The sequence below is a fragment of the Ostrea edulis genome, chromosome 3 (genome assembly GCF_947568905.1).
Source record: "Ostrea edulis chromosome 3, xbOstEdul1.1, whole genome shotgun sequence".
In the NCBI taxonomy this organism is placed as follows: Eukaryota; Metazoa; Mollusca; class Bivalvia; order Ostreida; family Ostreidae; genus Ostrea; species Ostrea edulis.
Window position 1 is genome coordinate 93,078,631 of NC_079166.1, and position 72,089 is coordinate 93,150,719.

The 72,089-nt window shown below is 34.2% G+C and overlaps 1 protein-coding gene across 1 annotated transcript; it reads right to left on the reverse strand.

Annotated features, from left to right (window-relative positions):
* Positions 1-318: 318 nt before the first annotated feature.
* On the reverse strand, positions 319-42,309 carry LOC130046633 (neuronal cell adhesion molecule-like). Its single transcript, XM_056161092.1, has 14 exons — positions 39,409-42,309; positions 38,910-39,031; positions 37,203-37,355; positions 36,045-36,103; positions 19,241-19,870; positions 17,896-18,201; positions 15,946-16,218; positions 10,211-10,313; positions 10,019-10,164; positions 9,553-9,837; positions 7,879-8,166; positions 4,531-4,566; positions 2,435-2,470; positions 319-374 (listed from the first exon to the last, which is right to left on the reverse strand). The coding sequence occupies exons 5-14, from the start codon at positions 19,821-19,823 to the stop codon at positions 319-321; spliced, it is 2,112 nt and encodes a 703-aa protein (XP_056017067.1). The 5' UTR covers positions 19,824-19,870; positions 36,045-36,103; positions 37,203-37,355; positions 38,910-39,031; positions 39,409-42,309.
* Between the last annotated feature and the right edge of the window lie 29,780 nt (positions 42,310-72,089).

The following is a 72,089-nucleotide window of genomic DNA, read 5'->3' on the forward strand; positions in this document are numbered from 1 at the left end:
TGTTGTAACCCAACCTACCTCTAGTATCTCTTAACTGAACAAATATCTATCAAAATACATGTGGATGAATGTATATCAGTCTTGTTAATCTTAAATCTGCTGTTGTCCAGACGATTTTCAGAGATGACAAGGACAAAGTAACAAACAGTGATCAATCTCATACATAATTATACATAGAACAAAGACGGGCTCCTGGACATTCTAGAGGTGGAGTAAGGGGACTAGGTGGAGTAAAAATCCCCTAACAATGCTTATGCAATACGATATGACGATTTGATGCAGTAGAACAGTTGCAGATGGTGTTGGAACACTCTTACTTTAAAATGCGAAGATGTTACCTCCTTGATCATCCCCTTCGTCGTCAGAGTCTTCATCTAGAATGACCAAATAATGTTGTATTACTATTCTCTTTGTATGCAATGCAATACATGAACAAGTGGAGATAATGGACAGTGAACAGAATCACGCATCGTTTCACCCCTACCCCTGGGATCATCAAATTTACAATTTTGGTAAAGGACTACCTGTTCTTTCGAAATATCTATTTACTTTCAATTTATTATCAATAGCACTAAAGATGTTATTTAAGTGTTTTACATATAAACACTATATAACAAGTTCCGCCCCGTCCTGCGGTCAGAACCCCTACCCCTGGGATCATGAAATTTACAATTTTGGTAGAGGCCTGCCTCCTATATATCACTATGCATTTAGTTTTTCTTACATGATTGTGGTTCTTGATAACAAGATTTTTGAAAATTTGTCATTTTGGGGCAGTTTTTGTCCTGCCCCTAAGGCCCAAGGGCTGAAGGAATCCTGCAATTTACAATTTTTGTTCCCCTTGTTCCAAATTGAAAATAATTGGACTGATAGTTATCGAGAATAAGTTAGACATTTCTTTCTTAAGTAAACAAGGATCATCTCATGTTCGCAAACTTAATCGTTATAACAATCATAGATTTACGTTTAGCTGACCTTAGCTGAGACTTTTGAAATTCCTGTAACATCCACTTGTTTTTCAGTAGCCTGCGCATTGAATCAGTTGAGAGATATAAACACCATGTGCAGTTGGTAATTAAATATCGCTACATAAATATGGAATGTTGACGGTGGAGAAGCCGAAACATCCCGTTTGTCATAAAGTTGAGTTTTTTGTTTGCCGTTAATAAAAATATAAATATAAATATGAAACAGATGTAGATGATTTGTGGTGTCTTTTATTTTGAGGTCACAGAGATATATGGAATCGACACATGAGTGAAAATGATTATTGTTAATAGATAAAACTTCGTTGGCAAATCCTAATGTCAAGTTGAAAGACACAGTAAGATTTTTTCTTTCCATGTAGAAGCTTTTGAATAATTCCAGCTTGATAATAATATTGAAACGAGCCAGTTAACAAGGGGGCAGAATTCGTGTCCATTGGGAATTGCAACAGACTGTTGGAAGACCATATTACCAAATATTACGAATATCTAGTTCATGAAATTGCTAGCCAGTTGTATGCTTTGTAGTTAACAATATATTGTAAAGTTATTGACTAAACAAATATATCACATCATATTATTCTTTATTAGTACTGTATTGAGTATTCAATGCGGTTTTCTATTTTTATTTTTGAAGCTTCCGAGAGTGTTGTCTGATTTTAAGATAAATTAAATGTACTAAAAATGGCAAATTTTAATTTTAATTTATAGTAAAACTAGTAATATAGGGAATGGAAACTAACTGTATGCTAATTTGTGAAATCCGAGATAAATATTATTATTATCATTATTATTATTATTATCAGTAGTAGTAGTGGTGGTGGTGGTAGAGGAAGTAGTGATATAATTAGTAACAGTAGTAAATATTGCAGTGGGTTTTTTTTTCCAAGTGGTCTATCTCAAATTTCAAGGTCACAAAGGTTTGTAATTTAAAAGGTTTTGCCAGAAGAAATACACATATAGAACATGGAGTTATGTCATTCACAATTTGAAAGTTATTAGCTTGGTTACAGTTTCGGTCAGAAATACAAGAAGACACACCCGTTACCCTTTCCCCCAAACGTTAGTCACAGGTTCATATAAATATTCCCATATAAAACTTTGAACTTCTGTTGTAACCCAACCTACCTCTAGTATCTCTTAACTGAACAAATATCTATCAAAATACATGTGGATGAATGTATATCAGTCTTGTTAATCTTAAATCTGCTGTTGTCCAGACGATTTTCAGAGATGACAAGGACAAAGTAACAAACAGTGATCAATCTCATACATAATTATACATAGAACAAAGACGGGCTCCTGGACATTCTAGAGGTGGAGTAAGGGGACTAGGTGGAGTAAAAATCCCCTAACAATGCTTATGCAATACGATATGACGATTTGATGCAGTAGAACAGTTGCAGATGGTGTTGGAACACTCTTACTTTAAAATGCGAAGATGTTACCTCCTTGATCATCCCCTTCGTCGTCAGAGTCTTCATCTAGAATGACCAAATAATGTTGTATTACTATTCTCTTTGTATGCAATGCAATACATGAACAAGTGGAGATAATGGACAGTGAACAGAATCACGCATCGTTTCACCCCTACCCCTGGGATCATCAAATTTACAATTTTGGTAAAGGACTACCTGTTCTTTCGAAATATCTATTTACTTTCAATTTATTATCAATAGCACTAAAGATGTTATTTAAGTGTTTTACATATAAACACTATATAACAAGTTCCGCCCCGTCCTGCGGTCAGAACCCCTACCCCTGGGATCATGAAATTTACAATTTTGGTAGAGGCCTGCCTCCTATATATCACTATGCATTTAGTTTTTCTTACATGATTGTGGTTCTTGATAACAAGATTTTTGAAAATTTGTCATTTTGGGGCAGTTTTTGTCCTGCCCCTAAGGCCCAAGGGCTGAAGGAATCCTGCAATTTACAATTTTTGTTCCCCTTGTTCCAAATTGAAAATAATTGGACTGATAGTTATCGAGAATAAGTTAGACATTTCTTTCTTAAGTAAACAAGGATCATCTCATGTTCGCAAACTTAATCGTTATAACAATCATAGATTTACGTTTAGCTGACCTTAGCTGAGACTTTTGAAATTCCTGTAACATCCACTTGTTTTTCAGTAGCCTGCGCATTGAATCAGTTGAGAGATATAAACACCATGTGCAGTTGGTAATTAAATATCGCTACATAAATATGGAATGTTGACGGTGGAGAAGCCGAAACATCCCGTTTGTCATAAAGTTGAGTTTTTTGTTTGCCGTTAATAAAAATATAAATATAAATATGAAACAGATGTAGATGATTTGTGGTGTCTTTTATTTTGAGGTCACAGAGATATATGGAATCGACACATGAGTGAAAATGATTATTGTTAATAGATAAAACTTCGTTGGCAAATCCTAATGTCAAGTTGAAAGACACAGTAAGATTTTTTCTTTCCATGTAGAAGCTTTTGAATAATTCCAGCTTGATAATAATATTGAAACGAGCCAGTTAACAAGGGGGCAGAATTCGTGTCCATTGGGAATTGCAACAGACTGTTGGAAGACCATATTACCAAATATTACGAATATCTAGTTCATGAAATTGCTAGCCAGTTGTATGCTTTGTAGTTAACAATATATTGTAAAGTTATTGACTAAACAAATATATCACATCATATTATTCTTTATTAGTACTGTATTGAGTATTCAATGCGGTTTTCTATTTTTATTTTTGAAGCTTCCGAGAGTGTTGTCTGATTTTAAGATAAATTAAATGTACTAAAAATGGCAAATTTTAATTTTAATTTATAGTAAAACTAGTAATATAGGGAATGGAAACTAACTGTATGCTAATTTGTGAAATCCGAGATAAATATTATTATTATCATTATTATTATTATTATCAGTAGTAGTAGTGGTGGTGGTGGTAGAGGAAGTAGTGATATAATTAGTAACAGTAGTAAATATTGCAGTGGGTTTTTTTTTCCAAGTGGTCTATCTCAAATTTCAAGGTCACAAAGGTTTGTAATTTAAAAGGTTTTGCCAGAAGAAATACACATATAGAACATGGAGTTATGTCATTCACAATTTGAAAGTTATTAGCTTGGTTACAGTTTCGGTCAGAAATACAAGAAGACACACCCGTTACCCTTTCCCCCAAACGTTAGTCACAGGTTCATATAAATATTCCCATATAAAACTTTGAACTTCTGTTGTAACCCAACCTACCTCTAGTATCTCTTAACTGAACAAATATCTATCAAAATACATGTGGATGAATGTATATCAGTCTTGTTAATCTTAAATCTGCTGTTGTCCAGACGATTTTCAGAGATGACAAGGACAAAGTAACAAACAGTGATCAATCTCATACATAATTATACATAGAACAAAGACGGGCTCCTGGACATTCTAGAGGTGGAGTAAGGGGACTAGGTGGAGTAAAAATCCCCTAACAATGCTTATGCAATACGATATGACGATTTGATGCAGTAGAACAGTTGCAGATGGTGTTGGAACACTCTTACTTTAAAATGCGAAGATGTTACCTCCTTGATCATCCCCTTCGTCGTCAGAGTCTTCATCTAGAATGACCAAATAATGTTGTATTACTATTCTCTTTGTATGCAATGCAATACATGAACAAGTGGAGATAATGGACAGTGAACAGAATCACGCATCGTTTCACAGCGCGTTAGATCGGAAAAGAATTCATTACTTAGAAAAATAGCTAAGTTAAAGTCATTCCTATGGTTCTAAAGTTAGGTTGTCCGTTTGCCGTTATAATTTAAGTTCAATAAGAATCCAGATAAGAAGCTGGTATCAAAGGCTCCGTGGTGTCAAGAGTTTACTAGAATACATCGAATGAAAGGCGAAGATAACAAACAATAATCAATCTCGTGAATTCGATAAGGAATACAGAATAACGAGTTGGATAAATACCGACCCCTGGAAACACCAGAGGTGGGATCAGAAGGCTAGAAATAATAAGCATCCCTTGTCGATCGGTCACACCCGTCGTAAGCCCTATATCTTGATCAGGTAAACGGAGCAACCCGTAGTTGACATCAGTGTGCCAAAAACGAACTAACAATCGGCATGAACCATGTCAGACAGCATTTAATATAGGTTACGTGGGCAAACTAGATCATCATAATAACCATAGAATGCTGACTTTAAACGACACTGTTGAAACCACTGCAATTGCACCTCCTTTGGCAGTAGCCTGCTTCAATTTAAAAACTGATCACAAGCAGAACAAGCCCTTATGTATCGAATCACTTGAAAGATATAAACACCACATGAAGGCGACAATGGAATATTGTTGGTTGAATATAGAGAGTTGACCATAGAGAAACTGAAATCATCTCGTTTTCATAAAGTTGTGTTTTTAGTTTGTCATTACTGTCAATTTCCTATAAATTATCTAAGTTCGAAGCACATCTGTAGGACTCCGTAATGTCTTTTATCTCGAGTTCACAGGGATATATCAAATCGACATATGACTGTAAATGATTATTGTTAATAGATAAAACATCGTTGAAATGTCTAAATGTCGAGTTGAAAGCCACAACAAGAGAGTTGTTCTTCTCATGTACATGTTTATGCTTGACAAGAACATGGGAACAGGTCATCTAACAAAGGGGCGCAATTTGTTTCCATGAGAATTCCAACAGACTGTTGGAAGACCTGAAAACCAAAGAATACGAAGGTATTGTCAATGAGGAGTTATAGCATATTTATATTTATTTTAAGATTAACGTACTTGTGCGTGGAATCAGAGAAGTATTAAACAAAGCAATGTTTAATGACTGAACACTATAAAGGATATTTCCTTTTCCCATTTTGTTGAAGAAGCAACTGTCTACGATGTAAATAATTCTGGTCTTTAATTTTTCGTTAGGAATGGTCATGTAAATTTCACAATGCTAATAAATAAAACGTCATCAGTATATCAAGACATTGAGTTGAATTTCACGATAAGATATTGTATCATCCCTTGTAGAATCGTTTTAATAAAATCGAACTCCTAAAATATAAAAACAGGTCTCCTAATGAATAAGTACAATCCATTCCCAGAGAATTCGGATACATTAGATAGGCATTTTGAAACTGATTTAAATGCAATGAATGTCTAACTACAATGATTACAGAAAACGTTTCTGTTTTTTCATATATTTTACTTCAAGTCACACGATGTGCAAAAAAAAAAAAAAAAATTAAATTGTTGATTTTCAATAAACCTTGTATTCCTTAAAAGTAAATGAAATTTCGATAAACAGCTTCAATTCAGAATATTAAAGGTTTGACGTGGTTAAAAAAAAACCATGAATTTATATGTATGCAAGGTGGAGATAACGAACAGTGATCAATCTCATAACTCCTATAAGCAATGCAAAATAGATAGTTGGGCAAACACGGACCCCTGGACACACCAGAGGTGGGATCAGGTGCCTAGGAGGAGTAAGCATCCCCTGTTGACCGGTCACACCCGCCGTGAGCCCCATATCCTGATCAGGTAAACGGATTTATCCGCAGTCAAATCAGTGTGCCAAGAACGGCTTAATAATCGGTATGAAACACGTCAGACAGCATTTGACCCAATGCGAGGTTGTATTGACGAACTAGATCGTTATAACGACCATAGAATTTGCGAAATGCTGACTTCAATCGAGACTTTTGAAATCCCTGTACCATCAACTTGTTTGTCAGTAGCTTACCTTGATTTAAAAACTGACTATGCCCAGAACAAGCTCTTGCATATCGAATCAGTTGAGATATATAAACACCATATGCAGGTGATAATGGAATATTGCTAGATAAATGTGGGAAGTTGACGATGGAGAAGCTGAAATCATCCCGTTCGTCATACATTTGAGTTGTCAGTTTGCCGTTAATGTCTACTTTCAATAAAATAACTAAGTATGAAGCAGAAGTGGACGACTCTGTGGTGTCCTTTATTTCGAGATCACAGGGATATATCAAATCGACATATGAATGAAAGCTATCATTGTTAATAGACAAAACGTCATCGATATATCTAAAAGTCGAATTGAAGGTCACAGCGAGAGATTTTTTCTTCTCACGTAGAAGTTTTTGAATAAATTCTGCTTCATATGAATATAAAAACAGGTCAGCTAACAAAGGAGCACAATTCGTGCCCATGGGAATTCCAACATACTGTTGGAAGACCTGATCATCAAATACCACGAAGATATTGTCAATGAGGAACTCTAGCATATTTTTTATTTCAACTTCAGAGTACTTGTGGGTGGAATCAGAGTGGTGTTTAAGAAAGTAAGTTTTTGAATGACTGATCACTAGATATGAATATTTCCTTTTTCCGTTTTTGTTGAAGAAGCAACTGTCTATGATGTAAAAAAGTCTAGTCTTTAATTTATTTTGAATAATGGTCGTGTATAGTGTTGAAAAGGTTTTAATGCTATTGATTTGGGAAAAATTCTGTGAGCGAACAGGGATCAATCTCATAACTCCTATATGAAAGGTGAACATAACGAACAATGATCAATCTCATAACTACTATAATAGTTAAGATAACAATACAAATATATACTTTTTGGCATTCTGTTCTCCCTAGAATAGCCCTTACAAGTTTATTGTTATTTCGGATTTCAAAAATTTCGGTTGAGCATCACTGAAGAGACATTATTTGTCGAAATGCGCATCAGATGCATCAAAATTGGTACCGTAAAAGTTTTACATAGTTAGAAAACACGGATACCTGGACACATCAGAGGAGGAGTAAGCATCCCCTGTATATCGTACCTCTTGAGTCCTGCCTTTACAAGATTCCAAACAATGTTTCTCATAAACACTAACTAATCACAATTAATAAACTTCAAATAAATTTTCTACGTTGTATGGTGATAATATACCTGGTATTAGATTTGTGTTCGTTCCGATGAAGTTCGTCACCTTTATCTGAAAGCTGTGGTTTTCCATCAGTTTTTTTCTCTTGACAACTAACTTGGGCTGCGGGAGGGAATTTGAGGTTCCTCTGTAATCCTCGCTGTTCAGATCTATTTGAGTCCAATCTCTTTTTCCCTCGAGTTTCACGCGCCAATGAACTTTGGTTGGCGATGGAATAGACCTCACAACTGCTGTGAAGATTTGTACGTCATTTTGCTGTTTAGCTGGACCTTCAACGTCAATGTCTGGAATACCTAATACACGAAAGGTGAATATAACGAACAGTGCCCAACTCTGTATTTTGTTATTTTTGATGTGAGCCCTATATCTTGATCAGTTACACGGGGTTATCTGTAGTCAAAATTAGTGTTATGAATAATACTTAGTGTGTCATGTTGCATAAATATGTTGCCTGCTTGAGGGTTAGCTGCGACACTGTCAAAATGATGTCACAGTAACAACTTTGGGTCGGGACATATGCATCAACTGATCACGTTTGATGGTCCTAGGTCTCTCCGTGTGCAATAGATAATCCGGACATGATTTGGAGCGTATGAATATTCATAAAATTCCAAGAGGACAGTGACCTATATTAAGTTTGAGACACATCATTCCCAATATGCATCATCTGACCAAGTTGTATGGTCCTAGGCATAGGCCTTACTGCGCGCAAGCTATGATCCGAATACAATTTCAATGTATATATAGCCTTAAAGATCCAGAAGGAGGTCGCAACAACCCTTGATGTATGTTTCGATCATGCAAGGTGAAGATAACGAACAGTGATCAATCTCATAACTCCTATAAGCAATACAAAATAGATAGTTGGGCAAACACGGACCCCTGGACACATCGATCATGACATACCTCCACACAGGATGTACCAGCTGACCATGCTTAATACTCCTAGTCCTCATATTGTGAGAATTATCATCCGGATACGATTTGGATATGAATTACTATAGCATTCCAAAATAAGTCTAGTGACCTACTTTAGGTTTACGAGGCACCTTCCCCTTATGCAACAACTGATCAAATTTAATAGTATCTGCCTCAAAATGTGAAAGATACGACTCGGACACGAACAAGCTAACAAAGGACAGAGAACGGTGGATGGACGAGTAAATCTGCACGACCTATGAAAATACGGGCGTATGAAAAGCAAATCTAATATAGACCTTGAAGATATCTGAAGGTCAACATAACATTATAAGTTTTTTGTTTGTTGAATCTCGGCTAACCAAAAATGATCGAACTTATTCAATTATATAGTGACCTATTATCTGTCTTTCTAATCTGCAATTAATAGGAAATTATTTGTTTAGTGAACCAGAAGTGATAAAAGAATTACATGGGCATAGGTTACATAAGAAATATGTTTGGTTCCAGCTGACAAATCTTGTAACAACGTTGTCTTCGTTTTTAAGGTACATTATTGCAACTGTAGTTAAACGAACTTGGTATTAATTCCTATATAATCAAGTATTTGAGTTTTGTTGTGGTGAGTACTTGGTTGATGTGTTATCCGTGAATCTTGAGTTTGTTGTGTTTTTTTCAGTAAGTCTTTTATGATGTCAAATTCACAATACCTTACAATTAAAATTCCAATGTAGTGTTGATCTTAATGTTAATACATTTACCTAATACAATGACGTCGCCAAGAGTCGACCCTACAGCATTGGACGCTTTGCATTGATACGACCCTTTATCCGTTTCTTTGACATCTGAGATGGCTAGAGATGGATCATTAATACTCCCTCCTGAATACTTCCCTCCACTTCCGTCAATGTCAATATCAGTTCCATCTTTCATCCACAAGATTTTTTGCAACTGAGGCGAGTTCTCATAGAGGAAGATTTCACATGTCAACGTCATTGAACGCTTCTTGATGTTAGTTACATGGCTGTTTGAGATGTTTGGAGGACCTGCGATAGAATATAATGAAATATTTATCCAAAAAATCCTTAAATTATCCAACCTCTACAATAGCTAAGATAGCGAACTAACATACACTATGACATTTACAACTGGATACAACGAAGCAAAATAAAAGTTTCGGAACCCAACAATAGATAGATGCGACCGAAATTCGATATATATACGTACCACCTGTCACGTTGAGATAAACTGTGTTGCTGACATGTTCTCCTATTTTGTTCCTTATAACAAGTCGATAATATAATCTGTCATCGAAGTTTGCCTTTGGAAAAATCATAATTGGGTTGTTTGGATCTTTATTGCTTCCGAAATATCTATGATTATCCATATCTATAGTTTCAAATGTCATCGAATCAGAACTCATCTGCCTCAAGAGGGGGACAAGCTGTTATTACTGAGTTGATCTTGGTCCCATCACCGAAGTAAACCGTCTCTACTGTGACAATTTTAGCAACAGGTACATCTAGAGAAACAGAATATCAATACAATTTTGATGAATACTAACCGATGTATATTGATTATATTTACGAAGTTAAGAACATTTCCGCTAATTATCATCAACCGTATCACCAACAAAACACACTTAAATGCTTCTCAGACTTCATTTCATGAGAAAACATTGGTATACACACCGAAATGGGTCATTATCTTCCTTATGAAATGTACAGTAAATAAAAAAGTGAAGATGACGAAGAGACGTCAATATCATGAAAGGTGAAGATAACAAACAGTGATCAATCTCATAGATCCCATAAAAATACAAAATAGAGAGTAGGGCAAAGAAAGACCCCTGGTCACACCAGAGATGGGATATCTTGATCAGGTAAACGAACTTATCCATAGTAAAAATCAGTGTGCCACGAATGGTCTAACAATCAGTATGGAATTATTCCTATACAAAATACAAAATTGCGAGTAAGAGAAACCCGGAAAACACCAGAGAAAGTAGGAGGTTAGTAGGAGGAATTAACATCCCTTGTTGACCACTGTTGTGAATTATTATTTGCACTCAATCGACACCTGTGACCTAGATTGTTCCAGACCTCATGTTATTTTAGCGGGAAAATGACGTAATGGTAGCATAATATCCTCTCGGGATCATACAATAAATATAATTCTTATTATAAATACACTGGCATTCTTCTGAAGAAACAAGAGACCAGTGGGACACATCGCTCACCTGAGTTACCTTGGCCCATACATGAAGACTTTCCATATATATACTACTCAAAATTTGATAAGGATCACTAGGTTATATGTGTGTAATTTACCACTAACATAACAAAAGACATAAAGGATAAGGTACGTTTGGGGCTAAATTTGGCCCCGCCTCCAAATTAAATGATATTTCTCAAAATTGTTTCATATGGTGTATACTTCCATAAAATGATTATGATGTTTTCGTAAAAAGCTTTACTTATGTATAATACATGTGTAAATACAGCAGAGTTTACGACAACGTTGTGTCATTTTGACGTTACTTTATGCGACGTCATAAACAAGGAAGCTATGTCATGAACTCAATATGAAAATAATCCAATTTATGTCGCCATATGCTCAAAGTTTTAATAAACAATTGCGCACTATAATTTTTGTTTGAAAAGTGTAATTGATTTTTTTCGAAAGTTTTAATCAATTGTAGATGATTCGATGCGGCGGATGCTGTGATTTGAAGGACGATTAGTGTAATTGTATCTAAGAATTGTAGAGCAACCCATATATATTCATTCAATTTTAACATTGCATTTACATTTGCATCCAATTTGCATTGTTTTAATCTAAATTAATTGAATATCATATATGTACGTAGCGCGTGGTTACCTTAAGTTATTCGTGTGTGTATATGTACACTTTGTTCTTTTTTTTCAAGCACACTTAATGTTTCCAGCGAAGGAACACACATGCACTAACCAATGCTACATTGGATTGTACATGTAGTAAAAAGAACATGATATTCATTAAGAACATATGTGAAAAGAAATATAAAACGCACTTGAAAAGTTTTTTGTTTTTTTAAATTCACCACACGACAATGTGACCGAATGTCGTGTTCTAATATTTCAACACTATTTCCACGATGAAAATAGTAACCAATGACTAGCTATCATGTATTTTTAAATAAGACTATGTCACAGAACACGTGCGTCAGTTATCGACAAATGTAAGGTGATTCTATAAACAAATAATTATTACAGCGACTTAGCAACAGAGGAATTTCGCCCACACCTTCTTTTGTTTTGTGAATGTAGTTTTTCCATAAATTTTACATGCGAATTTTGATTTACTTATGGTAGTACTGAATGCTTGCAAAGATTTAAGCATGAAACTATTGGAGTTGTAGATCTGTTGACATTGATTGCAAATGCAGTCATAGTCGTTCGTTTCTACTAAAATGTTTTCTTAAGAAATGTTTTTTATCTATTTTTTTTTTTACATGTAATGGTCGGGGTACACCGGGTTTTGTCCTCTTGGAACACACAATACAAGCGTATACTATATCTTTTAGCTTACAAATGAATAACAATTTAGATATCTAGATACCACATCGTTCATCTATCAGCTACCAACATTCACTTTTATAGCAGGGTAGATGCGAATATTTCATTACCATATATATCATGGAGTAACTTCTCCTAAATGAGTTCGACAACTGTAATATAAACGACAGATCGATGAAGTTGGAATTGTTTTGATAGGGAACATGCATGTCATAAAACTACAGGTACTGCAACATGTAAATAATGAACAATATATTGTAATGAATTGATTTTCAAGTGTATATATTTAAAGCCTGTATGTTTGACTTGCTACTAATTCAATTTTTAAGGGGAAAATATAACCGAATTTTGCATTCGAACTATCGCACTATTATACTCTAATACATTGTATGAAGGTACCGATTAAGCTATCGCATTTTCATTTTCGATATTTTTAAACTTTTTATTTTATAAACAAAGATTGCATTCGGTTGAAGACGTGCATTTTTTTTTATTAAAAAGCCAGGTCAAAGCCATAATAAAATTCTTATTTAATAACATACATAGTATGTATCATGAGTGAGGTTTTTATTCAGATGGACAATTATTAGATGTGTCTGACATATTGCTTAATACAATATTAGAATAGCAATTGAAGTTGCACATGCAACATACCCAATAAGTTATAATTAGCCTACATGTAGGTTAGAATATTATGACTGGCAAGGCATATTTAGACATGTATTAAGATGCGCATTGTAGACGGTACAGTATATGCACACCATTTAGAGGGATAATTCATATCATAAACTATCTATGATAAAAAGAATTTGTGATTGAACTTTGTCATGTGTTACATTAATTGCGGTGATATCATTGCGTATCTATATCAAACATAAAATGAGTAAAATTGGAATCGGAAATATTTGTGTCGAAGATTCTAATTCTTTGATTACACAAATTTACCAAATTGCGTCCACCGTTCGCTCTGCGTTCGTTCACCGTTCGCTCTGCGTTCGTTCACCGTTCCCTCGCCGTGCGTTCACCGTTCGCTCACCGTGCGTTCACCGTTTGCTCACCGTTCAAGTGGGAAAGAAGAACGTTTCAGGGACTGTAGCTCATTGGTTCTTGGGAAGAAGATTTTTCCTATATATTTCTATTGAAAACTTTCATCCCCTATTATGGCCCCAACCTAATCCCAGGGGACATGATTAGAACAAACGTCAATCAGCACCGTGTCAGAAAGCTTTCATGTAAATCTCAGCTCTTCTGCCTCATTGGTTCATGAGAAGAAGATTGTTAAAAATGTTCCCTATTTCTGTATGTAAAACTATGACCCCTCCACCCTGTGGCCCCATCCTAATCCCGGGGACCATGATTTGAACAAACTTGAATTTGCACCATGTCAGAAAGCTTGCGTATAAATATCAGCTTTTCTGGCTCAGTGGTTCTTGAGAAGAAGATTTTTAAAGATGTTCCCTACTTACATGTATTTGTATGCAAAATGTTGATCCCCTATTGTGGCCCCATACAACCCCCGGGGGCCATGATTTTAACAGACTTGAATTTGCACCATGTCAGGAAGATTTCATGTAAATTTCAGCTTTTCTGGTCCAGTGGTTCTTAAGAAGATTTTTAAATGACCCCACCCTATTTTTGCATTTTTATGATTATCTTCCCTTTGAAGGAGACATGGTCCTTCATTTAAAACCATCACAATGATCACCCAATGATGTTTTTTGGCCAAGTTTGGTTGAAATTGGCCCAGTGGTTCTGGAAAAGAAGTCAAAAATGTAAAAAGTTTACAGACGGACAGACAGACAGACGGTCAAACGACGGACAACAGGCGATCACAAAAGCTCACTTGAGCTTTCAGCTCAGGTGAGTTAAAAAGGTTCTTGGTTACACGTTTTAATATACTGGGAATTAGGATTTTAGAATTACTATTTTTGATTGTGTAGATTCTGTTCTAATTTCTTGTTCAACTACTATAAGTTAATATTTTGCTATTGTCGCAATTTTTCTTCCATTGATTGAGGTTATACGACGTTTTGGCAGTATTTCAGCCATTTTACGGTGGTACAGTTTCTTTGAAATATTTTTTTTTCTTTCAAATAGCAATTGTAAATAAATATTATTGATTAATTGCCTTCTGTTTGTAAATTCTGCTGCTGTATTATGAAGGGTAATTCTGACCCGTAACACCATTCAAACCCACCGTGAGCCCTATATCTTATTCAGCTCAAGGAAGTGAGAACGAGTACATGTATGTAGAAGAATGACCTTACAACTGTAATGAAACACGAGTATTTACTGTATTGACTGGCTTTGTTATAACGAGCACAGAATTTGCGAAATGTTGACGTTTTATATTTCTACAAGGCAGAATTTATTCAAAAGTAAAAATACATTGCTCCTTGCATTCAACTCGAATTTAGGTATTATTTATTAGCATTAATTATTTTCATTCATATTTTGATTCGATATATCCATGTGAACCTGAAATAAAGGACACCAGATAGTCCTCCATATCAGTTTCCCACTTAAATATTTTAATGAAAATAGATATTAACGTCAGACTAACAACTCAACTTAATGATTTCAGCTTCTCCATCGCCATTTCCCAATATTCATGTAAGAATATTCCACTATCACCTGCATATGCTATTCTTTCAATTAATTTGATATACAATATATCGGTGCATCAAAATTGGTACCGTATAAGTTTAACATTATGACCCCTGGGTCGAGGTCTCTGGTTGTGGACTGTTAGTCCCCGAGGGTCTCTACAGTCCAGTGGCTAAGTACTTCGTTACTAGCTTGGAAATATGGATGTATATTTAATTGCTGTTATAAAATTTAGAAATTAATTTCAAAATTAAGGATTATCTCTCTCACGCATAGCTCTTATCCTTAGACGAATTTGACTCCACTTTTATGACACTGTGTTTCCCCCCAAATAGCTCTAAAACTTCATTGTTATTTCTGATTTCAAACATTTCGGTTGAGTATAACTGAAGAGACATTATTTGTCGAAATGCGCAGCTGGTGCATCAAAATTGGTACCGTATAAGTTTAACTTACACAAGAGTTGTTCTGCGTATGATCAGTTTTTGAATCTAGACGGATTACTGCCATACAAGTTGATGTTATAGGGGTTTCCAAAGTTTTGTTTAAAGGCAGCATTTCGCATATTTTATGGTCGTGATAGCATATAGTTTGCCAATACAACCTATCATTGGGCAAATGCTGTGTGACGTGTTTCATATCGATTTTTAGGCCATTCTTGGCACACTAATGAGTATTTCCCGTATATGCTGACAATGTTCCTGTCGTCTACATACATACCAAAACATTAGATTTTGATTTCGGCATTTTAATTTCAATAAGAACCATTCGGAATCTCTAAACTGTCCTCGCGTTGATTGCACAATAAAGTATGTTTAGAATAAATCGAAGGGGCACTTAAATTTTCGTAGTTAGTATGATGGTATTTTTCTCAAGAATTCCTACCCTCATGGACAAGATCGAAATGTTTGGGGAATTGAAATGTTCGGTTAGAGAAGTTGATGACCCCATTATTAATCTGAAAATAGATGGAGACACGTTATGCATTACCTAATGACAGGGACTTCGATACTTCACCCACTGCATTGGCAATTGTACAGGTGTACTGGCCTACGTCGTCTTGTGTTGGTGACGTAATGATCATATACGTGTCGTTCAGATCCCCGCCAATGTATTTCGTGTTATCGATGCGTATACGATCTCCGTTTTTCGTCCAGGCGATATGATTCACAGTTGGAGAGTTACCTCTGACTTCGTATTTGTAATGTACCGTTATTCCCTCCAATCCTGTACTGACCTCCAATCTATGAAGGACCGGCACATCTGTATAGAAACATAAATGTGATATATTTCTTAGGACCAATGACACATATTACTCCCTATGTTGATATCTTTCTTAGGACCAATGACACATATTACTCCATGTAACATTAAAATTATACATCTATATAAATATCCTAATCAAACACGCAAGTTATTTATTCACCTGTGGTGATTCTACATTTTTCACCTAGTACATTTAAATATTTTTATAAGCATGAAATCACTGGACCTTTAAAATATTGTCCAGTCCTTACTTCAGTTTGGACACGGCAGTCCTAAATGAAAGACGTCTTCACACTTCTCTGATTATTAATGACAAACGAGTGAGGGTATTTCAACTCAGCTTGTTCAAGAAAATATATGCATGAGCATACCTTTCCCAGGTAAGCCCGATTTATGTTTGTTTTTAATATTGCATGTATATAAATCTGTCACTTTGAAAGGCGAAGATAACGAACAATGATCAATTTCATAACTCCTATAAGCAATACAAAATAGATAGTTGGGCAAACACGGACCCCGGAACACACCAGGGAGGATCAGGCGCCTAGGAGGAGTAAACATTCCCTGTTGACCGGTCACACCCGCCGTGAGCCCTAGATCCTAAAACACCCAATTACAGAATTTCGCAAACCATATAATGCAAACTGTACACATCATTAATTTTGAGTTCCTCAAAGGTGTAAAAGAAGTAATTGTACGGTAACCTGTTTGTGTCTTTATGTGTATACCTAACTTTCCCCAATAACTCTTGTTAGTGTAAACGTAAATTGTTGTAAAGCATTTTTACGTCAAATATACATGTTTATGCATTGTAAGTGTAAGTCATAAATTTACACTGACATTATAATGTGCATTGATAGGTCTTCATCTTGTAGCTAAGTGCTGATGCGCAGGCGCCATCTACCGGTTATATATCCAGTATACATAGTTTTAGGCACAATAGTGAACCTCCTCGTCATAGGAGAGAGGTGGCATGAAGCAAGACCTTGTTTATATCTGTGTGTATATCTCTCAACTGATTCGGTACGCAAGAGCCTGTTCTGTGTATGATCAGTTTTTGAATCGAGGTAACCTACTGACAAACAAGTCGATGTTAGGGGTTTTTAACAGTATCGCTTGAACTCAGCATGTCGCAAATTCTATGGTCATTGTAGTAACGTGGTTTGCCAATACTACCTATCATTGTGTCAAATGTTGTCTGACGTGTTTCTGACATGTTTCATACCAATCGTTAGACCGTTATTGGTACACTAATTTTGACTACGGATAACTACGTCACCTGGTCACGATATAGGACTCACGGTGGGTGTGACCGATCGACAGGGAATGCTTACTCCTCATTGGCACCCAATCTGGTATACGCATGGATCCATGTTTGTCCAACCCTCTATTCTGTGCTGCTTATAGGAGTTATGAGATTGACCACTAGTCGTTATCTTCGCCTCTCAGTCTTTGGGAACTTAAAGTTAAGAATCTTGAAAGGACAAACCACTGATGTCCACGCATCACACCAGTTCTTTTGTTTTATATGTATTGTGAATTAAAATGTAAAGTCGTAATAAAGAAAATATATTATGTTATAAATGCAAGGGAGTTCTCAAACGCTAGGCCATTATGTGACACTCCAACTGCTTTGAAATTGAAATCTTTGGAAGACCAGGACTAGATGTTTACCTCCTGCTGCTTCCAGGAAGATGGAATTGCTCGTCCTTTTCAAGCCTTGTCTACTCGCCCCTCGGGACAAAACAGCCTGGTATTCACCCTCGTCTTCCTTGCACACCTTCTTTATCACTAGTCGTTCATAGTTACTCCCTCTGTATTTTTCTCGAGTGATGTCTATTTGTTCTGTGATGTTCCCCCTCAGTATTTGCCAAGTGACAGACCAGGAAGCGGATGAACTTTCAAAATCAACTTCAAAGCTTGCATTTTCTCCACAGCTGACACTTTGTGCACCGCGTAATACAATTTTCGGGACATTTGCTGCAAAGAAATACAAATACGCATGGGCTTGAATGGTAAATGTCTGTTCATAAAGTAACGACTGAATGAGTCTTACTGGATGAAGTGGGTTTTATGAATATTTATTACATCTGTAGATCAACAAACTATAGCAAACTATAATTTCATTATTCTATCTAATCTTAATGGAATGACCTTGCCACAGCGTCACAACATATTGTGTAACCATTGGCAACCTAAATATAAATCTCTAAGTATCTCAGTTTAATTGTCATTATTTCAGTTGATATGGATATGACATTGTTTAACTTGCATTGGCTTATTAATATCATAACATTTGATTTTACCTCTGTTATATATAGGGGTGTCATCAAGGACGATGATCTTTGGTTAAGGGTAATCAAACACAAATATGAATTTACCTGACTGTGAATATGTCACCTGTTAGTGAATTTACGTCAATCATACATTGTGAGGTTATAAGCAATATATATGCAAGGTTTGGTCATGGAATAATAGCCCGCGGAATTTTAATATTAGAATAATAACATTGACCTAAATCATCTTTAATCAGGGTCATACCATATTAACCTATCATGATAATTTCTCTTTAAAAGGAACAATGCATTTTCAGCACTTGAGATTGAGGTCCTGACTTTAAGACCGGTATGCTCATTATAACCACAATTTAAGTACCCAGTTTCTTTGCTAACCGCTAAAATGTTAATATTTTTGAAAGATTGTACTAAATAGATGATAATATAATATGTTAATAAACGTTTTTTCCCACCGGAAAGACTTTAGGGGATAAGGTTTATAAAACGCATCTCCTTGGTCCCAATTCACCATCTTATCGGTTCTAATAAAAATGTTATTTGATTCAGAGAAGTTGAAAATGTTGAAATGTTTATGAATAACACACCACGAATGAGGGTAGCTTTGTTGTGCTTGTTTTACGTCCCATCGAGAATGTTACACTCATATTAAGACTTTCACAATAGAAATGTAAATATTCTAAACTCTAATGATTTGGATAAAACCTGGAAGACAATCGGCTTACCTTCATTTTCTAGCTTTATCATTGCATCCAATAATATTCTGAATTTCAGCATGTCTTCACACCCAATATCTTTATCCGCTATTTGTGCAAGCTCTTTCATATAATCGACTTTGTTCCCATTTGACGTCATAAACTTTTGTACCCTCAGTAAAATAGTTTCTATCTCCTTCCATCGTGACTGGAAATCTGTATCACTGACACTGGAAGATTCGCAATGCCCATGCACTTCGTTTCGAAAAACTCGGAGGCGCTCAATGTCGTCACCAATTCGCAACTGCGAATTGGATGGTGGTTGTCCCCATCTATTTGTTGGTTTGAAGACAGGACACAAATTTCGTATTAGTGTGTATAACAAAGAGACATCAAATGTGCTGTAGTCAGGTGAGGGAAGACAGCAAAGCGCCTTCTGCTCTGGTCGCAGATTATTACCCAAATAAGAACAAGAATTGATGGCATTTTCTAGGTCTGCTGGTACGATCTTACTTCTCAGAATACCTTCTAACACTAACCTTATCAAGTCTACGCTGATGATTGACAGACGTGTAAAGTTCTGCTGAGGAGCCGATAGATATCTAGAAGCCATGGTTCATCTGTATTCATGGCTCACATGTTGGTTGACTTTGGTCAAAGCTGTGGATGAAAATAACTCACATACTGAAATGAGAAAATTTGACTAATTATATTGTACACTACTTATATCCAAATGTACTAGAATTATTTCTGAACTCAATATGCATATCTTTGACTTTTTCTAGTAAATGTAATCTTAGTGCAATGACCGTAGAGTGACGGCTACCGTAATACTGTTAATGGTAACAATAAAAAACATGAATATAACGAACTGTGATCAACTGCATCAAAACCAAAAAGAATACAAAACTGTTGGGCAAACACGAACCCCTGGACGCATCAGAGGGGCTGTATGTGCTCTCTCTAGTGGTTAGTGAACTACACATATAGGGCTCACGGCGGGTGTGACCGGTCAACAGGGGATGCTTACTCCTCCTAGTCACCTGATCCCACCCCTGGTGTGTTCCGGGGTCCGTGTTTGCCCAACTCTCTATTTTGTATTGCTTATAGGAGTTATGAGATGGATCACTGTTCGTTATATTCACCTTACATACACATGATCAACACAATCTCAATAAATACAATCAATTGATCCACAGTAAGTTACACACATATATATATATACATATATACCCCCCCCCCCCCCACACACACACACACTCAATACAGCAATTAATATAATCCATTATTTTGTACTGCATGATACAGAGAGCCTGCAATCAACCAAACATTAATCAATGTAATTAATCCATATGTAGCGCATTGCACAAAGTGTCCATAAAATCTTCTCAACATTTGACTAACAAATAACTGTACATATATAGTAAATTACACAATAACAATCAGCTCACCAGTAATCGATATGAAAGATATATGTACATTAAGATACACACAATAATTTCTTCATACAGGCAAGCAACCCTATGGATTACCCCGCGGAAATAGATTTGCTTTTTAATATAACAAAATATTCACATTGTTTTCTTTGCTTTGGATTCATTATTATTAAACTGGTCCGGTACCCGTGATAAGTATTTTCGAAATGAACCTGATGTACATATTTCTCTCCACAATAATCTCTACATCTAACAGTAACACCTATCACACTATAGACACAGTTTTGTTACCTACGACTGTAGTTATCTCTACATATAACAGTAACACCTATCACACTATAGACACAGTTTTGTTACCTACGACTGTAGTTATCTCTACATATAACAGTAACACCTATCACACTATAGACACAGTTTTGTTACCTACGACTGTAGTTATCTCTACATCTAACAGTAACACCCATCACACTATTTCAAACATTTCGGTTGATTATCACTGAAGAGACATTATTTGTCGAAATGCGCATCTGGTGCATCAAAATTGGTACCGTATAAGTTTTACACTATAGACGACTGTAGTTACTTGATTTTACTTTGATAATCGGCAATTAATATTTTATAACTCCAATATTCATTCTCCATCTAAGTGAAAAATTCCCAAAACAATATATAATCAATCTACCAAAACACCCACATAGAGAACGTTTTCAATCTTTTCACATATACAAATTTTAAAGTATATTTATTTAAGTACTAGTATCTGTAAGAATCATGCAAAATCGATAAAAAGTGACATAGTCATATCTTATGATTTACTTTAAAAGTGACTAAAAAGTAAACATTAAGTTGTTTTTTGTTCATAAAGTGCACTCATTGTCAACTGGGAGAGTTATTTCCAAAAGTATCAGGCTCTGTATATGTGTGCCATTTCCTATATATTCATATGGAAAGTGGAGGTAACGAACAGTGATCAATCTCATAACTCTTATAATGTAAAACTTATACGGTACCAATTCTGATGCACCAGATGCGCATTTCGACAAACAAGCAATACTAAATAGTAAAACCGTCTAATTTCAGTTGATGATAAGAATATTGATTGATTGATTGATTAAGAACAAGGTACGGTTGTATACATAAAAAGGCCCAAAAAATTTCTCTCTATAAAATGTGTCTGGAATTAACCTTAATCAGCGTTTTAAGAAAGTAAAATAAATGCCAGGTATACTATGTCAACAAAATCAGAATGATAGTTTTAAATGGATAGCATTATGACATCATGAATAAGACATTTCCCGCCTTTTTCTCAAAATAAGCCCGAAAACTGTCAAATGTCATACAAATTATTGCTCAGGAAAAGATGTGCGCATTTGTCGAGCAAAATGAAAATGATATATATTGTGTAATATTTTGAGATGAAAAACATGCTTCAATATGAATTTGCTCGACGCATGCGCTGTATGTTTTCTAAAAGGAAAACCACCTGAATTTGTGGATATTTTCATTGAAAATGGCATTTTTGCAATTTTATGCCAACTTCAAGCTCTCGTCATATGACACAAATCATTTTGCTGATCAAACTGAGTGAATTTTGGGTTTGCTAAACTATTCCTTAATTGAATGCCAGGATTTGAGCTCCAAGTAAAATCATCAATATTTTGGGCCAGATAACTGTAGAAACTGTACCTACTTCTTTCATTGACAACCAAATAGTTGAAAGTACATGTACATGGTGTGCTCAGAATACACTAATCAAAGTTAAAATAAACAAATACATGAAAATATAGATTTATACGGGCAATGGTGTTTTCAAAGGAAATTTATCATTGATAATTTGGTTCAGTTTATTTTCAAATATTATGAAATGTTGATATGATATGGTCATAAAATGTAATTTTGATAAAGACATACATGTAAATATTCTTACTAAAAAGAGTAAAAAAAAAGTGGGTCTATTATAATTGTCTAATATCCGAAACTATGTAGGGGCATTTGGGACAAGTGGACACTTGGGGAATATGGACACTTTTTGATAATAAATATAATTAAAGGCTTATGTTTGGTTCTTTTAATGTTAGTTTTAAGTGTGTTTTGAATTATGAGTATATGTTTAATTTACATACAAAATTCCAATAGAATATAAGTAAATGGGTTGATGAAAACAATATTTTTAGTATCTGGCTAAGTATTCAGTAAAGTTTTGTCGGTATGTGACAAAATGTATGATTTTAAACGTAGCTGTCTAAATCATGATAATATGATTTTTTGATAGGAGAATTATTCTAGTTTGGGGTTTTACTCGTTAAAAGATAGTTATTTAGTAGAAAAACATAAAATTAGACCGAAATAACATGCTGGTCAGAGGTCATGTTGGACGTAACAAGATATTTAGCATTGCATTTGTTTTCTTTTATTTGATGACTTTGTTTATAGAAATTCCAATTTGTCTTTTACAGCTCATGAGATCTTCAATTATAGTATATCATTTTGTTAAATTTATCATAAATTAGCTTGTAAGTTTGAAAAATCTCGAAATGTGTCGGAAGAACATAGACATTTTTAGATGAGCATTTGTTTAATTCGCATCATTTAAAGTCAATGAGGAAATTAAAATCATGTTGTTTATACCAGTATCTACAGCTGGTGTTCTGCAGCAAGAGGTAAAACGGCTCATTGTTAAATAAAAGAAAAAAAAAATAAAACCAGAAAAATCTGTTGGAGAAACAGAGAACAGAATCCATTTGCCGTTTGACATAGTAAATTTGCTGTAGGACAAACATGGGACAGATTCCATTATTAATTGATTCAAATGGGTACCTCTCAAGAAGAAATGAGGGAGTGTCTGACAGCCAAGTTTATTAATCCATGTGGCCTAATGGCAGTATGCATTTGTTGCATTTCACCATATGTAAAACTTATACGGTACCAATTTTGATGCACCAGATGCGCATTTCGACAAATAATGTCTCTTCAGTGATGCTCAACCGAAATGTTTGAAATCTGAAATGACTATGAAGTTTTAGATCTAAATATAGCCACAAAACAGCGTGCCAAACAAGTGGAGCCAAATTCGTTCAAGGATAAGAGCTATGCATGAGGGAGATAATCCTTAATTTTGAAATGAATTTCTAAATTTTATAACAGCAATTAAATATACATCCGTATTTTCAAGCTAGTAACGAAGTACTTAGCTACTGGGCTGTAGAGACCCTCGGGGACTAACAGTCCACCAGCAGATGCCTCGACCCAGGGGTCATAATGTAAATCTTATACGGTACCAATTTTGATGCACCAGATGCGCATTTCGACAAATAATGTCTCTTCAGTATAATGTAAAACTTATACGGTACCAATTTTGATGCACGAGATGCGCATTTCGACAAATAATGTCTCTTCAGTTCTTTTTCACATTATATGCTTCCCGATTACTATTACGTTTACAGTCATATCTCATGTATGTATAGTTTGAATAAATTTGTGGACTTGTTAGTTGTAAAGCATGTTTATTTTTGTTTATAATCATGTTCAATTTTCTTGTTTTCTTTCTATTTTTTTGTTGTTGTTGTTGTTGTTTTTTGGTTTTTTTTTGGCCTGTGGCATTTGTTAGTTCAATCTTATCTACTAGTTCCTACTAACTTTGATTCAAAGGTTGTGTTGACTGTTTTGGTTGACTCAATTTATGGTGTATTTCTAACTGATGAGTCCTGAATGCACTGTATGGGTCATTAACCTCAAACAGGACGAAACACATCCAATAATTTTGTGAACTTTTCAGCAGATATACTTAATTACTTTCCAAATTAGAAAATCCATATCGAAGAATAAAAAACATAAGAAACTCTTGGATGTGTCTTAGAGCACCAAGCCTGCACCTGTTTTATGAACAAACCTTAAGTATACATGTACCAGTAATGTATTTAAAGATGTTGATTATAGCTGTTCCTAAGATCATGAATTTAGACAGACACTAAAAGTATTAAAAAGCTTGTTTTTGCACACAAAATACAAAACATTTAAAAAGGCAGTGCTCCACCAATATTTTATAGCAAAAAAAAATCCATGGTAACATACACAGCTGCATATATTGTCATTGCTGTTTTATACAAACTTCCATGACATTCCTCTCAGTAGTTTTTGGGGAGCAGTGTTGACAAGAAGCTTTATAGCATAATTCCTAAAAACTTTAAATTGTATACAAAGGGGCATGATTTCAACAAAATATGGGGAACAACACTCTTTAGAAAATTCATCAACTTCAAGGTATTGTCTTCCTTTTCTAATAGAGAGAATATTGACAAACTACAACCTTTAGACTAAAATAACGCTGTGAAATATCCAACTTCTTAAACTTTTATTCATAAAAAGCATTCAAACATGTCTACTTTAACTTTGGTCCATTAGGAAAATCTGCAAGAACAAATGAAAAGAATTAAAATGACAAAATACATGGTATCATTGCACATAATTCCGTTTAATGAACCCCATCTATTATATAAAGTTCTATAGTATCTTATTGATAGAATCTATGGTTTCCTATAAATTTTGGGTATCTAAAACAGAATACACAAGTTGTGGAGTAATTTGTTAAGGAATTTTAGCATTTGATCATTTCACGAGTCCATTTGAAATTCTGTTTAACTGCACAAAAACAATGTAAATCACAAGACAAACTTTGGAAGTCTTTCCCATAAATTATTTACGATAAAAATTGTATATGAAAAGAAATCCACAACTCCCTACCCTGTTCAGTTCTTGGCTAAGTGTAATACATGCATGAAACCCTAAACATATTTTGTGTATATTGTGGCCTAAGATGTGAAAATAAGGATAACAAAAGCACTGAGGTTCAAGGATGTGTCAAAAGTCAATCCTCAAATTCAAGTTTATGAATTAAAAAAAAAAAAACAACTGCAAATAATTAACCCATCATAAAAATCACCACCTAGTGAACTTGAATTAAGATAAATAATATAATTAAATTTATTATTTTACTTAACTTACCCCTGAAGATGTAAACCATACTGCGACCGAACATCTAAATGTCTGGCGCAGACAAACTCTTTACAATGTCATGAAGAGAACATGTATAGGGTGTTTCATTAGGCAACCAAATATTACCTTTCTTGTGTTTATAATATAGAATCCAAGGCCAATCAGTAACCTGTAAATAATATATATATATATATATATATATATATATATATATATATATATATATATATATATATATCAGTGTTAGAACAAGTAATCACTTAGTGGTCTGCAAGTTCAGAGATGAATAACAAGGAACATGTTGGATTTATTGTAATGTAGCTGTGTATACCATTGTGTATACCACTGGCTAAGTTGTTTTTTTGTTTTTTTGTTTTGTTTTTTTTTTTGTTTTTTTGGTTTTTTTTTTTTCCTTTCAATATCTTTTATTTCTAGCTAACATACATTTGATATTTGGGGGTAATGTCTCCGCAGAGACCCCCGAATAATCCTCACCTAGGGTGCCAGGGGCTCCATGGATTGGATATATGTATATATATGTGTTAACTATACATGTATGCATATTTAAGAAATATATCTACATGATATCAAACAGTATAGTTGATAATATTGTTTTTCTTTTACAATTAAAGATTTACATGCTAGATAGCAATATTTTTCAACTAAAAAAAGCAAAGTATATTTAGGTGTCAAAATTATATCAGTATGCAAAATCTAATCTACTTAATACATATAAAGCAATGATTGATCCATATTGTTGCAGGGGAGACACAATCACAAACAGTTCACCACTCCCCTAACAACAAGTACTGAGGAACAGGTCACCCTCAAGTACTGGTGGAATGCTATTGTTGGAAACTGAATATCAGATACATAGTACATACAGATTATTGCAATACATGTGTTATAATATAAAGCATTAAAGTAACAAAGAAAGTCTCTCAAATAATTTGTGATCTAGGAAATCGTACTTTGATTTTCTTAATGTTAAGTATGTTCTATAACAGTCTAATTTAACCTGTATCAACAGATTATTCACACTTTCAGTTTTGTTTTCAAGTCTTAACATCATTTTACTTTTGTAAATTCTGAAAGCAATATATGAAATCACAAAGTTAAATGTATGCACTTTAAGATTATCTTCATGAAAAAAGCCGAGAACAATATGTTTCCATCGAATGTCAATTTCAAGCACTATTTCAACAGTATTCCATATCTGTCTTACATTTTGACATTCAAAAATTAAATGTGCATTGTTTTCAATGACATCAGCACAAAATGTACAGTTTCTATGAACATCTTTTTTCCATTTGCTAAGTAGATAATTGTTGCATAAAAGATTGTGCGAAAAGTTTGTAGTTAAATTCAGCAACATTTTTATCAACAACTTTACATACATTATTTCTATAAATATTAGTCCAGTCTGAATTTTCCAACATAAAAGTCTTTTCCCACATACTTTCCATATATGATCTTTGAAACTTGACATCAACAAAAATGTCGTAAAAGAATTTACAAGATTTGCCAATTATAGATTCAATTTTTCCATTTTTAAATAAAAACACGTTTTCTTTTTCTATATGGTATTCTGTCTTATGACTTATTTTATTAAAAACATTTCTTAGTATTTTATATTCACACAACCAGTTATGTTTGTTTGTAAGATTTGAAAAATCAGTAATATCCTTGAATCCAATTTCATTAAACAGATCATCTACTTTTAAAACACCACTTTTCATCCAATTTGTAAAACAAAGTGTCTCATTTTTATAAGTAAATCTTTTATTTTTCCAAATATTTTGGGAAAATTGTAATGTTGTCGAATTGCCCTTAGCTTCATTGAATTATGTAATAATTTCTCTATAAAAATAGGGTATGTATTTATGTAACATTCCACTTTCACTCAAAAATGAGTCGTTTGTCTTTAATAGATAGTAAATATCATATTGTTCCTTTGACAGAAACTCTGGAAAAAGTCTTTTAATTTATGGTTACACGATATTATTTTTGGGATCCATGATGCTTTAAGCGCTTTGAATTTGGATTTTAAGTCAACTATGTGTATTCCTCCTTTTCGTTTATCTCCTATCAGGGTGTTTCTTTTAATCCTGTCTTTCTTATTCCAAATGAAATTAAATATTATTTTATTTATTTCTTTGATAAATTCATCACCAGGAGTTGGTAATAAAGTTGCTGCATATACTAATTTTGATATTGCCAAAGAGTTTATTTTGCAGCATTTTCCAAATATTGTAAGTTTTCTGGTTCTCCATGAATCTAATAATTTTACTATATCTCTTTGATACCGTATCCAGTTTTTTTTCAAAACACTCTTCTTTACTATGACCAACGTGGATACCTAATGCTTTAATTGAATTTTCATTTACTTTCAGATTAAGAATTTCTTTTTTTGTTCCTTTAAGCTTTCCTAATAATAAACATTCTGTTTTATCTTTATTTAGTTTTAATCCTGAATGTTTACAAAAAATATCAATTGTGTTTAACGCTATTTGTAATGATTTTTCATTCTTAATAGGAATCGTACAGTCGTCAGCATGCTGAACTATTTTTATTTCTTGTTTAATTTCTTTGATCTTAAACCCATTTATATCTTTATTTGATCTAATATTACAGGCAAGGACTTCTGCTACAAAAATAAAAAGCAGGGCAGACAATGGACAACCTTGTCTGATTCCTCTATTCATTTTACACGTTTTAGAAATCCATCCATTATTTTTCACTCTAAAAATAGGGTCTTTGTACATTATTTTTATCCATTGCATAAAACTTGCACCAAAATTAAACTTCTCCAGTGTTTTAAACAAAAAATTCCACTCCATCGAATCAAAAGCTTTCTCAAAATCACAGAATAACAAAATTTGTGGGTCATTTGAGTTTTCACAATATTCATATATATCAAGGATAGTCCTTGCACTAAATCCAATAAATCTGCCTTTAATATAAGCAGTTTGATCTTCATTGATTAGATTATCAACTACTTTTTGTAGCCTTCTAGCTAACACGAATGCTAAAATTTTGTAATCTGAATTTGTTAAGCTAATCGGTCGATACTTTTTTATCTTATCTCTTTCTCCCTTTTTATGCAGTAATGATAAAAGTGAGAGCCTTTGTGTAAAGGGCATATTACCAGTTTCAAAAGTGTATTCAAGAGTTGCATAAAAAATGTCTTTAATTTCATTCCAAAAGGTTTTATAGAATTCATTAGGAATTCCATCCATCCCGGGTGATTTATTATCTTTAAGATTCATTACCGCTTCTTTACATTCTTGAAGAGTAAACATTTCATCGCAAAATAATCTTCCATTTTCATCTAATTTTTGTTCAATATTTACTTCATTTAAATAATTTTGTATTTCATTATCATCAATGTGCTTTGATTCATATAGTTTGTCATAAAATGAACATATTTCATTTAAAATATAATTATCATTATAAACACTTTTTGTTTGTTCTGTTACTTTTCTAATCACATTGTCTGATTGATGGTAATTTTCTAATATGAGAAAATAGGACGTATTTCTTTCTCCCTCTTCTATCCATTTTACTCTAGATCTTATCTGTGCCCCCCTTGATTTTTTGTCATACAGATGAGTTAGTTCATTTTCAAGGGTCCTTTTTTCTTTCATATTAATTTCATTTGCAGGTTTATCTTCTATATCCTGTATTTGTTTTTCTAGATCCATGACATACTTTTTGTAACTTTTTGACAGTGATTTTGAATATGAAATACTTAAGCTACGAATTTCTTGTTTAAGTTGTTCCCAAAGATCATGTACATTTATAGTATTCAAATTTGCTATTTTAACATTATATTTATGAATTAAATCATTAATAATCATTTTATATTTCTTATCGTTCAAAAGACTCGTATTAAGTTTCCAATAACCTTTACCTCTTTCATTTTCATTTACAGTAACAGAGTGTTTAATAGCTTTGTGATCACTTAACCGGATTCCATCAGAATGAGTTCCTGGCACTTGTTGTACACGTATTTTGTGAACTTTAGCTAACATGATTTGACTTAAAAAGATATAATCAATACGACTTATGGGTTTGTTGCTTGAATTACACCACGTAAATCCAGGTTTTAACCCCTGCATTTTTTTCCAAGTATCATTAAGATTGAATTTATTTAAAATTTCTATCAAAATGTTTGTGCTTTTATCTGCAGCCGTAGTTTTATTTTTCCTATCCGTTTTATCAAACACACAATTAAAATCGCCTCCTAGAATTATATTTTCTTCATGTAAGGCATATTTTGAAATATAAGCTTTTAGCTTTTTGAAAAAAGACACTCTTTCCGTTTCTGAATTTGGACTATAAATATTGACAATTGTGTATGCATTATTTTGAAAATTTATATTAAGTAGTAAAATTCTACCATCTTGAGTTTTGTGTACATTTTCTACATCAATATCTACATTGTTAAATAAAACTGAAACACCCCGTGCATGGGGTGAATTCGAAAAAGCATGAAAACATTTGCCGAACCAACGGCTGTTATACTTCGATTGATTCTTCTCAACAAAATGCGTTTCTTGAATTAAAGCTATATGAACATTAGTGTCTCTTAACCAATCGAAAATTTTTTGTCTTTTTTCATAGCTATTCATCCCTCTAGGATTGAGGGAAATAATGGATAAATCATTCATTACGCTAAAGTTCTAATCTGATTCTCCAGAATTGAGGATTTCATTTTGTGACCGATTTCTACGACTGTGTCGCATTTTGCTGGCATCGGGTGCATTTTTTGTTTTCTTGACCTTTTTGGAAAGCTTGGTAATGATATCACCTAGCGTGTTTTCACCAGGCCAATCAGATTTGTCAGTGTGCGTCGTACCAGTTTTGTTAAGCCCCGATCCCCAGAAATCGTCGTAGGTGGATTCCACGAACAAGGCTTTTGGGGGTGCACTTTTCAAAGCATCGTAAAATTCTTGAACTTGAGCTAGCTTAGCTTCCACGATTTCCTTCATGATGTTGTATTGAGAATCAATGAAATGTTGAGAAGCCAAAATGTTGTTACCGATTTGTTTGGCATCTAAGGCAGTGGGTGCAGCTTGGATAGCCGTCGCGCGTGGAATGTCACCTGAACGCACTGCCTTTACGTACTGATATGCATGCTCCGATGATTTGTGTTCAACACCGAATACTTTGATATCGTTAAGGTGAAAATTTGAAAGGATGTCATCTTTTCCACTAAATGGAATAATATTAGGATCTGCCTCTGTATAGAGCTCACACTTTTCATCTCCTGGATTATGCCCTGGTTTTTTACAGACTTTGCAACACTGAACCTATCACACTGATTTGTAAAGTGTTCATTGCTCCAACATTTTGTACATCTAGGAGAACGCTTGAGAGAGGGTTGGCCCTTATGAAATAACAAACACTGAATCCCGGCGCAGACGCAGGATCGGGGTAGAAACGCCCCCTCTTTAAAGGGTTTAACATACACGAATCTATTTCCATTCAAGATCTCTGTCATTCTGAGGGTACTGGAATTTCTAATTTTTTCGTATTTTATTTCACTGCATAGAGAAACTTTGAACTGATCAAGCATGTTTCTTACGGCAGAGTCGTCGACGGACAAAGGAACGCCTTTGATTGTAATTTTAAGTACCTGCTCATTTGGATTGCCGGTACCTGTTGAAAACGGATTGTTTGCATATACCTGTACGTTCCTACTTCTAAGATCAAATCCTTCGGTGACCAGTTTAGATCTACTGCTCAAAGAATCCACATAGATCCGCCACAGGTCTCTGTCTAATTGAATGCATTTTACATCATCGATCTTTTTTGACAATTGTACTGCAATCTCAAAGTCAGAGATTTTATTATTTCTATCATTTTGTATTTCACTATTCTTCAAGAACACTGGTTTCAACATCTGAGCTGGCACTGTCATTGCCATAGTTTGTAATAACACAAATATACACAAATGTGAGTATCTACTCACTTGAGTCACTAGGTAGAAATCTGCTTCAAAAAGTTTTCTGCTACTAGAAAAATTGCAAAAAGCAAAAAGTATAGTTACCTTTTACCATTAGGAACACTCTAAGTCAAAATAATCCAGGTAAATATCTGATTTTGACAAAGAAAATGATCAAAAACACGGACAGGTAAATTTTCCGACCATTCACTGCCCGTATCACGTGATCTCTCCCAACCACTGGCTAAGTTGATAATGATTATGTTCTTTTAATGACCCCATGAAAGGAACTTATAATTAAGTTAATGAGTTTGAATCGATATTATTTATAGCCAACATTACCATGATTACTAGATTTCATATTATATCTAGAGTAAACCAACAAATGAGTATTGTAATTTTAAACAAATGCATATAATTACTAAAACAACTAATGAACAGCTGGCAAAAATATGTGTTGCCAATTGAAACAATATCAATCCACAAAATTAATTTAACTGATAGTAAATCATTTTAGATGTTTAGGCAAAGCATATCTGGAATAACATTTGATGGGATCATTTCGAAATAATGCATTTAATGGGTTTAGGAAATATAAATAGGTATAGAACACTAATTACTTTAGTGGTGTTTCTTTTTTTCTGTTTAAAGAGAAATTTGGAAACATATCTTATCCCAGAAAACAAAACCGCCATGAACTGTGAACTTCAAACTGTGAACTTTACTTACTACAACTGGAAATAAATCACACAGAGGTATGTCCCTGTAGGATAGCTGTTAGAGAATATGCAAGTTATTGTACAGTTGAACATGAATTGATTAGAATGGTACAACTTTTATCTCTTTACAAATGGATGACAGACATAAAAAACCCATGAACTGTAAAGAAAACAAAATAATTGCTTGTATGCCAATTACTGTAAAACTAGAACATTGCATCGTCACAAACGGGCCCCATCACCCAAAGTCCAAATAACTCGAAAAATAGTTTACCAAATACACATCTTCATTATATGATGGTAACCAAATATGTAAAATGTCATTGTTGTGTGTTGCATACTTTTTGAGCAATAACAAAAATGTAGAAAGACATGAACAAAGTGAAAATATGTGAATTTGTAATCTTCGTTTCATTTGTTGTTGTTTCCATAAGTATATAAAGGACACTAAATACAAAAGCATACATCAGTACAATTAATTACCTGACAATGCCTCCACTAGACACCGACTTGACGTCATCAGCCATTGGCTGGACCTCTTCTTCATCAGACACCGACTTGACCTTATCTGCCATTGAATCAGACTGGATTAAATCAATGTAAATTTGGTTTACTAGCATCTCTAATGAACACGAAAAGGCATCCAAGTCGAAGTCAGTACTAAGACTGAAGTCATGACTGTTTTCCACTAAAGAATCGTCTCTTTTTTCCCGATCAATAATTTGTAAAGGCAAAACAGGCACGAAATGATTGGGGATCCAGTGTTCTTCTCTCATTTCCTTTGTTCTTGTACTCGTCCACATTATGTAAACAATATCACTGGATTTGGTTATCCTTGGGCAAATCTCTCTGTTTAGATGACTTCTGATGACTGGGTTTCCTTTCTGTGGATAAACTGCAAATCGGGTGCACTTCAATATGCTGGACAAAGCAAATATATGCCACGCATTACCGTATGTTCCAAATTTCGCAAATTTAAGTGTATCTTCTCGTAGTATTCTTCTTGCCACAGCTGGTGTTATTGCATCACCTGCAGTATAACTGTCCGAGTACATCACCAAATTGTTAATAATGTGATTGTCTTTCTCAGTAGTTCCCCTATTTAAATAATCTTGATCTAGATAGACATCTTTATGGTTAGCAATTTCTATAACCATCCGCGTACGGACCTCTAAATGACTCTCCTCATTTCCAAATGCAAGAACACTACCTGCACGGGGCAGGCAGTTCCCATCTCCTTTCACACAGACTGGATATTTTACTGTAAGTTTTTGGGGTTCATCTTGTGGCCAAATGTCTAGAGAGTCTTCTTTGTCAACCCTTTTGGCTGTGATAATGACACTGTGACAGGAGGATCCAATAATTGGAATTTCGTCAATCAAATCAGCATGTCTCGTACATATCAACTGAAGCTCCTCGAAGCTTGATGCATTTTGGAAGTTATCATATATATATATATTGAAAAACAGTTATACGCATGTCCTCAGAAATTTCACCGATTGTCTCAATGATTTGATTGTTGTGTTCCTCGTGTGTTTCTATTATCTGATTGTTCATGATAGGTTCCTAGTGTGTTTCTACCATCTGACATTCCTCATGTGTTTCTACGATCTGAAGCTCCTCATGTGTTTCTACGATCTGAGGCTCCTCATGTGTTTCTACGATTTGAGGCTCCTCGTGTGTTTCTACAATCTGACTGATCGAGGAAGGTTCCCTGTGTGTCAGTTTTCCTTTTCTTTTACCGACCTTTGGTTTCTTCCCTTTGGATTTCTGGTTCAATTTAGTACAAGTTTTTCTAAGGTCATTTGTTAAGGTCTGTTATATCCATTCATCTACATAGGTATTGTTAATGCATGTCCCTTGCTCAATGTCTAGACATACAATACATGTACATGATACTCTTCTCGTCTTTATCAATCCTTGGGTAACTGCCTTTACACAGTGGAACTGTCTAGTACCAGTAACAGTTACAGCTTCGGTCCTCAGTTACCTTAATCGCGCTACATCCTTATTGTCAATAAATACAAATCCTCTCTTAAATGTGTCTCCATCTTTGGTCAAATTTGAGGTTACAAACGAGAAAATGTCTTTTGCAGAAGAAAGAACATTTCCTGCTAATATCCCCCTTGTTATCGCAGATTTGACCATTCCACTACAGCCATCAGCTGGTCCTTTTCCATGGCCGGACCCGAAAAAATGTCTCTTAACTTTAATCCCATGTAATTCTTTGACGTATGAACTTATATCAAAGAATGGTACTTTAGACTTGTATTGACTAGAACAGCCGTCTGTAAATTGGATACATTGCTTTGGAGACATGTTTTTGGATCGCAAGAAATTAACACAGTGTTTAAAACAATTATCTACAAAATTTGCATCGTGGGTGAGGTCATTCGATATGTATACGACTTCGTGTGTAACTGTTTTTCCTAAAGCATCACTGTAGTAACACACAATTGGATGTATCGTTATTTGGTCATAACACCAATGTGCACTCTGGCATTCATCTTGGTATTTAGTGCTAAAATTTTCTGCAAAGTCCATTACACATTCAATGACATCTTCTGGGATTTTTTCTTTCAAATTAGAAAATTGTCTGTATTGCCAATTGGCTAGGAATATGTGCATAGAAAATCCCTTCATGTCTTCTGTCAATCTTCGAAATAGATCTTTAACAGATGTGGACTTTGAAGCCAACACTTTTCTTGTGACTTTAGGCTCGGTGATCTTTTTGGTTTCCCATTGATACCAATTAACGGTTTCATCTGCGTTTGCTAGTAGACCAAGCTTATGAAAATGACCTTCCAGTTGTTTAACTCAACACTTTTGGCATTTTCTCTGTATACACTCTAATTTGGGATCTTCAATTTTAGAAACATCACACAGTGTCAACTTATTAGCTTCATACTTGTTAGTTACTGATGTTTTAGTTTGACTGTTTCCTGGGAATCATTGTGTTTCCAATTGCATTGTTCTTGTCATTAAGAACTTTCAACTTAAGTTCCACATTAATGCATTTTTCACAAAGACAACTTCTGAATTGTCCCTTCTTTAGGGGAACGACATTTTTGGATTTAAGGCCCAAAATTTGCTTTCAGATATCTGGACAGAATGATTTTCTTTTCTAAAGGTTTCATATGCATTTCTCTTCGACAGATTCAAGAAGTGTTTTGGTTTCAGATCTTTTCCAACTTTTCTCTTTTCGGGATTATTGACCGAAATGTATGGTTTAACATAGAAATCCCTAACCTTTTGTGTAGACTCTATCGATAATGTATCTGTTCTTTTCTTTCTTTCAGGGGCCGAGTCACTCTCACGAGACCATTTTAGTATTGTACAACATCTAATTCCTAATTCTTTTAACATAGCTCTTATTTTCTTGTATTTTCGCAGAGTTCTAGAAAGTCCGGATACAATAAATTTTCTTTCCCTTCTATACTTCCTTGATGGTTTTTGAATATTGCGGTTTTGTTTCAAGGAATTCGTGCTTTCTTCTAAAAAGTTTTTTTCTCTTTGATGGAGTTAAAAATGTTTCTGACAGCAATTTTCTCTTTCTAGGAGTTCCATATGAGATGCATGTTTCAACTAAAGAAGCATACTTTTTTGGTTCTGAAGGCAATTTTTTTTCTTTACTCTGCTGAAGGCCTTTCGCTTAGCTTCAGGTGTATAATCATCCTCAACACTTGCCTCATTCATTTCGCATGCTTCCTTTGGTTCCACTGTCTTGTGTGTTTTACCTTTTGAAATTATGTCCCTTTCTTTGATTCTTCTTTTCTTTTGAGGCCCCAATTTTGCCCTGAAATAAAGAAAGTTGCTAATGATTAAATCTTGTATAATGTCCTTTGGCAGATCTATCATTCATTTCAGGGCTATTACATTCATAATCAAAGAACAAGAGGCCCATGTCCCACATCGCTCACAGGAGTTACCTTGGCCCATATTTAAAACTGTCACTACATATTCGCATGTAAAATTTGATCCCCTATTATGGCCCCATCCTACCCACAGGGGTCCTGATTTTTACAAAACTGAATCTACAATATGTGAGGGAGCCTTCATGTAAATGTAAACTTTTCTGGTCCAGTGGTTCTTGAAGATGGACAACGGGTGATCAGAAAAGCTCACCTGAGCTAAAAATGTGTGTGAAGAAAAGACATCCAGACAAAAAATGGGGGAATGACATTTAAACGGCCATAACTCCAAAAATGGTTGCCAATTGTCACGAAAAATTTGAACATTAGTACATCTGTCTAATCATGCTGAACATTTTTAACCTTGCCAGATTTTGGCTAAACCTTACCATTTATTAGGTATTTGGCAAAAATTGCTACCTGACCCCTATGTTCTATTTTAGTAACTGTAATCATGTTTTTGGTCGGTGGCATAATCTACAGAATTTTAAAAGTAGAAATCCTAAGGCTTTTTGTGGGCAAGTTTCATCCCAATCCATTCAGATTCAAAGGTGAATTTTTTAAAAGAATTGTTGACCACAGACACAAAGTGTTGACAATACCTCACATGTCCCCTTTGGGCCTAGTGGGCTGAAAGGGGAGACATGTTACAGTTGATCATGATAACCAAGCTATTATATCAAATATCCATTGAAAAAACAGTTGCGAAAATATTCATTGATACCCATGTGCACCTAAAAACTATCCTAGTTGTGCAGTAAACAGGACGTAGATGTACAGCAAATTTGAAAAAAAAGAAGCGAAACATAACATTTCATCATTGTAAAGCAACCAAATTATATCCAATAGAAGCAGATTATATATATATATATATATATATATATATATATATATATATATATATAACTGACGAAAGGACAAGGTAACATTTTGCAATATTGCCCCAACTCCTGCTATTTTATAACTCCATTAAATCCTTAGTACCTGTATTTTCTTTTAGCATCTCTCCATTTTTCACACCGCTTCTCTTTCAGGCTTCGCGTCAAAATGCATGTTGTTAGCTGTGTTTCCTTCTCTTGTTCTCTCTTTTGTCTCAGTCTATATTTCCGCATCCTTTCCCGGGCATTGGTCCTATCTCTACAACACAAATTATGTGTCTCGAATTACCTGGTTGTATATTTATAGGTTATGGACTTTGTATGGGAAAATATGACGACCGAATTTTTTGGCGCGAGGTCCGTTCGCGACAAAAAACGAGGTCGTCATATTTCCCATACAAAGTCTATAACCTTTTATAATATACTTTCAATTTCATTTAGAAACTAACAATAATTTAATTTTTAACAATAACTTTATCGGTTTAACTGAGTAAAAGATGAAAAACACGAAAAATTTGAAAAATTAACGGCGTAGAAATTTGATTGTGACGTAATGTTTGCGGGCAGGAATGTTTCCGGGCATATATCGTGTGATATATGCCCGCAAACTTTTAAAGAAAAAAGAAGAGATGAAATTGAAAGTATATAATAACATGAGATCTGCAGTGTATGAACGTCTTGAAAGATGAAGATAACGAACAGAACTATATATAGAAAATAGTCTATACATTCTAGGTAAGAATTTGGAATACATAGTGTAGAGACAACCGATATCTTTGAAAGGGGTAAAACAATTGAAATACTTTTCTGGATTAACCTTCACGTATAAACGTATAAAAGAACCAATATGACGATTCCTCACTTCGATAGTATGTCCTTTCGCGTTGCAAGTGATTTCTATAAATTATCAGTGTTTATACAGGGACAGCTAAAAGTGCTGAAGAAAAAACCGAAGAAAATATAATAAACAGAAAATTCGATGTTTTTGTTGTTGGATATAGAATTTATTTAACTCATGAGTGAAATAAAAGTTGAATATCCTCTATGCAAGGTGAAGATAACGAACAGTGATCAATCTCATAACTCCTACAAGCAATACAAAATAGATAGTTGGGCAAACACGGACCCCTGGACACACCAGAGGCGGGATCAGGTGCCTAGGAGGAGAAAGCATTCCCTGTTGACCGGTCACACCCGCCGTGAGCCCCATATTCTGATCAGGTAAACGGAGTTATCCGCAGTCAAAATCAGTGTGCCAAGAACGGCTTAACAATCAATATGAAACAAGTCAGACAGCATTTGACCCAATGCGAGGTTGTATTGACGAACTAGATCGTTATAACGACCATAGAATTTGCGAAATGCTGACTTCAATCGAGACTGTTGAAATCCCTGTACCATCAACTTGTTTGTCCTTAGCTTACCTCGATTTAAAAACTGGCTATACCCAGAACAAGCTCTTGCATATCGAATCAGTTGAGATATATAAACAACATATGCAGGTAATAATGGAATATTGCTACATAAATGTGGGAAGCTGACGATGGAGAAGCTGAAATCATCCCGTTTGTCATACAGTTGAGTTGTTAGTGTGCCGTTAATGTCTACTTTCAATAAAATATCTAAGTATGAAGCAGAAGTGGGCGACTCTATGGTGTCCTTTATTTCGAGCTCACAGGAATATATCAAATCGACATATGAATGAAAGCTATCATTGTTAATAGACAAAACGTCATCGATATATCTAAAAGTCGAATTGAAGGTCACAGCTATAAATCTGATTACTTTATCATTAAAATACATTTTTTTTTACCTTTCAATCTGTGTAAGCGTTCTGTTTTTCCGCTCATCCCTTTCCTCTCCTCCTCCATCTGTCGGAATGTTAATTCAATTTTTTTTGCTATCTCTCCATCTTTTGCAGTTTTCTGTATTTCTCTACCAACAATGGTTATATATCTATTTTAACTTTAATTACATACACCATTAAGATTAATATGGCATGTGACCAGAGAGGTAAGTTTAATTTCACTGTATTGCACTCTCGAAATTTATCTAATATACATGTATGTAATATTATATAGTGTAATTAATTCACTCGCTTCACCAGCAATCATTGCAGAACATATTCTACTCCTTCCCGTCACTCAACATTAGCTAATTTTCTACCATTACGCATCCACGCAAGGGTAGCCTGAACCAAATAATTAATACTAATAATATATTCTGGCTTACTTTGTGCTCAAATTTATGTTACCAAAAGAAGTTTTTACATAATTCCCATAATTTATGTCCTCTTTTAAGTCTAACATTACTTTCTTGCTTCTTTGTTTGTCCATCATTTGCTATTTGTGTCCATATAAAAAGCTGTTATGTCCAACATCCAACATTTTGTCCCAAGGTTCGTCCTACAAAAGGTTATCGGTCCTTTGTTACGTCCGAATTTTTAAAGTGATGTGCATGTTACTCTGTCAACATATTTTTATCTCTTTATTATTCATATGCAGTTATATTTTCGGCAGAACTCTATTGTCGAAGTGTAAGCAAATTAATTTTGTGACTTGCACAAACCATTGTAAAGAATATCTGATCAAATATAATAAGATAAATTTATCAATCTATACAACTCTTGGATGTCGGACGTAAAATAAATTCGGACGTAACTTACTTCTCTTGGTTGGACAGAAAGGGCTTTCGCCCTCCCTTCCATGTTGTTTTCTTGGAGTGGAAGGAAATGGTTGATGGCAATACCGCTTTCACATCGTAGTTCTCGTAAAATATGTTGTTGTAAACGGAAAGTGCGGTAACCAAGTTGACAAATTGCAAATTAAAATTGAATTTCTCGCCCGTAACAGTTGGACCGAATTTTTACGAGCAAAAAGAAATGACAAATCCTGAAAAAAGTGAAAACACCCGGCTATTTCTCCATCATGAATTATCATATTTAGTTTATAAGCTCAAGCCTCAAAATGTTCCATGCAGTTAATTGTCCTCTGTTGTTACATAACTTACATATATTTCTTTTTCACTTTGGTATAAGACAGAAAATGTTACGTCCGACAACATGACCATTTAAAATAGGGATAAATCCTTATTGTTCGATGAATTTTCATGTTTTAGTGTCAAAAACCTTGTCAGACTGTTATATTACCTGTAAAACCCTTTTACCAAGTTCCAATTCATTGGGAAATAGGTACAAAAATAAATTTGGTTTGGGGTCGTCGGACCATGTCACAAAATAAGCATGCAAAACAGATGATTCAACACTTCATATTAAAATATTTTATTCAATAATAAACTTTTCACTATGAGACTGTTTCTTATATCTCTTCATCACACTGCTAATTGATTAGCTACCTGTAAATATAACTCGAAATAATTTGAATTAGGACAAAATGCATTTTTGGGGGATACCCAATGAAACAGCACTTTACTGAATACTTAGCCATCTTTTGTCTCAAATTATAATGGAATTTTGAAGCGAAATAAAATGAGGAAATAAATTCTTAAAAGGATTGGTTCACGATTTTTGATTTTTTTTTTTTTTTCATTTTTGATGTTAAACATTAAAAATATAACTGATTTAATGTTGACAGCCAAAATTTTGACATTTTGAACGCAAGGATAAAAGCAATATTTTAGCCTAAAATCTCTGTGTTATGTAAACAAAGACTCGAGTTTGTTCATTTATATAAACAAATAAGTGAAATGTTAATTTTATAATATAAAGCATCTCAATTTTGCATACTCACAAATTTTAACTTTTAGATGATACATTTTACGTAAATAATGCTTGAACTGTGAAAGATATAATAAACTTAGACCGATAACCAATTCTTTTGAAAATTTCGTAAACAATAACATACCGCAATCTTTGTTTAGAAAACAAATAATAAGCTCTGAAAAATGACCTTCTGTGATAATGTATAACCTTAATTTTTTGTGAAATCTTTTAAAAACATTTGACAATAGCTTTCGATCATTAAAAGTGAAAAACAAAGTATTGGGGTAAATCGTAAATCAGTCCCTTTAAAGTGTATTCTGTCTATATGTACTCGAAATGACAAATCCCAAAAACGTTGTGCTTAACTTTTAGCTCTGACCATTTACCCCAATTACATGGGGTAAATAGAGACGTTTACCTTATTCATCTTCAAAGGTCATATTTTAAAAAAAACATTCAAAATAAAATGAAAAATATTTTACATTACAAAAGGATAAGAGTGACCTATAAGTTTATATAACTACGAACAAAATTACTCTGAATTAGAAGCCCATATATTCTAGTTAACCCCTTCATGTGTCCACTAACTCTAATTGCCCCTGATAAACAGAATCTAAAAATTAAAATATGATAGTGTTAAAAGTAAAAATATGTTTACAAACTATTTGGAAAGCAGTATATGAATGCACCAGAGTTCGATATAGATCGGGGTTATTTTGTGTTAAATAATCTCCCTTGTGTTACTGTTATGTATTCGAGGTATCACACCGGTAATTATTTTCATTATAAATTACTATATATGAAGAAAAAAAATCATTAAAAATCAATTTACAAAATTGATGCCGAATAACGCAGTCAGATACGTTCTATGTTACCTATCTCGTGTGCCGACACCAGAAAAACAACACCCTTCGCGGCATTGTCGAAAATAAATTACCCGCAAACAAGACTACCCTCAAATCCACGTGTTTATCACATGTGTGTAAACAGCCGGAGTGCACCTCAGGAAGTAACATCAACTACCAACAGTAAATAGTTCCTTTGTATACAATTGGTTATTTCTACAAATTACACATAATTTCCTAATCAGGGGTACAAAAATTAAGAGAAAAGAAAAAGAGAAATGAGAAAAATCGCGGAAGAAAAAAATATTTCTTTAAATATATGGAACTACAATTGACTAAGTTCATTTTGATTGGACAATTATCGGTGTGATGCCTTGAAGACAACTAAATCTTCCTCAAAAATGTCAAATTTGCACAGCAGGTGCCCGTTTCATTCATCAATAGTATACCCCATGCACATAGCGATCGGAGCAAGATAACTGACGTAACTGGTGATTTACTTCCCCTTGGGACTATCGTGATTTCTGCCAGTTTCATCAGTGAAATATGAGGCGCGTGTGGTACTTTTTAAATTGAAATAACTTTGGTATAAAATCAAGATATTTCCGCAAAAATGGTTTCATTAGAAAGAAGAATGTAAAATTTGCTATTTCAATCACTTATTAATCCTAAATTTATTTATACATTTCTTAAATTGCTAATTATTTCAAATTTCATATGAGTGAGATCTTTGGTTTTGTGAACATATTCAATTTTCGGTATTATAATGGAATTTACATCTGGTCAATTTGGTATCCTAGAAGAGCCCATTAATTACGCTTAACGGATTAAAGCAACTTGATACTCACGGGTGATTAGTGTTTCAGATAATGTCCCCATAATCTGTCAGGGGTTGTGCGTATTTAGCCTTTCTTCAAAGCTAGGGTAACACATTAAGAAGACTAAATACTGGTTAAAACAAATAAAAAAGACTAAAGTTTGACTGGATAATATGACGTTTTAATTATTCAATTAAGTTTCAATTATTCCTAGTTGGCACATGCCATGTATGCGCTAAAAACATCATAAGCAAATATTAAAATATTCACGTAGAAAATGTGAACATTACCGTCAACAAGCGCAGTGAACCACACCATTTTGAAATTTTTACCGACGAAAGCTCGGTGACATTAATGAATAAGGTACGCTCATTTTGTATCTATTTTGTGACTTTCTTTATTAAAAGGAACAGTTCTCATTACTACATAATACTTATGGCACAGTTAGCGTGCTGGAAATTGAGTGTATATATTGCGAATGAAATTATACCGATATTTATGACACAGTTAGCGTGCTGTAACTTGAGTGCGAATTACACCGATATTTATGACACAATTAGCGTGTCGTAATTTGAGTGAACTTTATTGAATAGACCAACTTTAAAAAGTTGTTCAGTGATACTAGATGCAAAACGCTGTTCTTAAATGTCGATTCATTGAATGACTACGAGTATAACATAACGGCAACACTCCATGACTCCACAACTCCACTCCACTCCATAAATTACCCCAAGCCAATCTGAACTACTCCACAGCCAAAGACAACCATCAATCTTAAAGAAATTATTTACAATTTAGTTTAATGTAATTCAACTCCTGAAAAATACGGTTTCTCATGTGGTGACTCGAGGTGTTGCACTTGCTCTTTCCTGAAAACGGGACCGCCCACCATGAAATATATTACTGTAAATAATAACCTGTCGTGGAAGTCGATAAACTTTCTACATTGCATTGTTTGCAAGTGTGGGAGGGATATAATTAACAGCCAGACTGCGTGTTCACCGCCAACAAATTAGCCATCCAACTACAAAAATACCCCTCGTCGTGAGCATGATGACATCGTAAAATGGGCAAATACAATGTATTTTCATCTTATAAACTTAAAGCAGAATCCATCCACATTAGACTTACTAAAGAAAATAATTTCATTTAAATAGGTTTTTTTTCCCTAAGCTGAACAAACCTTAATCAGTGCATGTGAAAAATTCTGTTTGCTAGACCTTTAATTTATCAAGTTTAGGTAGGCAGCGCGTTCACATACTTTTTTCCCTTCATCTGACAATCTGATAGATGTACCTGAACAATATATATAATACTCTGTGAAAATTGTTTTTTTTTTTAATTGAAACAACAGTTTTTTTTAAGTAATTACGTCATAAACATGCCACATTGTTTGAACATTGGCAAAACTGTTTTTCTTTGATATATATATATATATATATATATATATATATATATATATATATATATATATATATAAAGCACAAACAAACAATTATAACACCCAACCTTACGTTTACCCCTAGGATCTAAACGATACATGTGAAAATCAATTTATTATATATATATATATAATGATTGTTTGGTGAATTATATAAGAAAAAAGTAGTACATATTTTAGAGAGAGAAAAGAAATGTTAATTATTTGAAGTATCTCCTTTGGTGTGGTGGGACAATTTGAAATACAAAATCAAAACAATTTTCACAATGTTATAGTAGAGATCGTGCCAAAAAAGGAATAAAGAGTTTTATAAATTGAAAATGCAATTCAAAGAATGTCACAAAATATTGCTAACGGTGATTGTGTTGATATTGAGAAATATGAAGCTTTGAAAAATGATCTTTCCGAGTATGAAAATGAAAAGTGTAGAGGGGCTGTTTTAAGATCTAAAGCACAATGGGCTACTGAATCAGATAAGTGTACAAAATAGTTTCTTAATTTAGAGAAAAGGAGACAAGAGTCGCCTGCTATAAAAGAACTCATAGATGAAAAATTTGATACAGTTAACAACGATGTTGATTCTATATTAGATATACCATATGATTTTTACTCTATATTATATTCATCTGTTGAAATTGATATTGAATGTAAAAATAATTTCAAGTCTTTTGTTGACAAAAAGCTTGACGAAAATAATGTAGAAATGTGTGCATGATAGTCACTTACGAAGAAATAAAAAAAGCAACAAAAAATTGACTAATAATAAACGTCCAGGGTCTGATGGACTTACTGTATAATTTTATAAGACATTTTTACCTTATTTATGCCCAGTATTGTACAGGTTATTTCATGAAATTGAAATATGAGAAAATTTATCTAATTCTATGAAAATGGGTGTTATTATGTTTTTTTATAAAAAAGGGGTGACAAAAGATTGTTAAAAAATTGGAGACCAATAAGTCTGTTAAATGTAGATTACAAAATTGTTGCAGGGATTATGTCAAATAGGTTGAAATTAGTTTTGCCTAATATTATATCTGAAAGTCAAACATGTTGCATTATGGGTAAAGATATAGCAGATGCGTTAGTAGGTATTGACATGGTTGGAATGGACAATATGGGAGGTTATATTGTAAAATAGATCAAGAAAAGGCTTTCGATAGAATTAGTCATCAGTATCTTTCAGACGTGTTAAAGGTATTTGGCTTTGGACCTTATTTTAGGAAATGGATTAGTATATTTTATACAGATATTTATAGTAGTGTAAAATGTAATGGATTCTTGACAACATATTTTTTGGTCAAGAACTCTGTGAGGCAGGGATGCCCGATATCTGCTTTGTTGTATGTTTTATCATCTGAACCATTAAGTTGTTTAATTAAAAAATCACATATATTAAAGGTATACCAATACCATTGTCGGATACAAGTGCATTACTGTTTCAACATGCAGATGATACAACGTTAGCTGTTAGTGATAAGAGGTCTGTTTTTGAAGCATTACAAGTTTTTGATTTTTATGGTAAAGCTTCAGGTGCCAAAGTGAATGTACAAAAATCTGAAATAATGTGTATTGGGAATGGTAAATTTACGAATGATGGTAAAAATGTTCTGGGGATAAGAGAAACGAATATTATTAATACAAAAAATCGCTCAGTGTACAAAAATGAAATCAGTGGCTAAAATTATGTTCATTAAGTGCAGAACCATATCTTAACTGGTACTTTTAGTTACAGTCAGATATAGTAAATCATTATGCTCACGTTATGAATCGTGGATCGCAACGGTTTGTGTGCTCCTGGATTCAGAGGGAGATAACTCGCACTGCATTGTGAAAAATGTATCCGATTTAGAGGTCCTTTTATTCAAACATAAGGTTGCGTATGTGTTAGGATGACTAGGCAGTGATTTTAACCCGTGAATGTTTGTGTGGATAAAAAAGCCATTGTAATGTGAGTATAGTCTGTGTTTTTTGACAAACTTGTTAATTTGGAAGTGTGTTTGGGGGTCCATGTAAGGAGAAGATTGGAACGGGGTAGGCGTAGGCTGTCGTCTGATGAACAAATTCCAAAACCCACTAGCAAACTGTTCGAAGTCGCGGATGCGATTGACAAAGGATTTTGAGACGATAATGATAGACTAAATTACTTTAATAACAATCGCGGTGAGGATCTTTCAAAATGGTCAGAAAAAATATGTTCGGCATGTGATAAGAAATAGAATAATTTTCGTAACGATTTTATGGCAAGTATTGACGATAAATATCAAAGCAATGAATTCAGATTTTGACCTTGAACTTGGAACACACCAAAGACAATTTGACTCCCTACCACGGTATGTTGATACACTTATAGAAAGAATACAAAAAGTCGACAATCTAGAACATCCTAACTGGGAATCAGAATCAGCTGATAGAACAAACAAGAAAAACAATTCGAACACACTTAGTGACGCAGAACGCACGATAATAGATTATAACATTATACAAACCAAGACTAGGCTATTCTTGAGATGACTAATGATCTTACTATATTCCTATGTGATTCTGTAAATGTATTTGCAACGACAGAATTAAAGAGCAGGGGCTGAGAGAAACCATATCTGGGTACAATTAGATTTTCATCAGTTGAAGAGAAAATTGATGTATTATGAAAGAGACGCCATTTACTTGATATTCCAGCGTACACATTCGTTTTCCTGAGATCATCAAAACCACACACAGAAAGATTAATTAAGGAATTACTTTAATTCTGGGGCAAGTTATACGAGTATAACATGGCCTGGGTCGGTTTACGGTGAAGCGGATTATAAAAAAAACCCCGTAAACTGACCCAAACCAGGTTAAACTCGTATAACTTGCCCCAGAATTCAAGTCATTAAGTAACCTTTCTTCCTCAGTCTTGATGATTTAATGCAAGAGACAAAGATGCTAACCTTCGTTTATCAAAATGTACATAAACTCGGAAAAATACAAGTCAATTGAGCCGACCAATGATTGACTTAGCAACAACGACACGAAGCGCCTATGTGAAGGTCGCCATCTTTAATCTTAATTCCAGGGAGCCTAACCTAACTATTGTATGGAAGGTGAAGTTTGTCATGATAGAAAATATGTTTAGACTATGCATGTAATGCGTATTCGCTGCCCTTTAGAGATAGGCTAGAGATCGACTACACCTAACGCTATTAAAACTGTACGTATTTAAAGCCAAACCTAGATATACCAAATCTTCAAAATACGATTAGATTCACCGTTTAAACTTACATTTTCACTACATATCGTTTCAACTGCCTACCATAAAGAAGAGAGAGAGAGAGAGAGAGAGAGAGAGAGAGAGAGAGAGAGAGAGAGAGAGAGAGAGAGAGAGAGAGAGAGAGAGAGAGGGGGGGGGGAGAAGTTTCAATAAATCGAACTTCTTTAACATTTCAAAAGAAAGAAATTGCTGTTGTCAATAAAACTGACGGGGCTTATATTACTTCGCATTGGCATGGTTATAAAGGGCAAGTGACTGTAATCGCAAATGAAAGTTCCTAGGAGAAACAACACATAAGACATGGGCGGATCCAGAAGGAGGGGGGGGGGGTCCAGAGCGCCCCTTTGGAAAACCAAACAATTTAAGAATGATTCAATTTTAACGAGACTTTGAGCCCAAATGATATGAAAGGTAGATACTTACATGTATATATACTACTAATTGTTTCATTCAAATTTATCAACAACAGTATAATTATCATTTAATTCTTGGATAAATAAGACGACACACTGATAAAATATTTACAATATTTTCTTCAAATGCAAGTATCGCTTTAAAAAGAATTCTTAAAAAGTATATGTAACATAAACAATTTTAATAAAAAAAAAATTTAAGAAGTAGAGGATTTGAAAGTGAAAAGGAAGTGCCAGGAAATGTTCAGAATGCAGGAGTTGCACCATTTACCCTACAGCTTCTGGGGGCCTAGGCCGCCCCCAGCTTACTGGGAGTAACCCTCTCTCTCTCTCTCATTTCTTTTCTATATCAAACATAGATATAGATAGCAGAAGGACGTTGTGAAAAGTTTCTAAAAGATCAAGTGCTGTCCCTCCCCCCCCCCCTTCAAAAACTCCTGCATCCGTTTCTGTAAGATCTACTTCACAAGCTCAAATTACAGAGACAGAATTATTTCCTAATTGGTATCCAGGTTTTCTGCAATTCCTTGTAGTTACTTCAGTGTGTATGTTTACGACAGGTTTGATTTTTAGTGACTTACATGCTGAAACAAATGTGATGAAAGTTGATGATCAGATATCCTCATATCCTGTTCCACCCCCACCCTCTCTAAATATATATATGATCATTTGACCCGGCATGACTTTTTAGTGAGCAAAATATTTACGAAGGTAATGTGACCAGGGTTAAATACTAGATGATTTAAAGAGAAGAAATAATGGAGTTTGAATGATATCAATGTTGTTTATATTTGTTTGAATGCATGATGCTGCTCATTGTACTTTGATAAAGTGGCTTTTTTATAGGATCCAAAACAGTGACGTGTGGGAGAGTTGGTTGGCGGGGATTTCTACTTTCATTTTTGAGGATGCAGTAAACGGACGACAGGAGGGGAAGCTGCACATTTCCATGTTGGATGATTTGTGTACATGTGTGGACGTGGAGGTCATTTCAGTGAGTTAACTTGGATTTAAGAGGCTGAGCAAAGGCGCAAAAAAAATGTTTCCTGAGTGTAGAGTCTGTACAGAGGATATTGCATCATTCCTGATCAGACAAGTCTAGCTTATTCATTTATTTTATTTTATTTATCATTTCTTCTTTTTTTTTTTTTTTAAATATTTCTTGTTCATTTATTGGTTTACAATATTACAGAAGATGAAATGTACAAGTGTAGCTCTTTCTGTCTATGTGCATTTGTTTTAATTGGGGGGGGGGGTATTATCAGTTTGTGTAGAGTGTCAATTCTGTGTATTGCTTAAAGATCAGTACCAGTGCCCTAATGTTGAACATTGGGCAGATATGTAAATTGGCACTTGGTTGGTCCATGCAGTCCGACTTGACATTGACAGAGCTTTCCCACGGAGACTGTTTCTCCAAGTTATGCGTAGAGTGTCGGTCATCTATCTGTGTCTTGCAAGTACTTGGTGCAGACAGCTATCATTCTGAATCCCGTGAAGGAAGGGGATATAGACTTCATTTGGAATGACGTACATACTTAATGTTGCATTGCTTGTGGAGACTCACATCATGAAAAGTGACCTTGACCTTTGATCATGACCCCATTTTTGAAGTCAACCACTTAAGACCTTGTGGAGGAGAAAGTGATCTTGACCTTTGGCCTTGACTCACTTTCAAGGTCATTCAAGGTCAACAATCCTAGAATATCATGTGACTACTCATAAAGATGTAGATGGAGCTTTATGATAGAAAACGTCATTTTTCGGCTCCTATTTGCCCCATGGGGCCAATATGGAAATTCCAAAACCTTATTGCACATCTACAGGACATTACTATTCAGCTCCTTCAATATCATATGACTATTCCTAAAGATGTAGATGGAGTTTAAGTGACAAGTTTTATGATAGAAAACGTCATTTTCGGCCTCTATTTGCTCTCTGGGATCAATATGAAAATTCCAAAACCTTATTGCACATCTACAGGACATTGCTAATCAGCTCCTAGAATAGCTTGTGACTGCTCCTACAGATGTAGATGGAGTTTAAGTGACAAGCTTTATGTGAAAACATGTCATTTTTCATACCCTATTTGCCCCCTGGGACCAATATGAAATATCTGAAACCTTATTGTACATCTAAAGGACTTTGCTATTCAGCACCTAGAATATCATTTGGATTGCGCTGTAAATGTGGACACAGTTTTAGTGACAACAACTGGGAGGGACGGACGGACCAGGATAAAAATAATATACCCGAACTTTTTTAGGAAGTGCGGGTATAATAAACAATTTGGTAAACTTTTGATACTGAGAAAGTTTTTATTTTCCATAGATAATAAATTACATGCATTTATAATTTTTAAAATGTTGTCAAGGGCAATAACTCCTATGCTAGAATTACCTCTACTGCATGTCCATGACACAATGATTTCACTAATATCCACAATTAATGTTTTTATATCAATGAATTAGCAGTTTTCTTAAACTGTTGACATTTAAAAATTGTCATATCAGCAAGTTTTTTTTTTTATATTAATTTTTATTATTCTGTTTAACGAAAATGTTTGATTTTTTTATGTTGATATATACTTCTGTTTTTCTATGTCTGACATCTTTAAAAAGGTGGCGACATACATATTTTCTTTGGTTATTGATGAAATTAAACTATACTGAGTGAAAATCAATAACACTAATATTGATAAGTCACATGAGGATCGATCCAGCTGAACTAAAGTATTTCTAATGTTCAACCAAAATTTGTATATCAACTTTTGAACTACAAGTGAGATACAGTATTCACAATTCTTTCTTATATCAACAACGCTCGTACCATGTTTTTGTTTACAATTAGATTGCTTAATAGAAAATAGCATGTGTAAAACTAAATGATTTTTGCTAAATACTAGAAACTATTTAATTGTGTCCAGAATTAACTTGTAAATTGAAAAATCCGCTTTAAACGAACTATTACTAGTATATTTAACAGATGTAAACAAAAGTATTGCATTATAACTATGGATTAAAACGTTCAATGTTAAACGTATGCAGATCTTGCTCCATCATTTTCTCATTGTGTAATATGCATTTCATTTTATATTTATAAATAGAAAAACTTAACAGAGGATATAAGATTATTCAGAAAGATTGTTTTTTTTTGTTGGTTTTTAATTTTGTTTTTTTTATTTTGTTCTTTTTTTCTTTTCTTTTTTTTTTTTTTTTGTTTTTATTTTTTTTTGTTTTTGTTTTTGTTTTTTGTTTTTTGCTGATTGCTAGTACAATAGTTTCCCATGTAATATAAAACTCCAAGAAGGAGCTAATTTTTTCTCCCAAATATGCTTAATAATTTTACATTCATACAAAAATTGTTTTATCTCTTCATCTTCTTTCGAACTTTTCAAGAAAAAAAAAATAAAAACTTACTTCTTCTGACTTGCTTATCACGATTTTATGTAAGCCATTTCCAGCGACAGTATTACTATTCTTTTTTATGAAACCTTTTTGTATGTATTTTCTGTAGTTTAATTACGATTTTTTTAAAACTGTTTTAGATATGTTCAATTTTTAATTGTAGTTTATTGTTGTTTTAATGAAAAGCGTGTAGATTTTCTTTATTATATAATGCGCTATATAAATACTGTAAATAATCATAATAATCTATATTACATGCTTCACATCATGGACACACATCTGTTTGTTTTTTTTTTTTTCATTTACTCCCATGTACATTATTGTTCAAAGTACCATAAAGTAGTTTATAGTTTAATTCTGATATTCAACATTCGCAAGAATAAAATAAATACTATATGTGAGGATTGTGTAGAGTTTTTCTCCTATCTAAAGACCCACTTATATCGAATTGAGAATCTTCACACGGACACCTAACCCTTTGAATCATTTTTGAAAATGAAAGTGTTTTACCTTCTTTTCCAGATTCACCAAATCAAATTACAAAAACTTTAAAAGACAACAAAGGAACAAAACATAAAATAAAAAGATTAATTTAATTTAAAGGGTGGGGAATACATACCCCCTCCCCCCCAAAAAAAAACAAGAGGAAAATAAAACAAGATAATCAAAGATCATGATTTCCGAGTAACTATCAATCATAGATGGAATTAATTATGGAATTAATTACTGATGTAATACGTCACATCGCTAATAGTCGGGATCGGGATGCCGTAAATCTTCAATAAATTTAATGTTTTCTGGTCAAAATATAGTTTTAAAAAACAAGTATTTTTGACAAATATTGTAAAATTATTTTATAATCATGCTTATTTAAGCGGTCTACATACAAATAAACACTTAAATTGCATTCGGTTATGACATTTTACCAGCGTACTATATAGTACTCTAACGTACTCTGTTTAGTAACTCCTTTCTACATGTTGGAGGTTGGCAACTATGCACGACACACGTAAAGACGAAAACTCTTAGTTTACTTGATATGTTCAAAATCTTGGGTGTCCTATGGCCTTAAATTTAATCGCCTGGTTGGGTAGCTCGGAAGGTCAACTACTGAGATTGTAGTAATATTCGATGTTATTAAGATCGGGTTCGACATTCCCGATACTGATCAGCTGTCAAGTTAGTTGTATTCAAGTCAGAGACCAGACCAGACCTTTAGAGACGATCATCTCGGAGATCTGTACAACTCAGCCTATCGTGAGTGATGTATGTAGTTACTGCACTAACTGGGTACTCTTTATTATATGTATACAACGTAATTCACAACATTGGTGTCAGAAGTCGGTTTTATAAAATCACGCCGATCATTTACTTAGGCGCCAAATTTTAATTTCTTTATCGAAAAGTTCCTTGTCTTGGTGTAAAACGTAACACTGGGATATCTTATTCTTGGTGTAAATCATACACTGAGGATTATTCAATGCAATTACTGGTATTTTGCATTTTGTGTGTGTATTTTTTGCACTTTCTTTGTGTATTTTTTGTCATTGTTTATAGCCCACATGAACATATTTTTCAACAAGTATACACTCGATTTGTTTGTTAGGAAATAGCCCACACAATTTTTTGTAGGCTAGGAGGGTAAAAAATCAAAATCAGGATCACCCCCATAATTTTCTTTGAGTATGTTTTTCTTTTTATTTAGGTAGCAAATAAAACCATGGCTACCCTCACTTGTTCTCCCATTGATATAAATAAAACATCATTTGAAGATCTGTTATCAATTCCTGGAATTGGGGAAAGAGGAGCAAAGGCAATCATTGCTCAGCGCAAAATCAAGGAAAAACTAGTATTGGAAGATCTGAAAATTATTCAGAACATTCCAAGCACACTTTGGGACCCTTTATAAGATCAGGGCTTTATTAAGATAGATTCAATGTTCCAGCAAGAAGTAGGTACACAACAAACAAACATTGAATCTACTTCTGTTGACACACAATATCAAGTAAATGAAACATTCACAGAGAAAGCCCAAAGTAGTGAGAAAGATCAGATGTCTGAGGTACACTAAGAAGAGATGAGAAAAAGAGAAGAAATTATAAGTGAACTGGAGAGAGAGATACAAAATAGAGATGAAATCATTGAAGAATTAGAAGGAGAATGTGCAGTATTAAGAAAGCATTTAGAAAGATCAGAAAGATTAAAAGACCAAATGGATATGAAAATGCAAGAGAGAGAAAATGAGATACTTCAGAAATTTATAGATGAGAGAGAAAAAATCAGGATGTTAGATGAGATAGACAAGAACATGAGGACAAATTTAGAAAGAAAATAAGAGAATTAGAAACTAGAAAGAAAGAACTTGACAGAAAAGTGAAAAAGCTCACTGATAGAGAGAGAGAAAATTCTCTTCAAGCATTGACAAAATAGCTCCACACAACATCTATACAAATACGAACAGAAACCAATCGCTTACAGATAAACATACCCCAGCCCCTCCAAAACTTTCAACATACGATAGCAAGACTGAGTGGAGACCATATTTTATACAGTTTGATCATATTGCTAAAAAATATAGTTCGCCAGAATCTGAAAAATTGGACAATAGAATGTTTAAGGGACAAAGCTTTAACATTTTTTAGCTCCCACTCTGACACAGTTCAAGGTAATTTTAACCAACTATGTGAACAAATGAAAGAAAGATTCGACAAGAGAGATCAGCCTCATATTATAAGAAGACAGCTGCAGGAAATTAAACAGCATCTAGATGAGACTATAGAAGAGTTTGCTGAAAGAATTGAAGATCTGGTTACAGAAGGCTATCAGGGAATGTCTGAGTATTTTAAGAGCACTGTCACCATAGATGCATTCCTTAGAGATTGCTATGAAAAACGTGTTGCATTGGTAACTTTGGACAAAGATCCAAATACATTAGATGAGGCCATGCAATATATATGAAAAGCGCCATCACAAACCAAAAGCGTATTGGTGGAATGAAAAGAGAAATCAAAAGAGTTTCCTTTAATAAGCCACCCCAGTCACAACCAGAGGAACCAAACATTCGGATGACTAACAAAACACCACCAGCAAACGAAACAACTGCCTTGCAAGTTAGGATAACAAAATTGAAAAAAAGAACAACAAGAACACGCAAAACTTCTCAAGGAAATCATTAAAAGTTTGCATGACCCAGAAAGACAGGCAGGGATTAGATCCCCAGAAAAGGAGCAACAGACACACAGATCTCCATCACCATCAAGATCTGAATCTGAGAGCGAGTGTTATCGGTGTGGGAAAATTGGACACTATGCAAGAAATTGTTACAAACCAACGTCATCGTCAGTAGCATTTCACAGGTCACCCGAACAATTTTAAACTTCCAATAGCTGAAGAAGTAGACCATTCTTCAGTTGAATCTAATATGCCAAGGCCACAACCACACATTAGCTTCAAAGTATCAAAACCCCACAGTACTTGTTTGATTTTGATCATCTCGGTGATCTGTACACCTCAGCCTATGGTGAGCGACTTATGTAGTTACTGCACTAACGAGGCACTCTCTATTATATTTATATCACGTAATTCACAACAATATGTAGATCGCGGGTTCAAGTCTAACAGACGTTTCATGATTATTCTTTGGGATTGCTTTCTTTTAAAACTGTATTTCTAATTAAATTAATTTGGATGCTTTCAATGTCAAAGCATTGTTGTTCATGTCCTACATTTATAAAATTTATTTTTGGTGTTTTATTCCTCTTTCAGTTGAAAGTGTGTAAGCCTTCAAACTATTTATAATTGTTGACTGCTACAATTTTTGAGCATCTGTTGCATTGTAAATCGCCTTATTCTTACATCGACAGATGAAAACAAGACAACGAACCGTGATCATCTCATATATCCTATAAGCAGTATAAGGAATACAAAAAATTAAGAGTTGGGCAAACACGAGTACCTGGAAAAACAGGTGGTATCAGTCGCCTAGGAGGATCATTAAGCATCCCAGCATCCCTTGTTGATCGGTCACATCTGCTTTGAGCACAATTGACATGAACCACGTCAGAGAGTATTCGACATATCTTAACCAATCAATGAACTCAGAATGATTCAATCAATAATTGGTTGTGTCAGTCTGTTCAGCTTTAAAACAACATTAGCTTAAACTATGACAGTTCTATTTTGTTATAAAAATTGGCAATTATAATAGTTTTTATCTAATTTTGATCATTATTATTAATAAACGTAAAACTAATTTTAAGAATTTATCAAAAAAGATTAATAAAATCAATATTTTTCTTCGGTAAGACAATGATGTCATTTTACTTCCTTCAGAGCCTCTGAATTAATTATCTAATGTATACACAGTTATCACGAACTCATGGCATAATTTTATCAGCCTTACTTTTTTTACCATTGAGACAATAAATCAAAATTTTACAATAAGAATTTCCAATTTCGAAATGACAGCTAGTGTTGTTTTGGACCAGTCGAAAATCCACCTACTTACGTTGACCTCCACTTAGCTGATCAAGGATTCTGTTTCTATTTAGCTGAAATGTAAAAATAGCCTGTCTCGCCTAATCGATGTTGCTATTATAATTAATGACGTAGCCCACCCGAATTACATCAACTGTGTTTATTTTCTATTGTGTAAAACCATAGCAAACCCTTTATTGCTTTGTTTCCTACCAGGGGTCATTTCATCATAATATTTTCTCATACTTGTGTAACATCTTTATCACATCGCGAATGAAGTTATACCGATACTTATGGCAGAATTAGCGTGCCGAAGATTGAGTGTAAATATTGCGAATGAAGTTATACCGGTACTTGTGGCACAATTAGCGTGCCGTTACTTAAATGCGAATTATACCGATATTTATGGCACGATTAGCGTATCGTAATTTTAGCGAACTTTGTTGAATGAACCGACTATGAACACTTTGTTCTGTGATATTATACAAAACGCTTTTCTTAAATGTCGATTCATTGACTAACTACGAGTATAACATAATGAAGACATGCGCACAACTAAACTAATCAGCATGAATCATAACGAAGCTTGTAACACTGTCTAATGTGTAGTGATACTATCCATAACGAGGCCTGTAACACTGTCTAATGTGTAGTGATACTATCCATAACGAGGCCTGTAACACTGTTTAATGTGTAGTGATACTATTCTTAACGAGGTATGTAACACTGTCTAATGTGTAGTGATACTATCCATAACGAGGCCTGTAACACTGTGTAATGTGTAGTGATACTATCCATAACGAGGCCCGTAACACTGTGTAATGTGTGGTGATACTATCCATAACGAGGCCTGTAACACTGTGTAATGTGTAGTGATACTATCCATAACGAGGCCTGTAACACTGTGTGATGTGTAGTGATACTATCCCTAACGAGGCCTGTGACACTATGTATTGTGTAGTGATACTATCCATAACGAGGCCTGTAACACTGTGTGATGTGTAGTGATACTATCCATAACGAGGCCTGTAACAATGTGTAATTTGTGGTGATACTATCCATAACGAGGCCTGTAACACTGTCTAATGTGTAGATATGCTATCCATAACGAGACCTGTACTATCCATAACGAGGGCTGTAACACCGTGTAATGTGTGGTGATACTATCCATAACGAGGCCCGTAACACTGTCTAATGTGTAGTGATAATATCCATAACGAGACCTGTAACACTGTCTAATATGTAATGATACTATCCATAACGTGGCCCGTAACACTGTCTAATATGTGGTGATATTATCCATAACGAGGCCCGTAACACTGTCTAATGTATAGTGATACTATCCATAACGAGGCCTGTAACACTGTCTAATGCGTAGTGATGCTATCCATAACGAGGCCTGTAACACTGTCTAATTTGTAGTGATACCATCCTTAACGAGGCATGTCACACTGTCTAATGTGTAGTGATACTATCCATAACGAGACCTGTACTATCCATAACGAGGCCCGTAACACTGTGTAATGTGTGGTGATACTATCCATAACGAAGCCTGTAACACTGTCTAATGTGTAGCGATACTATCCATAACGAGGTCTGTAACACTGTGTAAATTGTTTTGATACTATCTAGAATTAAGTGTTTACATTCAGTTTTATATCAGAAACAAACTATCGCAATAGTTAAAAACATTTCCCCAAGACAATAGCCATATCCGTGTACATACAATAGTGGCGATAATTTTTGAATGGACATACCTGCTTACAGTTTACTGTTTAAACGTTTTAATTTTTGTCAGAATTTTCATGGGGTTCGTTGCAGGGTCACACTTAAAAATATCTTTCATACCAAATGTTGTATTACTTAACTATTAATTATTGAGAAAAAATGGGGATTTATGGATCAGTATCTTTAAGTTAAATTCTTATATAACATTAGATGCAGTATTGGGCTCGCAGTGTATATATACTTCATGCATTTACGATTGTTTTTATTTAGTTCGTCCATCTCCGGATTTTACGTTTTTGCGTTGTAATTTTTGCGTGCTTTTAAACAAAGGAATTGTTTATAATTTAAAACACATTTTCTTGAAATATTTTGTCCTCACACTTCCCCAAAATGTCTGGGCCCTTAAATTTGATGCTTACACCATTGTATTTATTCTGATATGTATCAGGGTTTGCATGGTATATAGGGCCTAAGGGGGTCGTATTTTACTGACCTATGCTTCACAGAAGTGTTTTCGGTTCAACTTTGCCAGTAGCTTCAACAGGTAACACGTAAATTTCCGATACTAAGTTTTAGGACATCAACATTGTTCGCCTATGCGTTAATCGAAGGTTTTAAAAGAGGTAGATATATAGCTCTCTGATCTGTCCCAGTATTTTCCCAGAGAGCTACTGTTTTGCAGCTAGCAAAGTGCAAAGCATATTCGATAGTGATTAAAGACGCATTTATTTGTTTATCAAATAATTAAATGAACATCCCTGATGAGACATTATTTATCGAAATGCGCACCTGGTGCATCAAAATTGTATACGTTTTACATGATTTAAAAAGATCGAAGCTTATTTCTAGAATTTTCCAAACGATATCTGATCTGCCATCTTTGTTTAGTGAGTAGTATACCTAACCCCCGATGCCCGGTTCAACTGAGTGTACTTTTGAGGTCAAGTGCGTTTTAGAGGTCAAGAGAGTGCACTCGGTATGATAGTAGGTGTACAGAGGTGATTTGATGCGTTTTGAGGGCAATGGCGAAGGGCTATGGGAAGAAAAATCGATATCGCTATGACGTAACAGTAGGGGTTGAAGTGGAGATCGGGGCTCTAGAGAGACCGATATACACAAACTAATACATAGTGTTTTATACCTTAATAATCCTTAGTGTTAACGTGTTGATTAGTCTTTTTTTGTATATATCTCGACTGGATTACCCCTTGACCGGGTCTGTACAGGTTTTGGCCGGATCGGCTGGGTATATATGTACCCGACGGGTTGAGCCCCGGCCGGGTCTGTAGGTACCGGCTGGATTGTATGACGTCACAGAAAGTACACAGTTGTGTTATGTAAGGCCATAAAAATGTGTCACGGTAAAAACATTAATATAGAGATCATTGTTTGACAAATTCTGTAAACACAGCTCGTTTATACAAAAACAATATGTATATATCACTAAGTGCATATTGACCTCCCATAGCTTTTTCACTAGACTGATAATCTCTACATCAGCTGTGTATCACGTGATCAAATATCAAGATAAAAACGTACAGTATATGTATAAATCGTTCTAACTTAACTTCAAAGCATATATTAATTTCTTAGTTTGAAAAGTGTTGGGAGCAAGTTTATCGTGATTTATAACATGTTTAATCTTTGCATTGAATATGCAAGATGCAGCGATTTTTGCATATATTAAGTTGAATGTAGCCTGAAAAACATGTTTTGCGTTAAAGCCACAACTTGCTCCCCTAACTTTTCTTTTAATTGTTTTTCTGATTATAGAAGTCACTGTTACGACTTGTTGTTTATAATGATGTATTAAAAGTTATTTATATGTACAAACACATGGATTAACACAAAATTATTTTGTTTTATTTATTTTGGTTGAACAGTTTGTGAAAGTGAGTAATAAGTCGAGAATTGTTCAATATGTCACCGATCTGGAAGTTTGCGCCTTATGGTGTTTTTCTTTATTGAAATTGGGTTATACAATACGTGGCAATGTCCAATAAATTGGGTCACTGTTTACAATATAGCAGTTTTTCTGTTTGTCAATCCAGTGGTTGATCCAGAGGAATTTCCCGGGTGTCGTACCCCCCCCCCCCCCATCCCCATCGTTTAGTGAAAAAATGTTGTTAAAGAGTGTATAAATAATTCGCAATTTGAGGGTATATGCTCCCTTTAAAAACCAAAACAAATGGTAGAACCCAGTTTCAAAAATTCCTGGATCTGCCCCTGCATTCATATACTGCATTATGGTTTGAATTATAGCGTTTAACTAGAATTAACGACGTGTATTCATAATATTTTTCTTAAATTGTCACTCCGAACATTTTTTTCCCGCCGTTCATTACTAAAGTAGAAAATATTGTATACAGATCCATGTCAATATCTTCTATATATGTTGGTCAAGCTTAAATGAACAAGCCAATCAGTTCATTGTGAATGAATAGTTCGATGGGTAGTATCGGACGTGGTTATTCTCTAACCGTCAACCAAGATGAACACATATTGAAACCTGGACGCCTGTTTACGGTCACAAATTCGCGCAGAATTCCATAGTGCAATGGTAGACTCGCAAAACACGCTAATGACAAAAATGCGCAATTTGATCACGAAAGAGATGGGTGAACTGTAGATCCAATATGTTAAGCTCTGCAAAACCCAACTTTGCAAAAGAGAACAGACAATACGCAAATTTCGAGTAACCCAATAGTTATTTCCCTTTGTGAAACTCTTACATACTGTAGGATGCAAAACATACTATCGTCCACACACGGTGGGTACAAATGCGATTCACTGCCTTGATATATTGCCTAAAAGCCGATTATCAGACATCACGCAACCACCCAAACTAAATGGACACACGGTATCAGTAAGTTTATTAGTATTTAATAATAAATTAACTCAAACAAAAAATCGACAATCACCATTTTTCGTTGATAAAAATATCCCCTATGCAGAGGAGGATATGAAAAAAAATAATGTTTTGTCTAATTTACTAGCCTAATTCAAACAAATATTGTTCTTGATATGGTCATTTTAATCTATACCAAAGGTTGATATAAACAACATTTACACTTTCATTACTTTTATCCGTATTTACATAGCTAGTCTATATTATGTGTATACATCTTGTACCCACTTAAACGTTCAACAGAACACTGAACGTACCCCCATCACTCAAGAGCTGATATCTAGAAAGTTGAGTCGTATAATTTTAAGGAGAAGGGCATTGGAGAAGAACTTTAACACAATGGCAAGCTGATTACGAAAATGCAAGAGACCGTTAAATCTTTGTCAGACGACAAATTAAAACAGAAAACAATATATCCGAAAACAGAAATGAAATTGACGAAAGTATTTTTCTAGTTAAACATTGACAAAAGCCCATCAGAATGACCGATTCGCATGAGGCCGTGTGGCGGGTTGTACAATAATATGAATCGAATCCTTTAGAAGAAGATTCTGACGATAAGAAAAAGATCCAAAAAGGCTCAATATAGAAATGGAAAAAACCCATCAAGGCTGAAAAGGCTAAGCGCAACATTTCAACTGTCGCTATAATCCCTATCCACCCCAAACAACGTGTCATGCTAGCGGAACAGACTCGTCAAACTATAAACCTGGCGGATGCGTCGGATGCGGTGATAAAGGTCACTGGGGAAAAAGAGTGCCAAAATGAGCACAAAGATAGTAAGTTAAGTAAATTTACTTATTTTAATAAGTTTATGCATGTGCATGATACAGAATTCAAGGTATGTGACAGTTCAATCAATAATGGTCAAGCTAACATAGCATATAATAAAATTAGTTATCCGAGCGTGAACAAGGTAAATATTGTTGCAAGTCACACTGGAATCAAGGCATGTGACGGTTCAGTAAGTAGTGTTTGAATAGACACAACACAAAGTAAAATAGATCACTCGAGCGTGAACAGAGTATATATTGTAACGTCAGTTGGTAGGTTATATTCTTGTTTACCTCTGTAGAGGGATATTGAAGCAAGTGATTTTGTTTTCCGTACGATGGAAAATGGCTACAAATAGCCTTTGAACTCAGAACCAGATATGGTAGTGTTACCAAATAATCGTTCAGCATTGAACAGTCCATCGTTTGTGATAGAAAAAAATATCTAAGTTGTATCAAGGAAACATCAGTTACACCTAAGGTTGTTAACCTGCTTATTGTACCCCGGAATAACACAGGCAAAATCATACTTGTGCTCGATTATAGGCATATTAACAAACACCTCTTTCAATTTAAACTCAAATATGAAAATAGCGAAATACCAAAAGTTCTTTTTATTGATGATACTTTTTGGTTAACATTCGACTTAAAATCGGCATATCACTACATCATGATCCATCAAACGTTTATCGAATGTCTGGAATTGCAGTGGGATGGAAGGTTTTATGTTTTCAAAGTACTGTCGTTTGGTTTAACAACGGCTAGTTTCATCTTCAGCAAGGTTACTCGAGAGCCTGTATTTTTTTTTAAAGTCATCGGGTCACAAGGTCACAATGTACTTACATGTAGATGATGAGCTAGCAGAGGCGGAAACGGTTGTATAACTCGGATGCTCTTAGTTATATAATCAAAGAAGATTTTTTTTTTAAAATGGGTCTTTTTAGTCCATGAGAAATGACGAAAGGTAACATATTCAGGTTTAGTCTGGGACATGACAGCTAGTACACTCTATTTAGAAGAAAGGATGCAAAAACTTGAACATAATATAGAAATCTTACTGACGCAATTGTGTAGTGGGAAACAAGATGTGATATTGAGTTTCCTACCTCTATTGTAGGTCAGTTGATTTCAGCTCAAACTATTTTCGGAGAGTTAGTAAAACTTAGAAGAAGAAATGATTACAGCTGCATTAATGACAGGTTGAAATTGAAATCCGTGATATATGTGACGAGAGAGGCTGAAATAGAAATAGAAATGAGTGTTTGGCTTAAGAATTAAGTACCTCTAAATGAAAAGGGTAGTTCAATTTTTCATTTGATAGAGATATATGTTATTGGTGTGAAAATGTACAGCGATATCACGGGTGAAGGTTACGGTGGCTATTTAGCTAATGATAATGATGAATTGATTGCCAAATCAGAAATATTTGGTAACTGGATTTCACAGAAAATGAAACAGAGTTCAACATGAAGAGAGCTTGAAACGGTAAACTGTGTGTTACACCAACATTTAAATCATGTTCAAGGTAAAACTGTTGAAATAGTTTCTATTAACAAAAATGTAAGTCATATACTACAAGTAGGTAGTAAACAAATGTTTGAATGAAATAGGATTAGAAATCATGGGTGTTTGCGAAAAAAAGTAAGAATTATGCCACTTTGTCAAGATCAAATAATGTCCAAGCAGATAGATTAAGTAGGTGATTAAGCAGGTGATTTGGTTGCGGTGATACAAAAGTATTAGATACGTTGGCTCCAGTTGTGAAAAAAAATATTCAAGCAGAAAACTGAGCCCAGGATGACTTATATTCTGAGTCTTATTAGATAAACATTGTTACTTATATAGAAAACACATAAACCAAGAGGAATATAAGCAATTTAATATATTGAACAATTTTGTACAAAGAAGTTGAAAAAGCAAGATAATGTTACTTTCGAGACAAAATAGAAAAAAAAATACATCTTAATCAAAGAAATCACGGCAACAACTTAAGAATATTGGTTATAAGAACGAAGAAAAGGTAATGAAAATGTTGTTTTTAGAATTGATGGACAAGTGCAGCATGAAGGTAAAACTATTGCAGATGTTTTTCACAGCTTTTTCACTAGCATATGCATTACACCCCAACTCATGATCAATAAACATGCATAATGCTGATTCCACTGATTTCAACAGTTCTATTTTGATAAGTATACAGAAAAGAAAATTTTTGTACTTTAGCCTGTAACTGAATAGTTTATTTACAAGGAACTAAGAAACTTGAATGTAAACAAAAGTACTGGGTTGTGTGATATTCCAGCAATATTTTAAAAAGCTGGTGCTTTTTTATTAGATAACCTATCATATATATTGTAAATAAATCCACCTTACATGGTGTTGTAATAAATGAATTCGAATATCTAAGGGTCAAGTCCTTTTCAAGAAAGGGGAAGTTTGCTGGAAGTTGGCAATTATAGGCCAGTTAGCATGACATTTTTTTAGTGTCAAAGATACTGGGAAAATGTGTCCATGTGCAACTGTTACATGTTTTGAACAGTAACGACCTGTTTTATTCTTATCAACCAGGTTTTAGAAGTCAGTTTTCTACAGATACATGTTTAATATATATGTTAGATATCATTAGAAGTAATACCTCCAAAGGCTTTTTTACTGATATGATAATGTTGAACTTACAAAAAGCATTTGACACTGTTCATCATGAAATTTTATGACAGTTTAGATATTTTAAGAGTTTTATCCACAGAGTGGTTTATGTCTTATCTATGTTTTAGACAGCAGCAAGTTCATGTCAATAATGTTGCATCCCGATTTAACTCAATATATTGTGAAGTACCCTTGGGGGAGGGCATTTTAGGCCCTCTTCTATTCTTAATTAATGTCAATGATTTGTTTGTAAGTATTGAAAAAGACTTCAAGTTGATTTTATATGTCGACGATAGTGCTGTATTTTATGCTCATAGAGATCCTGGTGTTATTGCACATACACTAGGAAATGTTATGGGAAGTTGCTCGTCAAAGATTGTAGATAACAAACTGTCTCTTCACCTTGGAAAAACAGAAACCATTTTATTTTGACCACCCCTAAGATTGAAAATTGAGTTTTTAAATTATATGTAATGGTCATGAAATCTAAGGATCTCAGAGTGTTGGATATTTAGGTATATGTATAAATAAGTTTCTCTCATATTGTTGCAAGCATTATACAAAAGGTAAATGCTAGATTTCCATTCTTTATGTACAGAAATGCATCTTGCATAAATTTAGAGTCAATATATACCTTATGTTCTGCTTTAATGCAATGCTATTTTGAGTATGGATGTTCTTCTTAGTATTGTGGTATTTTCAAGCAACTTAAGCAAACAATTACAAGTAACCCGAAAGAAAATTCTCCGATTTTTTTTAAATCTGGGTCTTAGAGCTAACATGGCTTGTGACATTCTAGATTCATTGGGCGTGTTAAGAGTAAGGTGAAGATACCGAACAGTGATCAATCTCATAACTGCTATAAGCAATAAAAAAAATAAGATTGGACCATGTATTTAATATATTTCATGGTAAAGCCTCAAATTATCTCTGTGATCAATTTGTTCTAAACAATAATAATACTAGCAACTAGCAACGAAACAAAGTTTTGAAAAAGCTGTGAAGTCCTTATTAGTCAGCAAGGGAAGGGGTATAAACAGATAACATGTAAAATTTTGTCCAATACTTATTTTTTCTAACACTTTAGTTTTCTATCATACAAATATGTCTGAAGCTTGACATTTATCAACGCATTGTGCAACTACATGTATTAATCAAAACCTGCCAAAATTCTAATTGTTAGTCATGTAGTGTTTATTCTTTTTGTCTGTTGATCATATCTATAACTATAAGGACGCCGTTGGAAATAAACTAATTTAAGCTTCTGTGGGTTACCCTTAGGCTATCATATCATCCTAGATCATGTTATTCAAGCAATTATTTATTCTTTAACTGTTAATTCTTATAACTGCATAGTGCTATATATTATGTCAGGTTTCACTTTGTGATTTTAAATTCATAATCATGCCATTCTGTGATATTCTAGATCTGAGTAAAATTAAATGAAATGAAAAAAGTTGTCACGAAAATGAAAACAGAGAAGGCTAAGTGTTCTTTGTTTATACCTGTTGGGAAGTCAGCTGCGTATTGGACATTCATATGTGCAAATGATGTGTATAAGCCATTTTTCGGTGGCATCTTTGGTAATCGCAAAGCTAAAATTGTGTAGCCTTAAGAATCGTACTTTAATCTAGCACATTGTTTCAGGTACCCATATAACGAGTAACGTTCAAGATAAAGTCGAGAACAGTGGCGTAGCTCAAGGATCATATCTATATTCATTATCAAGCAGTTTGTATTTGCATATGGTAAATTCGCGCAGTTAAATACCAATAAAGTGTATCTTTGTACATTCACTTGATCACTGTTCGTTATTTCACCTTTCATTCAAGTGTTGGGAAAATTATATCACAGCTCAATTTTTTCAGCTTTACTGGGTAATCCTGTGAATGTCACTTTATATACATCATATCTTTTGAATTCAGCTGATTCATGTAATGTTGTGAATGTGGCAGTAAACTCCATCAAGTGAGTTCGTGGTCTTAATGGTTTTACTGACCCAACGAGCAACGTCTTCGTAAAAAACACTACAGGACTCAGCCAAACGTTGTTTCGCCCATTTTGATCATTCTGTGTAAATTGCTCGAATTTAACAATGATGTATTTGTCGTTTGCGATTGATGCATGACATTGATATCTTTTGAGATATGACAAAATTAGTTCGTTGATTTGTAATGATGTGGAAATCTTTGATAAACATATATTTTTGAACATTAGAAATAGTAGAGCAGGCCAATATTGACAAGGACACGAATATATCATTGCTTGTAGCGAGACAATCGTATGCCCTGTTACTATGCTTAAAAAGTATTTACAAGTTGATATTGCACACATAGATTCATCTTCTAATAATTTTTATAAATAATTCCAATAGTAAGCTATCATAATTCTAAAACACTACATGCATAATTACATGCATAACGTTTGATGCATATCAAACGATAGACCATGTTGATTACTTCCTTTTTTTCTGTAACTCTGGTTGTGCTTGTACAAAATACAATAAGCTTTTTAATTTGCGATAAAATACCGATCACTTCATAATATCAAATATGCATACAGTATTTCACGTTCCGTTCCATTCTCCATTCCACGCTCTAGAAACACCTGGTGATTGTAAATACTACGGTACGTGTTTCAAAACGTGTTAAAAACATTGTCTCGCTTTTCTAGCACAATGATGTTTAAGTACTTTAAGGAATTGCGTGATATTGCGTCAGAATTGTGACAGAAACCCATATGGTTACGAAAGATATTGAGAATCTCAACCCAGATATATCGTTCTTTACACTCCTATATACTTCTTTGTCGATAGGGGTCGTTGATTAAAGTAGTGATCAACCCTAATAATTCCATGATCTTGCACCCAGCACTTATAAAGAAATATGGCGTCGTATTTAAAGAAGGAATACACCTCTTTCAAGTTTAAGCATTGCTTAAAGAAGTCAACCACAGAAGAGGAATTTATTGCATAAATGTTCTTACAATCAAAATCAGATATCGTGTCCAACTCTACACCATTTACTCTACAGGAAAATTATCCAACCAAGAGTCATCGCACTATCATAAACGATATACTATGAGTAATAAATTCCTCCGCCCTAGCATAATATGCCAATATAAAGGGTTTTCTTCTCACGTAGATTGATCTCTTTTTAACAATGGTATACATGTAATCACGAATATTTCGATGAAAGCAGTTTTTCTTCGTCTCTTTTTTTTTCTACTTTGGTCGGAATTTGCAAACATTGATATCAAGATTTTAAAGCTTGAGATTTGTTTTAATATGAAATTCACCTACAAGTTGAAGGAAGTTTAAAATGAAGATTCATACAGACAGGAACACCATTTACGCTTTACTATGCACTATTTTCTTTCGAGTAGTAAACAGGCATCGCCTACATCCGTCAAAGTGTCACATTGAACACACAGCAAGGACAAACAGAAATAAAACACATGGTTAACCATCACTATAGGCATGGAATCTATATCACATTATAAGATTTTACTTCCATGCCTCTCTGCATCAAAAGTTGAACATCATACATTACACAAGACAGATTGAATTAGATCTGACCTGACTCTTGTCTTCTCTTCAGAACTTTTAAAGTGCACACACACCACATCTATATGTTTAAATGTTAGCCGCTTGGATTTAAAGTTTCTATCAACAAAGACTTACCCTATGGGGTAGACCTAAACATTGAGTAATGTTCCATTCTAATAATTTTTCTTATGTTCATTGTATTCATGGTCGCAATACACTCAATGACAAAATCTGATAGCATTTGTTAAAAATTTAAAACTTCACACCCGTGCCTAACAGGTACACCATCGCCAAAAACTGAACTGATCCACATTTAATGTTATTAAACGGGAGGAATCTTTTCATTAAAATGATATAATTAAGACTTGTAAATCAAATCGGGAAATCCCCAATTAACATTTTAAAAAAAACAGTTAGGAGTTTGGTTGAAAACAACTGTATCTGTTTAGATATATATTTTTTTGTCATAAATATTGGATATGGTTTTTCATCTGTTATATGCATTCAGTTACAGTCATACATCATGCAAAGTTAAAGATAAGGGACAGTAATCAACTTTCTAATTCCTGTAACGAATATAAGATTAAGAGTGGGACAGATATGTACTGGTCTCAACAATTTCTATGGGTACGTATAAAGTTGGGGTACTTTGACGCATCTAAATATCCAATTAACTGTCACAATTAACTCAACAGTAGAGCATTACAAAAAATAGAGATATAAATCAATCATTTAAATCACGGTCCTCAATATTGAATTGCTATTATAACGGGTGTTTTGATTCTATTAAATATCCCCGACATTCCTACACATATTCAACCGTCGACAAAGGACATCAAACGCCAATCTAATTGCGATTTTGTCTTAATATCAAACATCACACATCAGAATTTTCCCTGTGTGGTATGACTAACGAAAATAGTTTGAATGCTGAAAGGTGTGCCGCCACCTTCAATGTAACGATCATGCTATATTACATATATGCGGAAATGTCATACGGTTCCAGAGTTTTGTATGGATGGTCATTTCTCTCCAGAACCAAATCTTCTACCATAATATAAACAATATGCATATTCACAATGAACACATCGATTATGTGAACAGTATAAGTGCATTGTAAGCTTGGACAGATGAGTACACCCCCTCCTGACCGTATACTGAAAAAAACTATCCCTTTCAAAATTAGGATTTTGAGGTTTGAGCATAGTTGCGCATATCATTTTTTTTTTACTTTTATTTCGTATATTTTGAATTTGAATTTTCAGAAAATCGTGGAATGAATTCCGGAGTAACATCAAAAATAGTTACCCCTGGGTCCTTTTTTCAAAGAATAGTTAATCAATTTTCAACGTTCAAAATTGACCCAAACCGTTCATTAACTACCCTCCCGAGTTTGGAATTTTTACTTTTGTTAAAGGGCATATCCCGCGTTCGTAAAAATTTTGAAATTTCTCTGATTTTAAAGTAAAATTTCAGGTTTTATTTAATATTTCAATCGACTCAAATCGACTACCTGATTTCGGAACACCTGCTAATGAGGATAGTGGTTCACGAAATGTCGTGACGCTACATGTATATGAGCTTATAGGAGTTGTGAGACTGATTACTGCTCGTTACTCTCACCTTTCACGCGACAATCGCATCTCTCGCCGACCAGCTTATTGTGCGGAAACATGTAATTACCAACTTCCTTTGATACAAATGTGGCACTGCTAGGTGTCTTTTATACAAATGACGCATTTATTTACTAGATATTAATCCTTTACATTAAAACTGTTCAACAAGAAAACGACGAATGTAATTTATTGATATAGCCTACAACATATCGTGCATACTTAAAAGTACACTATATGCATTGACATGTTGTCTCTTTGCATTACCGCTATTATATAAATTATTCATGTTTTTCGTTTATTTCCCTAAAAACAACACCTCCCCCCAAAAAACAAAAAACAAACGTCTAGATATGAATGATTCACTTAATAATCTCGGCAGTAAACAGTCACGGGTCTATCGAACGAAGTAAACATGGTGATATTAAAATAAAAACAGTAGCAAAAATATTACATACCAATTAGGTAGAGGTTTTTACATACATTATCAAATACATGATACATGTATTAGTTAATTTATGAAGATTGTAAAAACTTTAAGACACAGAACACCCCCATAAATATTTTGCATAACGACGTCGGTGAATCATCAAGGAACTTTCCTCGGTCTGCTGATGCATTGAATAATGAATGTCTGTTAGAATTTTACATCATGACTCCATCTTATCTGCAGGAAGTCATAACACACTATGCTCCCTCCAGAAATTTGCGGTCCGGTGATTAGAGCCTACTACAAGTGTCATTTAGTTAATGTGATTCAAATTCGAGCTTTTAGTGTGGTTGGACCTAACTTGTGGAATATCCTACCATATTATAACAGAACTGCTGCTAATCCCGGTATATTTAAATCTAAACTAAAGAATCATCTGTTTACAATTCATTAGTCTGTACAGATGAAATCTAAGTCAATATTACCATGTTTTGCAATCATATCGGACTCCTTATCTTCACCTACTAGTCATTTGTTCTTATACAACTTATTTTATTGTTATTTAAATATCATTTAGAGCAATATGGATGTTACCCTTTACAAAATAAATTCATTATCATCATTATTAATATATATTGCAACACAGACGGTTCAACCGAGAGTGTAGTTTATATATAAAAACATTCGAGGAACCGGTAATTGAATTTGTCTGTACTAATAAATAACAGTGGTCAATACCATGTTATCCCTAGCTATAAAAAGGTTCACTCACAGGAAAAGATAAAAGAAACAAGAAAAATAAAACACATACACGGGCGGGCAACTTTATTTGTAATAACCGTAGTGGTGTATACCTTACACTAAAACACCACTTAGTATACTTCTTCTAGTAAAACACTGGAACCGGTACTTTTGTCTGTAATAATAATAGAAGTGATCTACACCATATCATCCCTAGTTAAAACACAAAAACCAAAAACAGACAAACACAGGAACCGGTAATTTTACCTGTAGTGTAACGGCAATAATAGAGGTGTATATCATAGCACCTCTTTTTTTTTACTTCGGGTTGTATGATATAGATTAGTATGGTACTATTATTACAAACAAAATCACCAGCTCCTGTGTTTTTGTGTAGTATGGTAAAGACGATTACTACTATTACCACAGATAGAATCACCGATTCCTGTGTTTTAGTATGGATTGTATAGTATAGACCATTCGCACTATCATTACAGACAAAATTGCCGATTTTTGTGTTTTCTCGCTGATCCGAATACAAACAGCATCGGGTATGGATTGAAAACTGAGTATTTTTACAAGACTACCATTGACTGAGAATCCCCCATACGCAATTTGAACTTGACACAAGCGATTCGAAAACAAACAAACATGCATATTGTAACATAAAGAAATAATTTTATCTGTGACAATAACAATTCCAGCACATTTGGAACAAGTGTTTCCGCAGTATTCATCTTTAAGATCTTGGGCCTCAAAACAGTCACCAAATTACCATGCGCAAATATTGTGTGTATTGTGGCAACGGGTCCGTCCTCATTGAAATAAGGGAAGTAAGATGCAAGAGGTGTTGCTGTATAAAATATGCATCTGCCGGCATCCGTAGTAGCTGCTGGCCATGACGGAAACTGGAGATGGCGCTCTACTAAGATAATGTGCAGAATATCTACACAGTCTGAAAATATATAGGCCTATTGGAAATAATTCAGCAAAAATATAAAAACAAGTAAAATAGTTCATATTCATATCATTGGATATTATTCATATTCAATGACTAAAATCAATATAAGTCCAATATGTGTTTAACAACAACTACGATTATGGTGATGTTATGATGTTTGACTTACAAATAAAAAAAAACATGTATGCCCTGGGTATCATTATGCCATTGTTTGTATAAATGAGATAGGGGGTTATTTGTTTAAATTTGTGACAAATGAAGCAGATCCAATGCCCTTATTTTTTTCCCTGTTTATGAGCATTACTTCAGGTGGGACTTTACAGATGAATTAGAAGATATTATCTCGTACTCAAATGTTGTAGGTTTATAAAATACGATCTGATACGATGAGGGATGTCGCTATTCTATTTGAAATACAGACATACAATTCCCTTCATTTGTTGTTGATGACAGTAGTTATTTATTTTTTTTATATTTCAGGAATTAAGTATTCTCTCTATAACAGATACACTTCATATCATTAAAAAACACCCACATCCACCCGTAATCGTTTCAAAACGGCTCTTCGGGGTTGGTATATTTTGAACTCCTGGGCTTCAAACCAGATGGAGATGAACATCTGGCACGCATCGCTTTTAATTCAAGTATGGTCTTCAACCTCCTCCCACCCCAAACAAAAAACAAAAACAAACAACACTTACTTTCAAGATCTAATGATCTCCGTCTAGTTAACGTCTTTAAAAGTGTTTTGACGACAACCAACTGTTTACTGCTGCATCAAACTTGTCTATGATCTATGCAACCCTCAGAGCTGTATCCTTTAGGAAACTGAAAGGATTAAAAACGTACCCCTTCTACTGATTATTGGGGCAACCGTGTGCCGCACAATGCCGCATAGATCATTCATTGAGTAGTAAATACACATAACGATGCTGAAGCGAGTTTTATTGATAACATAATTGGATTGTCACCTAAATTACCGCCAGTTGAATGCTATTCCTGCTTCTTTGAATCCATCTCTGACAGTTTCGGGTTCGTTCGAATGTAATCATAGAGCTTTGTCAGCCATTTCGCTACCAGTGACTTCATACGGGTGAGAGATAAATCGAATTTCACCCCGTCAATTTCGGAACACGCGATCAGCTGATCACACACCTGTGCTACGTACCAGTGTTAAACAAAACAAATTTGCACTTTTATTTACACTCAAGTCTATTGTAAATATGTACAATTTGGCGGTATAATAACGTAAATCACTGTTCTTTACCTATAATGGTA

Bases quoted from the DNA above. Each gene is read 5' to 3' on its own strand.
- LOC130046633 (XM_056161092.1), bottom strand. From the start codon at position 19,823: ATGGCTTCTAGATATCTATCGGCTCCTCAGCAGAACTTTACACGTCTG. The intron at 10,314-15,945 runs GTAATGCATAAC...CTGTTTCTCTAG, and splicing joins ATCGAAGTCCCTGTCATTAG to ATGTACCTGTTGCTAAAATT. The intron at 2,471-4,530 runs GTAACATCTTCG...TGGTCATTCTAG, and splicing joins CGAAGGGGATGATCAAGGAG to ATGAAGACTCTGACGACGAA.